Consider the following 72,089-nt stretch of genomic DNA (forward strand, 5'->3'; position numbering starts at 1 on the left):
CCCATATGAAAGTATCAACATTCTTTTTGCCTTGTAAGCCCAGGAAAAATTGCGGAAGGCTGGGCAGAAAGAATTAAGAGTCTCAATTAAAGAAGTGTATTCTGAGGGCTGGGGTCCCATTTCAGCCCCTCTTGAGAACCTTCATGACCTTACCAAGGATGCAGGTGGAATGAAGGACCACAAAAACAAGCTACTGGAAAATCATCCACATGCTGATTCAGGAACATTCACAATTAGGAATAGAAATACTTTAAGTACAACACACAAGGTCTACCACTAATACAGTTAGAATTTGTTGTGGCATTACTTTAGCCAGAAAATAATTAAGAATCACAGTATGGGACTGGATATATGGCTTAAGTGTTTGCCTGCAAAGACAAAGGACCCAGTTTTGATTTCCCAGGGACTCTGAAAGCCAGATGCCCAAGGAATAAATGTGTCTGCAGTTCTTTAAGAGTTGATAGAGAGTCTGGTTGGCCCATTCTCTCTCTCTCTCCCCCCCTCTCTCTCTTTCACTTATCTCTCTTTATCTGCTGGCAAATAAATAATATTTTTAAAAATTAGTTAAGACATTGCCTAGCAGTTGAGACATTTGGCTGCAAAGCCAAAGGACACAGATTCCATTCCTCAGGACCCATGTTAGCCAGATGCACAAGGGTGCTCAAGTGTCTGGCTGTGGTCCCTATTGTGCACATTCACTTTCTCTCTATATATATGTCTCTCCCTCCTCTCTGTCTTCCTCATCATCTTTCACTGTCAAATAAATAAGTTAGTTACAATATTTTTAAAATGTAGTTTAAAAAATCCCAATCTGACATTGAAAAAAAACAACAAGTTTTATTATGCTTTATGCTTACATTGTAAACTTTGCACACAGTGATTCCATTTTTTCAAAAACGTTCATGTGGTTTTCATTGAAACTACATATTCACTTACCAGAAAATGATAGAATTTGAATTCTGGAGAAATCTATTGTAAATGCATGTGTTTTTTTCTAGGGCATCCCTATTTTATTATAGATATTTATGCATATTTTTTGAAGCTGACATATTTTGCAATGTTTGTATTTTATCTGTGATTTTCCATCACCAGGAGTGATGATTATTATAAACACATTGAGGTTGGTGTGATGACATCCACCTTTATTCCCAGCACTTACAAGGCCGAATAATCAGTTAGCTATGATTTCAAAGCCAGCCTGAGACTTCATATTGAGTTCCAGGTCAGCCTGGAAGAGAAAGATCCTACTTTGAAAAACCAAAACTATGGAATTGAGGTATGGCTTATCAGTTAAGGAGTTTGTCTGCAAAGGCAATGGTCCTCAGTGTGATTTTCCAGGACCCACACACACACAAGATGCACAAGTGGCTTATAAGTCTGAACATTGTTTGAAATGGCTGGAGGGCATTGCACACCCAGTCTTTCTCTCTCTCTCTGCCTCTTTTACTCTCTTGTTCTCCCCAATAAATAATAAAATTTAAAACATAAATAAATGAAAGTGTGATCAAAACTAACTGAAGCATTCACGTTAAATAGCCTAAATGCTGGGATTAATTTGTAAAAAATCTTTATTATACATCTCTTTTGGAAAACATCTATTATGTCCTTCTAAGAACAGTATTCAGTATTCTTTAAAAATTAGAGAGAATCTGTGGTAAATGGCCACAGTGTCTCTATTATGGGCATGATAGTTCCTACATGTAATTTGTACTTACAAAGTTTCAACTGAAATAAAATAAACCAACAAAAGAACAATTTAAAAGCTAAATAAATAAGAAATTGAAAAACCCAATGTTGTTGGGCTTCAACCTACTAATAAGAGTTCTACTGCCTGTGTCACCAGGTAGAAGAGAAAACTATGGTACTTATACATCCCGGAGTTCTGCATCTCTTTCAAAAATCCTGCACCATAATCTATGCACACATATTTCAGGCATTCCCTATTCCAGTAGGCTTGAAACATCTAAGGCATGTGTGAAATCCAAGATTTTACTCATTTTCTAGGAAAATGATTCTGTCTAGTTTAGGTCAATCAGCAGCAGCCAATGCTCAGTTGATAAATCTGATAATTTATCTGAAAAGAGCAGATTCTCTAACCAAGGGGATAGGTTAGAGAATCTGTAAATTCCAGGTCAAAGTGAATGAATGCCATGAAGATCCAGGGAATCTCTGTGTGATAGAAAAATGAGGCACCTGACAAGCACGTGAGGTACCTGCTCACATCTGCAGACCTTACAGAGGCCTTGAGACATTGTATATGAGTGTTGAGCTCCTTTCTTGCCTCAGAAACACCCTCCTGCTGAGGCAGTAAACACTGAGGAGACTCTTAACTTCTGAAGGGGAAAATATGACCAACTTTAACACATGCAAATATTCCTTTTTCCTTATAAGCAGAGGGAAAATTGCTGACACCTGGGCAAAAAGAATTAGGAGATTCAGGTTTGAGAAACGTATGCTGTGTCATGGGTCCCCTCACAGATGCTCTTGAGGACCACATATAATATATCATAACAATAACCAAAATACACCAGGCTCAAAACAGTACATAACACAAGTAAGCACCCAACCAAATAAAACACCTCACCATGGCAGGATTAATTCAAACCTCACTGTAATAACCTTAAGGTATTAATGGTCTTAATTCACCCATCAAAATACAAAGGGTTTCTGGATGGATCAAAAGACTGGACTGTTATATCTGCTGTCTTAAAGAAATGCACCTCACCACTAAAGATAGACACGTCCTCAGGGTGAAGGGTTGGAAAATGGTAATCCAAGGAAATGGAAATATGATGTGGATCTGGTACAGAAAACCTGGCTTCCTGAGTTCCCAGGGACTGAGGCCACTTACTAAATAAAGAAGGGAAAAGGGAGATAGGCAGCTAAGCACCAGGATCATCTCTTTTACGTTCCTGACAGTAGATGTGATGTGAACAGCCAACTCATACACCTGTCACTCTTTTTCCCACTATTATAGATGGTAGCCCTTCAAACTATGAGCTCAAATAAATCCTTACTCCCCACCCCCCCACACAAAATATTAGGGAGGTGTGAGTAAACTTACATGCACTACTCACTTATCATTGTCATTGACAATGAGAATGGCTCAAATTTTCTGGAGTGTGCATGGATGTTGGTACAGCATTCTTGAAAGAGAGAACTCCAGGATGTACAAGAAGCAGTGTTTTATTTCTACCTCATGTCAGAGGCAGCAGGACTCTTACTTGTATGTAAATTCCCAATCACATAGAGTTTTCAAATTTTATTTATTTATTTTGAATATTCATTTGTTTGTTTACTTTCTATCAGAAGGTAGTTCGTAAGTACATATCACATGTTGGTACCATCATACCCCTCTCTCTTCCGACCTTCCACACGTTTTCATGAGATTTGGAGACTGTGTTTTATGTCTACTTTAATATTCATTCATCTCTTTCACTCTCTAGAGAGGGATGTTTCCTTGACTTTTAATGGAAATTGTGTGCATGTGTGTGTGTGTGTGTGTGTGTGTGTGTATGTGTGTGTGTCCGCATGGTCACACAACATGAAAGAACCTAGGTCATAAAACTCTCTTGGTTTATGTAGGCTAAAACATTTAGATTTCAATTCCACATATCTCTTGAAAGAAAAAAAAATGAAACTGTATACAAATTTTTTATTATTTATTTGTGAGAGACAGGCAGAAAGAAAGAAGCAGAGAGAGAATAAGAGAATGAATGGGTGTGCCAGGGACTTCTACCATTATAAACAAACTCTAGCTGTACATGCCATTTTGTGCATCTGGCTTAATGTGGATACTGAGGAATTGGACCCAGTTCTTTAGGCTCTGAAAACAAGTGCTTTTAACTGCTAAGCCTCATCACCAGCACTATGTCTTTTTTTTGTTTGTTTGTTTTTGAAAACTGAATCTTAATGCATCCCAGGCTGGCCTATAGCTAGTGCTCCTCCTGTCTCAGCATTTTTGGTAGCTAGGATTAGCAATATGCCCTGCCACCTCCAGTCTGTAGTAAACATCTTCAGCAGACATCTCCTCCACATACTCCTTCTCTCTTGCATCCCACAAGGGAAAAAGACAAAAGACTCTCAGGGGAACAGGAGAGATGGATCACTGGTTAAGGCACTTGCCTACAAAGTCCCAGGTTTGATTTCACAGGAACCACATAAAGCCAGGTGCACAAATTGGCACATGCATCTTGAGTTCATTTGCAGAGCTTAGAGTCCCTGGCATTCCCATATTCATTCTCTCTCTCTCTCTCTCTCTCTCTCTCTCTCTCTCTCTCTGCTTGAAAATAAATAATAATCTTTAAAAAGGCTTTCATAATACTTTACCTAATAAATGGTTTACAAGGAGATGTTCTCTGTCCTTCTTGTAATAAACCCATTGAAAAGATTATTTGACCTATGTGTGGTGTTATACACCTGGAAACCTAGCACTCAGATGTTGAGGCAGGATGATTACCATGAGTTCAAGGTATATATGTATATATTTGGTGTGGTGGCACATGTCTTCAGTACTCAGGAGGCAGATGATGAAGAATCACAGTAAGTTCAAGGCCAGCCTGGGACTACAGAAAGAGTACCTGGTCATACTCAGCTAGAATGAGACCAGACCTCAAAAAAAAAAAAAAAATCAAGGCTGGAGAGATGGCTTATCAGGTAAGGCAGTTGCCTATGAAGCCTAAGAACCCAGGTTTAAGTGTCCCATACCCACACAAGCCAGGTGCAGATGGTATTTTCTGCAACTGGAGTTTGCAGTAGCTACAGGCTGTGGTGAACCCAATCTCTCTCTGTCCCTCTATCTGACCCCCTATCTTTCTGTCTCAAATAAGTAAAATATGAAAAAAAAAAAAAAACAGAGCCAGGTATGTTGGTACATGCCTTTAATCCTAGCACTCAGGAGGTAGAGTTAGGAGGATTGCCATGAGTTCAAGGCCATCCTGTGACTACATAGTGAATTCCAGTTCAGTCTGGGCTAGAGCAAGTCTCTACCCCAAAAAATAAATAAATAAATAAAAGAAACAAATAAACAATCTATATATTTATATAATTTAGTAACTTTCAGTTTTACAGTGATGATAATTTCTACCCTTGCTAAGCTATTGTCAATCGAGTAAACTTAAAGGACAAATGTGTCCATTTTTTAAGTGCAATGGAAGCAGCATGGTAGAATACATGCTGAGGTGTGTGAGATGAAGTACAGTGCTTACAAGCCATCAACCACAGTTCCTGAACACAGCTCTTTAATCTTCTTATTTCCAACAAGGCTATATAATGTCAGCGTGTCAACTGGCGCAGGACCTGTGGGACAGATGTTTTCAGAGTGGTTTTCCCTCAATCGCAGTCACTGTTTCAACATGGCAATGGCCAAGGCTAGTAGTGCAGTGCTGTAATCCCTGAGCCAGAATCTCTAAGGAAGAAAGATTGCAAGTTCAAGGCTTACTGGAACCACAAAGAGAGTTCAAAGCAATTCTAGAACAACTTAGACTATTATAAAATGACAATTGATAATGGGACTGGTGCCATAGGTGCTTCCATAGGTTCAATCCACAGTGTGTGTACACACACACACACACACACACACACACACATTGGGGCCTAAGGAAAACCTAGACTTTAACTTCATTTCCTGGAAGGACAGCTTCAAGGGCACTTCTTTGAGGATAAACCAGCGTCCTGATAAAAGCTTAAGAAGGATCCTGGCATGGTAGCACACGCCTTTAATCTCAGCACTTGGGGGGCAGAGGTAGGAGGATCACTGTGAGTTTGAGGCCACCGTGAGACTACATAGTGAATTCCAGGTCAGCATGAGCTACAGTGAGATCCTACCTTTAAAAATAAAAATAAATGTAAAAAATAAAACAAATAAAAAGCAAGTGGAGAGATGGCTTAGCAGTTAAGGCACTTGCCTACCAATCCAAAGGATCCAGGTTTGATTCACCAGGACCCACATGGGCCATATGGGCAAGATGGTTCATATGTCTGGAGTTTGTTATAGTAAGTGATTATCATAATGTGTCTATACTAACTCTCTCTCTCTCTCAAATATATATGTGTGTGTGTGTGTGTGTGTGTGTGTGTGTGTGTGTGTGTGTGTGTGTTTTGAGGTAGGTTTTCATTCTCACCATGGCTGACCTTTAATTCTCAATGTAGACCCAAGCTGGCCTCAAATACATGGCAATCCTCCTACCTTTGCCTTCTGATTTCTGGGATTAAAGGCATATGCCACCTCATGCCCAGCTTTAAAATACATTTTTTAACAAAACTATATGCAGGGGAGTTTGTGGCTCAGGCTGTACCCCAGAGATCTCCCATACAATGTCCTAAGTGAGATTGACAGCACTAATGAGGAAAAAGAAAAAGCAAAACAGCTTTCTTATGTATTGTCATCAGTACTTACCTCTGAAGTTCACCTCGGGAAAGCATATGTTTCCTATGGTCTACATTTGTGCCTATAGACAGTCACCATGTGCAGTTGTGTAAGCTATGCTGCCAAGAGTACGCCATCCCATGTTGGAAGAGGAAGAGTGGAGATGTATTAATATGATACCAATAAACACATTTATAGTCAGGAGTGGTGGCACATGCCTATAATCCCAACACTTGGGAAGTAGAGGTAGGAGATAGAGGGTCACATTGAGTTCATAGCCACCCTGAGACTACATAGTAAGTTCCATGTCAGCCTGGACTATAGTGAAACCTTACCTTGACAAACCAAATAAATAAATACATTTATTTCCTGGTAGATGGCAGGAGAGGGGCTTGTTCTAATGCATATAGTATGTATTAATTTTTTTCAGGACAAGAAAGATGGGTTAGCAGTTAAGGTGTTTGCTTGCAAAGCCTAAGGATCCAGGATCGATTCTCCCGTACCCAAATAAGCCAGATGCGCAAGGTGGTTCATGCTTCTGGAGATCATTTGCAGTGGCTAGAGTCCTAAACATACCCATTTTTATTCTCTCCCTCTCTGTAATAAATAAATAAAAATTTGTTAAAAATTTAACATAGGGAAAAGCAAAATGTTCAAATATTGGAATGAGAACGATGCAAACGCAGGCTATGTGAACCACTATATTTCCGGAGTCAGCAGATGTGATAATGAAACATTTCACTGAAAAATGGGGCCTACACGGAAAAAACTCCAATCCTGAGAGGCACTGCTTTCCACAGTCAAAGGAAAGCATTTTGTTTCTTTTTGTTTCTTTTTTTTTTTTTTTTTTTTTTTTTGGTTTTTCGAGGTAGGGTCTCACTCTGGTCCAGGCTGACCTGGAATTAACTCTGTAGTCCTGTAGTCTCAGGGTGGCCTTGAACTCATGGTGATCCTCCTACCTCTGCCTCCCAAGTGCTGGGATTAAAGGCGTGCGCCACCACGCCCGGCTTGGAAAGCATTTTGAAATAGGAAGAACTCATGCCTAGCATATGAGACCCTGAGCTGATTCACAGCATAAAAAGTTAAAAAAGAAAGCAACATATATATATATAGGCCAGAGGTGGTGGTGTATTCATTTAATCACAGCACTCATGTGCCAGAGGTAGGATGATTGCCATGAGTTCAAGGCCACCTGGGAATACATAGTGAATTCAAGGTCAGCCTGGACTAGAGTGAGACCATACATGGAAAAAAAAAAAAGAAAGAAAGAAAAGGAAACATAGGATGCACCTATATATTGTGCTGCCACAGAGAGGTGGAAAGTTTTAGAAATATATTCATTTTATAGTTTCAGACCTCCTTGTCCCTAGTTTTAAATAGCCTCTGCATAATGCCAAAACACATTTCACACATATATGAATGAGGATTTATGATGTGACTTTAATATCTGAAGTTTGGGGGAAATTATACATTTTTATAGTTCTATCTTTAATAACATTAAGGAAATCATGTAATGACAATCAAGTATCTTGCAAAGAATCAGAAAAAAAAGTATCACTTGGCCAGGCATGCTGGTGCACACCTTTAATCTCAGGAGTTGGGCGGCAGAGGTAGGAGGATCACCATGAGTTTTAGGCCACCCTGAGACTGAATAGTGAATTCCAGGTCAGCCTGGGCCAGAGTAGAGTGAGACTCTACCTCAAAAAAATAAATAAGTAAATAAAAAGCACATAAATTTAAAGGGGGGATAGACAGAAAGATAAATAGAAATAAAGTGCGTTAAGTGGAAACAGATCGAAGTCAAGGGTCAGATTTCCAAGTACAATAACTTGACTTAAAAAAAAAGAAAAGAGGGAATGAAGGAAGGAAAGAGTAGACAGCTGGAGAAGGAAAACAAATAAAAATTAAACTTAATGGACCGGAGGCCCTCACCATGAGAAAGAATATATGCCTGCTACTGAAAGCCTGTGTTGAGGGATCTCATGAGCAATAGGGGAGTAACATCTGCTAAATGTATATACTATGATCACCAAACTGCACAGTAAGCACTTTTCTTACTGTTCATACCCATATGTGAATGCCGTCTCACTTTTAATTACAGACACTTCTCTTTTCAGATGGTGGTGACCTTTGTGATGATTCAAAAGTCACCATAGTGCTCAGAAGAAGTGACAGAGGGTTCTGCACTGAGACATCTCTATCTCACCTTCTAAGGCTCGGGGTCCATTGTGGAAGATGTGGTGTGAAGAATATAAAAGCCAAAAGAAGGGTAGGACTCCTCACAATGTTATTTTCCAGACACAAGTTGATGTGAATATCCAGGACCTCACAGTGCCTCTCACTACCTACAAAAGACCAGTATAATAAGAGGAAAGGATGATGACGTCAAAATAAAAGAGAGACAAATTGAGAGGGGGGGGGGATGTGATGGATAGTGGAGTTGTGAAGAAGAAAGTCGGGGGAGGGAGTTATAGTTTACTGTCTATAATTATGGAGGTTAAAAGTGATAAAAACTAAAGAAAAATCAAATGTAATTTGTACCTATGGCAGTCAGGTTTGTATTGTTGACAGAAATACCTAACTAAGGTCAGCTTGAAGGAAAAAAGGTTTGATTTTGGCTTACACACTCCAAGGGAAGCTCCTTGATGGCAGGGGAAAAGAATGGCCTAAGAATAGGGTGGATATCACCTTCGTACCAACATGAGGACAACAGAACCAGGAGAATGTGCCAAGCACTGGCATGAGGAAGCTGGTTATAACACCAATAATCCCACTCCCAACAATACACAGCCTTCAGGAGGCATTAATGTCCAAATTGCCATCAGCTGGGGTCGTAACATTCAGAATACATAAATTCATGGGGTACACCTAAATCAAATCACCACATTTCAATCCTGGCCCATATAAACTGATAACCATACATGATATAAAATATAATGCATTCATCCAACTTTAATGTCCCATAGTTTTTTCTTAAATCAATCTCAATGATATTCAAACATTCCCATAATCCAGGTCATTTTAAATGAACCATAATACCAAAAGAAAAACAAAAACAAAAACATAATGGCACAGAATAAACATTCACACTGTGAAGGATGGCATCAGGCATAGCAAAGAAATATTCAACCATTACAAGATTTAAACAGGACAAACATCAAACTCTGTAGCTCCCTGTCCACAACTCTAGTCAGTGAAAAGTCAAAATATAAAAATTCTCACCACTAACATGTCTCTGGAGTTCTAATTCCACCCCTCCATCCAAGCCACTCACAGTACTGAAAAACTTCATCAGGTGCCAGCAGCTCTCCTTGGCAGCCATTTGTCATCATGGCATCTCTACTGGGTCTCCACTGCAATCCATGGTCCATCCTCATGGCTCCATCACGTCTTCATGCAGGTATCCAGAAAACCTGCTTCACAATGCCCATGGCCATTTCTAAAACACAAGAGCAAGTTTAACTTCAATGGCCATCTCTTTCCTGCATTTCTTATACCCATAATAGCAGGTCAGGTACCAATTTGTTAATCCAGGGAGGAATAAACAGACTTTGAATAACAAGATACTCTTTGAGCACTCAGTCCCCTTCAAAAGAGTTGTCTCAGTGAAGGTCAGCTGACCCAATCTCCAAGGTTATCAACTCTCAATTGCAGCTGAACAGGCAGCAGTTTCACCCAAGTATTTTATTTCTTCTATGCCACAACCCTCTGCTCACACCAATCCATTTCTACACAATGCAACCCTGCACAACTTCTCAGGCATGGGCATAACAGCAAGCTTCACACACAAACAGATTCTAGCCCAGTCCAGACAAAGCTCCTTCTCACCCTCATAAGCCAAACCTCAGTCCCTAGTGCTTATTTCATTCAGGTCTTTCACCTCTGACCAGGATCCATCAAGCTGTACTTACAGCACTGCAATCCATCTCTTAGGCCAAGGTCTCAAATCCTTCTACATTCCTCTTGAACATCAAGGCCAAAGCCACACAGTAAGATGACTAGCAGCAACACCATTCTTGGTGCCAACTTTACTGTTACTTTCAGGTTTGCATTGCTGGCAGAAAACACATAACCAAGAGCAGATTGGGCTGGGGGGAGGTGGGGGTTTATTTTGGCTTACAGACTCAAGGCGAAGCTTCAAGATGGCAGAAAAAACAATGGCATGCAGTGGGTGGACATTACCCCCTGGCCACCATCTGGACAACAGGAACAGGAGAGTGTGCCAAACACTAGCAAGGGAAAGCTGACCCATAAGCCTGTACACAATAGTACACTGCCTCCAAGAGGCTTTAATTCCCAATTCTCCATCAGCTGGGAAGCTGGCATTCAGAACTCGTATGTTTGAGGGGCACACCAGAATCAAACCACCCCATGACCTCATGAATCTCATCTCATGATCCACTGGGGAAAAGCAAGCTGACCAACAGGCTGGATCCAGGATCTGCCACCAGCAGCCATCTAGTGCCCCTTAAGGCGGTTATTAACAGTTGCAAGCTTTCTTATGAAGTAACACCAAAGGTCTTGTTAAAAAGCTGGGAAGCCTTAAAACTGTCTAGAGTTGGCCTTGAAAAGAAGGAGCAGATAGCACACCCCCTGGATCTATAAAACTCAGAGGTAACAATAAAATTCTGTGCCTAAATCAACAGAAACCACAAAATAATCAGGAACCAGAGGCATGCCTAGCTTTCCCCCAAACCAGCTCAGAAAGTTGCACTTCAGCAAGATGGAAGTAGCTTTGAACTGCAAATGAGCAGCTGTCTTCACTTCAGCAGAAGCACCTGTGCCCAGTGCACACAGATTTGGAACTGGTGTAAAGCCTCAGTTTTAAGGAAATCAGTCTCAGATTTTCTACTGTCCAGGTACCCTGCCCTGTTCAGTCTCTCTTTTTCTCTTAAAATAGTCTCTGGACCAAACAGAGATAATTCCATGATTATTTTTACCAATCAAGGCCTCCTAATTCTCACATCGGTCAAGGTGTGAGGCTGGGCGTGGTGGCACCCAGCATGCAGGAGGTAGATGTTGGAGGATCACTGTGAGGCGGAGGCCACCCTGAGACTACACAGTGAATTCCAGGACAGCCTGGGCTACAGCAAGACCCTACCTCAACAAAACGAGAGAGCTGGAGAAATGACTTAGAAATTAAGGCTCCTTCCAGCAAAGCCAAAGGACCCCGATTCGACTCTCCCAGGCCCCAGGTAAGCCAGTTTCAGGTGTTACATTGCATCTGGAGTCATTTCCAGTGGCTAGAGGCCCTCTCTCTGTCTCTCACTATCTGCCTCTCTCTCAACTAAATTATATATGCATGTAAAAAAATGAGAAAGAGGGGCTTGGGGAGATTAAGAATGTTGGTTGCACAAGTAACAGCACCTGAGTCCCTTACCAGCACTAAGATGAAAAGCAGTTCATAAGAACACAAGCCAGACATGGTGGTGCATGCCTTTAATCCCAGCACTAGGGAGATAGTGGTAGGAGGATTGCCATGAGTTTAAGGCCACCCTGAGGCTACAAAGTTAATTCCAGGTAAGCCTGGCCCAGAGTGAGTGCAACCCTACATCCAAAACCAAGAGAGAGAGAGAGAGAGAGAGAGAGAGAGGGTGGGGGTACAAAATGGTGCATGTATCTGGCATTCAATGGCAGTGGCAAGACACCCTGGCACATCCATTCCCTCTTTCTCTCCCTCTCTCTGCCCCAACCCCTACTCTCTATCCTTATATATAAATAAATAAAGTGTTTTTATAAAAAAAAAAAACATAAAGATGAAGGCTGGAAAGATGGCTTAGTTGTTAAGGCACTTGCCTGTGAAGCCTAAAGACCCATATTGGACAACCCAGTACCTACATAATAAGATGCATGAGGTGACACATGTTCAAGGTCGCACATGCACTCAAGGTGGCAAATACGTCTGTAGTTCCATTACAATGCTTGGAGGCCCTGGTTTGCCAGTTCTCTCTCTCTATTGTTAAAAAATAAATAAATAAAAGGGAAGTCTATTGGGTTTGGTTCAAAAAAAGGTAAGGATTAAATGCAACTTTTGCATGTGTATGGGTATTGTGTGCATGTGCGTGCGTGTGTGTGTGTGTGTGTGTGTGTGTGTGTGTGTATGTGTGTGTGTGTGCACGCGCATGCACATTGGGGTGTGCACAAAATACCGCCCTTAAATATAAACATATACCATGATCATAATCCTCTCCCACAACCATACCTTTCACATCCTGAGGGCCCCTCAAATGAACTGCCTCTTCTTTCCAATTCATTCTCTCTTCTATTTTGATGCAGCCATGTTTTTCCTGCTATTATCTAGGTCTTGTGTAGGTAGCATCAGCCACTGTGAGTTCATTAAGGAAGAGAGATTTTATAGAAATTTAATTTCTATATTTATGTATATATAATATTTCTATATATTATATATTTATAAATAGTTTATATGGGCTGGAAAAATGGTTTAGCGGTCAAGGTGCTTGTCTGTGAAGCCTAAGGACCCAGGTTCAATTCCACAGTACACACATATACCAGATGTACAAGGTGGCGCATGTGTCTGGAGATTGTTTGAAATGAGTAGAGGGCCTGGCATGCCATTTTTCTCCCTCAGTCTCACTCTCTTTCTTTTTCTTTCTCTGTCTATCTCCAATAAATAAATAAAAATTAAAATAAAACATTTGAAAAGTCTGGTGTGGTGGGCACACCTTTAATCCCAGCACTTGGGAGGCAGAAGTAGGAGGATTTCCATGAGTTTGAGGCCACTCTGAGACTACATAGTGAACTCCAGGTCAGACTGGGCTAGAGTGAGACCCTGCCTCGAAAAACCAAAAGACAAAACAAAACCAAACAGAAAGTTTAAATTCCAGGCTGGAGAGATGGCTTAGCAGTTAAGGCGCTTGCCTCAGTTGGATTCTCCAGTACCCATGGAAGCCAGTTGCAGATGGTGGCACATGCATCTGGAGTTCACTTGCAGTGGCTGGAAGCCCTGTCATACCCATTCTCTCTCTCTCTATGTTTCTCTCTCACACTTTGCCTCTTTCTCTTCTCTCAAATAAATGAATAACAATAAAATATTTAAAAACAATCCACCTCAGCAATAAGCAGCCCATAGCAGTGTGAGCCAGTGAGGTATGAATTCAAGGCAAAATGCAATGTTGCAAAGTCCATGGCCAGGTAGGGACAGAAGCCTGGTCCTAGTTCCTCCATGACGATTTTTCCCAAGCTAGGCAAAATTGCACAGGCCCTGACCACATGCAAGGAGGATCTGGTGCATAGGGAAAAGGTTTCAGAGGCTTCCTGAATTCATGGTGAACTACAGATTTAGAACAAACCTGAAATTGGTGCACCCTTTAGTGCTCAAATGGTGATGCACAAGCAGCGCACTGTAAACCTGAATTGGAGGAACAGTCAAGTGCTGAGAGCAGAAAGACCAACAGGTTCCCAGAAGTAAGAAGCCTCCTTGAATTTCTACAGAAACAGACCCAACGCTTGGTTCTAAAGACTACAACAGACACATAATCCTTCCATGTGTGGATGATATCACACAATAACAAGTATCAAGAACTGCTCCTAGGGGCTGGAGGGATGGCTTAGCTGTTAAGGCACATACCTGTGTAGCCTAAGGACTCAGGGTCAATTCTACAGATTCCAAGTAAGCTAAGATAGATGCACATGGTGGCACATGCATCTGGAGTTAGTTTGCAGTGGGCAGAGGACCAGGTCTATTTATTTTTCTCTCTCTCTCTCTCTCTCTCTCTCTCTCTCGCTGTCTCTGATAAATAAATCATAAAACCAAAGAACTGCTTGAGGGCTGCTGGAGAGAGTGCTCAGTGTTGAAGATGAGGTTTGATTCTCCAGTACACATGTCAGACAAAGTAAACAACTTTCCACCAATCAGCTGCTTTTGGTCAGGCATTTTAGGCCAGCAACGAGAAGATAACTGCAACTCCATGAAAGCAGAGCCTAACTTGGGATACCTAGTACGTATGTAAAAGGCAAACACAGCCAGCATTGGAAAGAGGATTCTTGAGCATTTCCAGCCAGCTAGTCTTGCTAAACATTTTGTGTTGTTTTGTTTGTTTGTTTGATGTAGGGTTTCAGTCTAGCTCAGGCTGACATGGACTTCATTATGTAGTCTTAGGGTGGCCTCAAACTCTTGGTGATCCTCCTATGTCTGCTTCCAACGTGCTGAGATTAAAACACCATGTTTTGGCTTGGTTTTGTGAGTTAGGGTCTCACTCTAGTCCAGGCTGGCCTAGAATTCATTATGTAGACTCATGGTGGCCTTGAAGACACAGTGATACTCATATCTCTGCCTCTCGAGGGTGGGGATTAAAGATGTGTACCAACACCTGGCCCATCTAGCCTAATTGGTGAGTTCCAGGTTCAGTGGGACCCTGTGTCAAAAACATTATGGTGGACAGCAACTGTGGAAGATAATTGTCAACTACTAGCCCCACACACATGTGGATAAGCATGCACCTGCTCACATACCTGTTTCTACACATATAGAAGTACACATATACACATATGCGCATATACATATAGAAAAATAAGTTTAGAATGGCTACCTTTGTTTCTGCTATTTCCCACAATTACTATTAGATTTTTTATTTATTTATTTATGTGAGAGCGACAGACACAGAGAGAAAGACAGATAGAGGGAGAGAGAGAGAATGGGCGCGCCAGGGCTTCCAGCCTCTGCAAACGAACTCCAGACACGTGCGCCCCCTTGTGCATCTGGCTAACGTGGGACCTGGGGAACCGAGCCTCGAACCGGGGTCCTTAGGCTTCCCAGGCAAGCGCTCAACCACTACGCCATCTCTCCAGCCCACTATTAAGATATTTTTATAGGGTATCTTTTTAATTAATTATTTGATTATTATTTATTTTCAAGAAAAGAGAAATAGAAGGAAGAGAGACAGAGAGAGAATGGGTGCTCCAGAGCCTCCAGCTGCTGTGCCACTTTCTGCATCTGGCTTTACATGGGTACTGGGGAATCAAGCCTGGATTGTTAGGCTATGCAAGAAAGAGCCACTGACTATCTTTCCAGCTCTGATGTCAGTAATTTTAAGAATGGTCTGATGTTAGTCTTTGCTCAAAAATAGTAATACAGCTGGATAGATGGCTTAGTGGTTAAGTGATTGCCTACGAAGCCTAAGGACCCCAGTTTAAGTCTTGCTTCCCCAGTACCCACATAAACCAGATGGTGGTGCATGCATCTGGAGATCCTTTGCAGTGGTTGGAGTCCCTGATGCTCCCTTCCTCCCTCTTTCTAGCTCTCAAATAAAAAAAAAATTTTAAATGTTAATATACAGCTCAGACTTCTTATCCAATACTTTACATTCTTCCAAGAATTATCTGGGCATATTTCTTTCCAGTTCCTTCCTTATGCCATGGTTGTGTGATTACCAAACTGAGCAGTTTCCCACCCCACTTCCACACATGGTGATCACTCTAGCACCCACCAATATCCATGGACACACCAACAGTCCAAGCCTGCTTTGTAGAAAGAATAGGCCCTGTGATTTTGTTCTGCATGTGAAATATGTCACTTTTACATAGAGACAGCAAAAAGCCAAGTGCCTCCTCCACTCCTCTCCTGCCCTGCTGGTCACCTTGGAAGCTTCACATTTTAAGCCACACAGCTACAAGGTGAAGGAATATTACCTGAGCTATCCCAGACTTTATGTAAGTAGAAAGCACAGCCCAGGGAATGCTTGCACCACCTAGCAGGCATGTGTGACCTGGTGCTTGTCTCACCTCTGTGTGTCTGGCTTACATTGGATCTGGAGAGTTGAACATGTGTCCTCAAGTTTTGCAGGCAAGCACCTCAACCACTAAGCCATCTCTCCAGCCCCTAAATTGGCTTTTCCATAATCTCTAATTTTGAAATTCTCTGCCTCATAAATGTAACACTTCCAAAGACATATAATAACATAGGCAGGACAATGAAATAGTGCCTGAGTCAAGAAGAGGAAAGAAAAATGACAAGGAGGTCTAGAGAGATAGCTTAGCGATTCAAGGTGTTTCCTTGCAAAGCCTGGTGGCCTTCAGTTTAATTCCCTAGTAGTCACATAAATCCAGATGCATAAAATGACACATGCATCTAGAATACTCACTCTTTCTTGTTCTCTCCTCTCCATCTGTCTACCTAAAATAAATAAATAAATAAATAAATAAATAAATAAATAAATAAATAAATATATGTATATAATTTTAGCCAGGCCAGAACTTGGGATGCAAATGTAGAAGGACCTTTGTGGGTATGAGTCCTGCCTGACACTACATAGTGAATTCCAGGTTAGTCTGGACTACAGTGAGACTCTACCTCAAAAACTAAAGCAAATGAGAAAAGTAAAAAATGACATATTTTTAAAAGGCCAGATCTATTGCTTAGTGGTTAAGGCATTTGCCTGCCAAGCCAAAGGACCCAGATTCCATTCCCAAGGACCCACATTAGCCAGATGCATAAGAGAGCACATGCATCTGGAGTTTGTGTGCAGTGGCTGGAGACCCTGGCATGGCCATTCTCTCTGTCTCTCTCTCCATCTTTGTATGTCACATAAAGAAAGAAAAAAAATAAATTTTTTTTTAATTTTTATTTATTTATTTGAGAGTGACAGACACAGAGAGAAAGACAGATAGAGGGGGAGAGAGAGAATGGGCATGCCAGGGCTTCCAGCCTCTGCAAACGAACTCCAGACGCGTGCACCCCCTTGTGCATCTGGCTAATGTGGGACCTGGGGAACCGAGCCTCGAACCGGGGTCGTTAGGCTTCACAGGAAAGCGCTTAACCACTAAGCCATCTCTCCAGCCCCAAAAAAATAAAATATTTTTTAAAACAGGAAAGAACAAAAGTAGCCAGGCTAGGGGTGCTGGCATGCAACTTTAAACCCAGCACTCTGGAGGCAGAGATAGGAGGATCACTGTGAATGACAGGCCAACCTGGGATAACAGAGTAATTTCTGGTCAGTCTGGCCTAGAGAGTGAGTGACACTACCTCAAAAAAAAAAAAATGAATGAATGAATGAAAAAGAACAGAAAAGAAAGAAAATTTAGCTAGTAGCTGCAGAGAAGGGAACAGTGGTTACATATGCTTCTTTTGCAAAGTCTGAAGGCCTGGGTTCAATTGCTATATATGTATGAAGCCAGATGCAGAAAATGGTGTATGTGTCTAGAGGATAACAAACAAACAAATCTTTGTTTGAAAATACCAGAACCACCAATTACTCTTCTCACCACCTTAGAGATCCTTGCACAACCATATTTATTGCTGCTGTATTCACAATAGCTAGGAAATGGAACCAGCCTAGATGTCTATCCACAGACGAATGGATAATAAAGATCTTGTACATCTATGCAGATAAAATAAAAAGTTTGCTAAATGGGTCAAAGTTTACAAATAGATTTAAATCATTGTAATTAAACAGAGATACCCTACAAGGAATATATGTTTGCTTAAGATTTGTCCTTAAAGAAATTGTTATCGTTTCCTGGCAAGTACACATATAATTTCAATAAGGGCTGGAGAGATGGCTTAGTGGTTAAATGCTTGCCTGTGAAGCCTAAGGACCCTGGTTCGAGGCTCAATTCCCCAGGACCCACGTTAGCCAGATGCACAAGGGGGCACATGCGTCTGGAGTTGGTTTGCAGTGGCTGGAAGCCCTGGCATGCCCATTCTCTCTCTCTCTCTCTCTCTCTCTCTCTCTCAGTCTCTCTGCCTCTTTCTCTCTCAAATAAATAAAAAAATGAAAAAAATTAAATATATATATATAATAAATTGTTTGCTAAAATGGAGTTGCTGAATGCAATGTTGTCTACAATGTAACCATAAAGCATAATAATGCCTCCTCTTTTTCTTCAATCTCAAATTGGGATTTTTAATTATTTTGTGGATAAAGCAATGCCACATCAAATTCTAACTGTGTTAATGTTGGACCTTGTGTTAATTACTCAACATATTTTCATTGCTAATTGTGAATGTTAGTGATTTTCATTTATTACTACAGTTGATTATCATAAACACATTCTGCATGGAGTAATGACATGCACCTTTATTCCCAGCACTACCTAAAAAGATCGATGCAGATGCTTAGCTATGAGTTAAAAGCTAGCCTGTTATTTTATAGTGCTATCCCAATCACTCTGAGCTAGTGTATGACCACACCTTATAAAAACCAAAATAAGGACAAGAAAGATGGCTTATCAGTTAAGGCGATCACCTACAAAGCCAAAGGATCATGGCTGGATTCCCAGGACCCGTGTATGTCAAATGTATAAGGTGGCACACACGTCTCGAGTTCATTTGCAATGGTTGCAGACCCTTGCGTGCCCATTCATTTTCCTCATTCTGCATCTGCCTGTTTTTCCTCTCTCTCTCTCTCCTGGTCTTTCAAATATATAAATAAAATTTTTAAAAAAAAGTAAAGAAAGGATAACATGGTAGAACTTACTAGTAAGTTTTCACCTAAAATAGCATAAACATTGTGAATTTTTAAAAAACTATTATACATTGCTTTGTTCATTCAGTAACAATCACAATTAACAAGGAAAATACAGTAAGTATATAACCCAAGGCCCACCAATAACTCACCTAGACTTTGTTGTGGCATTACTTTATCCATAAAATAGTTAAAAATTCCAATCTGACACTGAAGAAAAAGAGGAGGCATTATTATGCATTATGATCACATTGTAGATAACATTGCACACAGCAGTTTCATTTTTAAAAACAGGTTGTTATGTATTTCATTGAAATTATATCTTTACTGCCAGGAAATGATAGTAATCTCTTTAGGGGCAAATCTAAGTCAAATACATATTCCTTTCTAGTGTCTCCCTGTTTAATTACAAACATTTAAAACTATTTGAAAACTTTTGCAAACTTTTCATTTTATTTGTGATTTTTCATTATCAGGACAGAGGATTATCATAAACACATTGAGCTTGAAGTAATCGTATGAACGTTTATTCCCAGTACTGCCTGACAAGGCTGATGTAGATGATTAGCTATGAATTAAATATGTGAAATGCACAAGGTGGCATATGTGTCTGGAATTCATTTGCAAAAGAACCTGGGGTACAGTTATTCTTTCTTGTAAAGCCTTTTTACTATTTATTTGCATGTGTGGGTATAGGGGTGGGTATGGGCATATCAGGGTCTCTTATCACCGCAAAAAAATGATTCTAGTTTTTGCATCTGAGTTTAAGTGGGTTTCTGAGAATTAATTCTGAATGTCAGGCCTTGCAAACAAGCACCTTTAACTGCTGAAACATCTCTCCAGCCTCCATAGACTTAGTCATGTAATATGCTCTGCTGTTTCTCAGAGTGTTTGTGTGTGCATGTATGAGCACAAACACAGGAGCACACACGTGTTGTGTATGTGGATATGTAAGCTAGAGGTCTATGTTAAGCATCTTCCTCAATTGATCTGTACCTTATTTACTGAGAAGCTTCTGTGTCTCTGGATATTTGGTTGGTATGAGTTGATGGTTCTCTGTGTCTATCTCCTTTACATTTGTGCTGGTACCAGGTTCAACAAGAAAAAAATAAAATAAAACACACAGAGACCCAAACACATTGACAGAGTGTACTACAGAGTACTCATGTGTTTCTGACCCCAGGTCCTACATTCCACATTCTTGGTGATTCTGTCCCATCTTAGTGTGAAGGGATGGTACCAGGAAATAGTCACAAACTCTACACCTGTGAGGTAAAATTGGCTTTCTTCCTTTGGGTTGATCCTCAAGTATTTTGTCACAGCACAGAAAAGTATCTAAGATAGAAACCTTCACTAATAGATTAGGCTTAAGACATAACAGAACTTTAACATATAAAGATGAAGGTGGTCCAGATTTTGTGTACAGCAGGACATTCCTAAGGTGCATGACTGTCCAACAAAGAAATATTTTTACGTCAAGGAATTTGTGGGATGGGGATGTAGCTCACTGGAAAGCCACATGCTTAGGTACGCATGACCCTGATTCAATCTATATCAAATTAAAATTACTGTTTATTTGTCCAGTTGACCAGCTTGACTGTTGGTTTTTAGAACTGAAAACTAGACATCATTACTTTTGGTTGTGCATGGGAAGAGTTGCAGTTACCTTCTCATTATTGGGACAAAGCACCTGACCACAGCCAGCTTACTAGTGGAAAGGGTTCACTAAAGCTTGCACTGTCCAGAGGAGGCTTCAGCACAGAACCTTGGCATCACATCTTGTCACAGCAGCAGGCCAGAAGCATCAAGAAAGTGAGGTGTCAAATATCTGAGAGAGTCTATGTACTGGCTTGGAGCTGGGCTACTAATGCTCATGGTCCACCCTGAGTGACACACCTCCTCCAACCAGACTCCACCTCCCCATTATCCATTAGCCACAGATTGAGCATTAGGTTTCCTCACAAACAGAATTGGCTATAGGGTACAACAGTGATCAACTAGTATATGAAATTCATATAAGTACATATAGTAGTTATAAAGAGAAATGTAAGCCCACAAACATACTGACAGTCAGACACAGAAGAGATATTCCTTAAATAGAACACATATTTAAGTTTTGCTCTGAAGACTGAGCAATACATAGCAACATTTAGACTATCTGACTAATTTAAAATATTAACATGTCTGTGCTCTTAATAGAAATGAAGCTAAATATATTGACCCATGTCTAAGAGAAACCAAAACGTGTATTAATCTAAGTTTCCCACTCCCACACTCCTAACTCCATTTCTTTCTTACCCATTTCTCTTCTTTATCCTCTACATTTTGCCTGGCTTCCATCCAAGCATGGCAGAGAATACTAAGAGCCCAAGATTTCAAAGAGGCCATTGCAAGGGGGAAAGCTCCATCAACTGCCACAAAGCTTTCAGTGAGTGTGGGCACAGACAACAGTGTTGTTTAAAGGCTCCCACCTGTGATCCTATCACTTGAGAGGTTCAGTCAGGAAGATTGTCTATGAGTTCAAAGCCAGCTATGACTACAAAGAAACTTCAATGCATTCTTGTGCTGTCGGGTGAGAACCTGTTAAAGGTCATATGAAGAAGCTCAGGAGTGCTGACAGGATGAAGGAGGGCAGGAGGGGTTGTGGAGGAGGATAACTCATCCTAGACGAAGAAATGGATTGACAGAAGAATCACAAAAAAAGTATGTGTGAAATGGACATTTGTAGTCAGATACAACTTCTACTTATCTGTTGTTTGTTATGATGTTTAGAATTTAATTCTCAAACCCTGAAGACTCCTGCTTCTGGATGATGACAGGAAATGACATCAATTAAAGTAAGAATGCAAATGCAATTCCCTTATTAAAGAGTTATTAGAACAGAAGAAGAGAGATGTGAGTACAAGGAGTCCAAAGGTGGAGATGTTGAAGAGAAGGAAGTAAGAGAAGATGCTTGGACCACATCATCTCTGCAAGATGCTCACAATGACCTTCTCTGTGCTCTTCAAACTAGCAAGGAGAAGTGCTCTTTAATCCAATCTCTGTCCTTTAGGACTGCTGTCTCTTCTGCAATCAGGTCAATTGTAATGGTTTCAGAACACCCATACTACCTCAGCCAAGTGTCTCTTTCCTTCTTGCCCAGGGCTAAACTATACTTTGGATATAGACTAACACTGATGATCTACTGAAATGTGAAATGCCCCATGCAAAGTATAAATAACTTCTCATGAGCACCTCAGAAGCATGGAGATGTTCCCCCTAAACTAGAAGACGTGGGAAAGAAGGACTGTCATACCTGTCTTGCAGGCTTTCATCTGCCAAGGTATTAGAGACATGAGGCTATTATTAACTCACCCCTCATTCTCCCATCCAGTCTGGTTCTTGGGCTGGAAAGCTGACATTTCTTTTGGTGACTGCTTATGACATCATTCATCATCCAAACCAACCACCACCTAGTAGAATCTTTGGGTTTCCATGGAGCTCTCTGTAAACTAATTTGGATCATCTCAAGTGGCCAGTCACCAGTGTCTCCCATATTGGACACATGTGCCACTGAGTTCAGGTACCCAGAAAGGATCAAGTTCTCTATTAAAATTTCCTGCATGTGATAGTGATATAATTACTTTCTGACTATTCAGTAAGAAAAGATTCATAAGTTCATTTTATTAGATGTGCCCCCAACATTAAGTGCAACCAAAACTTCTTAGAATAATGGAGGGAATTATTGAAGCAGAAATCGAGAGTCCAAACCTCGGTTTTGGTTTTGATGTTTACTAGGTGTGTGACTTTTGATATGTATTTACTTCCTCACACTATGATTCTTTACCTGTCACAAGAGGATAACAGACTGAGGAAGCCCTGGGTTCTTTGTGGCATTGATGCTTAAGGAACACATGTATTGAAAGTGAAATCAGACTTCTTCAGAGTGCCTAAGTAAACCAGAACAGACTAGGTGTATAGAAAACTAACACTATCAGGCTGGAGAGATAGCATAGTTGTTAAGGCGCTTGTTTGTAATGTCAAAGGTCCCAAGTTCTATTCCCCAGGGCCCATGTAATCCAAATGTACAAGGTGGCACATGTGTCTAGGGTTTGAATGCAGTGCCTGGAAGCCATGACATGCCCCTTTTGTCTCTCTCTCTCTCATAAATAAACTAAAATACAGAAAAAAATTAAAGAAAGAAAACTAAGACTAAGTACTTAGGTGTTTCCTCCATCCCAGCCTGGTGCCATTGATATGTTTCCCTTTCTTGTTTCTGATGTTATTTATTTATTTATTTATTTATTTATTTATTTATTTATTTATTTTAGGTAAGGTCACCCATAAGCCCACACTGACCTAGAATTCACTATATAGTCTCAGGGTGGCCTCAAAGTCACAGCAATCCTCCTACCTCTGCCTCCTAAGTGTGGGGATTAAATATATGTGCCACAATGCCCAGCTGCCACTGACATTTTGACTTCATTTTTTTACATTTCATAATATTAATAAACAAGTAATCACATCAGGGTGTTGTCACCTGAGTAAATCCAAACATTGAAAGGTGGAGTCAGGAGGAACATTCATGACTAGCTTTAGCTATTCTCTGAGTTTCAGACAAGCCTGGGGTTACATGGGAATCTCTAAAAAAATAATAAAATAAAGTACAAAATGTAGTAGTCATACATTTTGGCATACTTACTTTCATCTAGATGTAAACAGAAAGAAGGCAAGATGAGGGAAGGCCTGGGCTCTTGGAAAGCAAACATGGTAGGAGGGAGTTGGGACTGCTTTCCTGAATACAGGCCACAAGCAGAGAAGGAAAAGAAAATACAATGAGGGAGAAGTGAGATTAATCACAAAAGAAATGGAGAACATTGAGATGTTCCAGAAAACAAACAGGGAAATGGGGCAAATGTTGAAGACAACCTGAAATTTCAAGCCCCCACACAAAAGCCTCAGAGTAAAATCTGCTCAGTGCAGGGCAAAGAACAGAGACTCTAGCAACCGCTTATATTTATGGAGGATACCAAAGGTGTAGAAAGGCAGTCAAGGCCTAGAGAAGGTATGACTCAGAAAGGCAGCTGGTCCAAGTGGGAATCTTTCTTGGTTCAGTATTTCTCCGTTGAATGTGTTAACATATGATCTTGACTCTGCTGAATGGGGATAGTTTAGAAGTAATTTTATAAATCATTCTTAGGCGGTGTACTGGTTCACAACTGAACTAGCATCACAAGGAAGGCATGGGTCCAATCCTAGTTGCAGAACAAGGTATGCTGTATAGTGATTTCAAGGCCAGCATGAGCTGCAAAATGGGCTCCAAAATGAGACACCATTTGACTTTGATTTTCTTCTCTTTTTTTTAAATTAGTTATTGTCATACTCAGTCTGTAAATAGCACTTACTGGTACCATCCTTTTCCTCATCCCTGCCCCCCCTCCAAAGGGAGGATGAGTGTTTTTATATTTTTGTTATATAAGTATTTTTACATGCTGGATTAGTGTTATCCCAAGGCACTTTATTTTATTTTATTTTATTTTTTGCCTTTGAAAATAGAACAATGATGCTAATGCATTTTTCTGTATCTTTGTACTTTGCATATAGGAAGGCTACTGATTTTTTATGTTATTCATCTATTTATTTACAGAGAGAGGGAAACAGGGAGAGAGAGAAAGAGAAAGAATAAGAATGGGCATACTAGGGCCTCCTGCCACAGCAAACATACTCCAGATGCATGAGCCCCTTGTACATCTGGCTTACATGGGTCCTGCCAAGTTGAGTCTGTGTCCTTTAGCTTTTCAGGCAAGCACCTTAACCACTAAGCAATTCCTACAGCCCAAGGCTACTGATTTTTGTGTGTTGATTTTGTATCCTGCTATTTTTCCAGCTTATATAACCTTTTTTTTTTTTTTATAAAAATGTCTCCCTTCCTTTATGACCTCACAGTGGCTGATGCTACCTGGGCAAGACCTGCATAATAGGAGGAGAAAAATGATGGATCAAAATAGAAGAGAGACTGAATTGTGAAGAAGGAGTTCAGTGAAGGGGGCCTCGGGAGGGTAAAGGTATGGTTGTGGGAGAGGGTTATGATCATGGTATATTGTTTATATTTAAGGAAGGTGTTATGTGCACACCCCATGTGTTCTCTCTCTCTCTCTCTCTCTCACACACACACACACAAATGTGTGCACACCACACACATACACATGCAAAAACTGCATTTCATCCTTAAGTTTTTTCTGAGGCAAACCCAATAGAATGGCCTTTTAATTACTTTTTAATGAGAGAGAGACAGACAGAAAGAGAGAGAGAGAAAGAGAATTGGTATGCAAGGGGCTCCAGGTACTGTAATGGAACTCCAGATACTTCATAGGCAAGTGCATAACCACTAAGTTATCTCTCCAGGCCTCATCTTTATCTTTTGTATCTATTTTATTTATTTACATGTAAGGAGAGAGAGTGAGACAGAGAAAGTGAGAGAGAGGGAGCGAGAGAGGGAGAGAAAATGTATGTGTCAGGGTCTCTTGCCATGGCCATTGAATACCAGATACATGCACCACTCCATTTGGTGCATCTCTCTCTTGGTTTTGTTGTTGTTGTTCTTGTTGTTGTTTGTTTGTTTGTTTTGCTTTCGAGGTAGGGTTTAACCTTAGTTAATGCTGACTGGGAATTCACTGTATATTGTCAGGGTGGCCTCAAAGTCATGACAATCCTACTACCTCTGCCTCCTGAGTGCTGGGATTAAAGGTGTGTGCCACCATGCCCTGCTTGTGCTAGGGAACTGAAAACCAGCCCTTAGGCTTTGCAAGGAAACACTTTAATCACAGAGACATCTCCCCAGTTTATCTTAATTTATCATTTTTGTTTGTTTCTTGAGGTCCTGCCTCACTCTGGCCCAGGCCAACCTGGAACTAACTTTTACCCTCAGGGTGGCCTTGAACTCAGGGCAATCCTCCTGCCACTGCCTTCGTAGCACTGGGATTAAAGGCATGCACCACCATGCCTGGCTTGTGTTCTCATGAACTGCTTTTCACCTTAGTGCTAGTATGGGACTAGGGTCCTTGTGCTTGCACAGCCAGAAATCTTACTCTCCCCAAGTCCCTCTTCCTATATTCCTAATGTGTGTGTGTGTGTGTGTGTGTGTGTGTGTGTGTGTGTGTGTGTGTTCCTAATGTGTGTGTGTGTGTGTGTATATATATATATATATATATTCCTAATGTATATATATATATATATATATATATATATATACTCCTAATGTGTATGTATGTGTGTGTGTATATATATATTTTTTTCTAATGTAATAATAGAGAGACAGGATGGGCTAGCCAAGGCCTCCTGCCACTGCAAATGAACTCCATATGCATGTGCCACCTTCTGCATCTGGCTTATGTGGGGCCTAGGGCAGTCGAACTTGGGTCCTTTGGCTTTGCAGGCAGGAGCCTTAATTGCTAAGCCATCTCTCCAGCCCTATTATTGTTTTGAGGGAGGGTCTCGCTCTAGACCAGGCTGCCCTGGAATTCACTATTTAGTCTCAGGGTGGCCAACTTACAGTGATCCTCCTACCCCCTACTCACACATACTGGGTGCCACCACACCCAGCCTCACTCCTTGCTTAGGAGGTCTTGATTGATTAAATAATCATTGAATTGTCTCTGTTTGGTACTGTGACGATGTTAAGAGAAAAAGGAGAGAGAGTGAACAAGGCAGGGCACCTACACAGCTGGAGGATCTGACTGATTTCCTTAAAACTGAGGCTTTGGGCTGGAGAGATGGCTTAGCGGTTAAGCACTTTCCTGTGAAGCCAAAGGACTGCAGTTCAAGGCTGGATTCTCCAGGACCCACGCTAGCCAGATGCACAAGGGGGCGCATGTGTCTGGAATTCGTTTGCAGTGGCTGGAAGCCCTGGCGTGCCCATTCTCTCTCTCTCCCCCTATCTGCCTCTTTCTCTCTCTGTCACTCTAAAATAAATAAATATAAATGAACAACAACAACAAAAAAAAACTTTAAAAAAAAACTGAGGCTTTACCCCAGTTCCTAATCTGTGTACCCTGGGCACAGGTGCTTCCCCTGAATTGAAGACAGCTCTTTATTTGCAGTTCAAAGCTACATCCATTGTGCCAAAGTGCTACTTTCTGAGCTGGTTTGGAGTAAAGTTAGGGAAGCCTCTGGTTTCTGCTAACTTTGTGGTTTCTGTTGATTTAGGCCCAGGGTTTTACTGTTACCTCTGGGTTGCATATCACCCAGGGGGTTGAATATGTGCTTCTTCAAGGCCAACTCCCGGGAGCTCTAAGGCTTCAAGGCTTTTTAACAAGACCTTTGATCTTAGTTCATCAGAAATGCTGCAACTGCTAATGAGCACTGCAAGGTGCCCTAGATGACTGCTGGAGGCAGCCTGCTGGTCAGCTTGCTTTTCCTTAGTGGATCATGAGATGAGGTTGAGGAGGTCATGGGGTGGTTTGATTCTTAAATGTTCTGAATGCCAGCTTCACAGCTGATGGAGATTTGGAAATTAATGCCTCCTGGAGGCAGTGTACTGTTGCAGACAGGCTTATGGGTGTTACAGCCAGCTCTCCCTTATCAGTATTTGGTACACTCTCCTATTCCTGTTGTCCACCTGACTTTGGCCAGGGGGTGATGTCCACCATCTGCTCATGCCATTGTTTCCTCTGCCATCGTGGAGCTTCCACTCGAGTCTGTAAGCCAAAATAAACCCCCTTCCCCCCACTCCCACCCAAGCTGCTCTTGATCAGGTGTTTTCTGCCAGCAATGTGATCCTGACTGCAAAAGTAAAGTTGCTACCGAGAATGGTGTTTCTGCTTTTCACCTGAGTGTGGCTTTGGCCTTTTGGAGCTGGTGTTCAAGAGGAATGTGGAAGGATTTGAAACCTTGGCCTAAGAGACGCCTTGCAGTGCTGTACGTGCAACTTATGGGTCCTAAAGCCAGCTTTCCCTCGCCAGTGTTTTGCACACTCTCCTAATCCTGTTGTACACCAGACGTTGGCCAGGGGGTGGTGCCCACCCACTGCTCATGCCATTGTTTCTACTGCATTGTGAAGCTTTCTCCAGGTCTGTAAGCCAAAATAAGCCACCCCAACCCCAAGCTGCTCTTTGTCAGGTGTTTTCTGTGAGTAATGTGAAACTGACTGCAACTGTACAGTTGGTACTGAGAATGTTGTTGCTGCTAGTCACCTGACTGTGGGGCTTTGGCCTTTTAGAGCTGATGTTCATGAGGAATGTAGAAGGGTTTGAAACCTTGGCCTAAAAGACACCTTGCAGTGCTGTAAGTACAGCTTGATGACTGTCCTGGTCAGAGGTGAAAGACCTGAATGTAGTAAGAACTATGGACTGTGAAGTTTGGTTTATGAGGGTGAGAAGGAGCTTTGCCTGGACTGGGCTAGAATCAGTTTGTGTGTGAAGCTTGCTGTTATGCCCATGCCTTGAAACGTTGTACAAGGTTGCATTGTGTAGAAATGGATTGGTGTGAGCAGAGGGTTATGGCACAGAAAAAATGAAATCTTTGGGTAAAAAATGTGGCCTGTTCGGCTGCAATTGAGAGATTACAACCTTTGAGATTGGGCCAGCTGACCTGTACTGAGGCAACAGATACAATGTAGACTCTTTTGAAGGGGCCTTAGTGCTCAAGAAGTGTCTTGTTCTTCAAAGTCTGCTTTATTGCCTCTTGCATTAAAATTGGTACCCCACCTGGTTTTATGGAATATAACAAATGCAAGAAAGAGATTGTCATTGAATTTATAACTCCCTCTTGTATTTTAGAAATGGCCATGGGCAGCGTGAAGCAGTTTTGCTGGAAGCCTACATGAAAATGTGATGGAGTCTTGAGGATGGCCCATGGACTGCAGTGGAGGCCCAGTGGAGATTCCAGGACAACAAAATGGCTGCTAAGGAGAGCTGCCGGTACCGGATGACATTTTGCAGTACTGTAAGTAGCTCAAGGGGTGGATTTGGAACTCCAGAGATTTGTCAGTGGTTAGCATTATGAGAGTTGGAAATTTTTCACTGACTAGATTTGTTGGACTTGGAGCTACAGAGTTTTATGTTTGCCCTGTTTAATTCCTGTTTGGGTTGAATATTGCCCTTCCATCTTTTTCAGTGTGAATGTTTATTCTGTCCCATTATGTTTTCTTGTTTACTTTTTGGTATTATGGCTCAGTTAAAAGATCTTAGATTATGGGAATAATTGAATATCATTGGGATTGATTAAAAACTATGGGGACTCTTAAAGTAGATGAATGCATTGTATTTTATATTATGTATGGTTATCTGTTTATGGGGGCCAGGGTTAGACTGTGATGGTATGATACAGGTGTCCCCCATGAACTTAGGTGTTCTGAGTGCTAGGTGCCAAGCTGATGGCAATTTGGACATTAAAGCCTGCTGAAGGTGGTGTATTGTTGGGGGTGGCATTATTGGTGTTATAACCCGCTTCCCCTTGCCAGTGTTTGGCACACTCTCCTGTTGCTGTTGCCCATCTTATGTTGGCCAGAAGTTGATATCCACCCTCTGCTCATGCCATTGTTTTCCCCTGCCATCACAGAGCTTCCTCTTGAGTCTGTTAACCAAAATAACCCCCTTTTATTTCCCTACAAGTTGCTCTTGGTTGGGTGTTTTTCTGCCACCAATGCAAACCTGACTGCAACAGGTACCAATTAAGTTTATTTTTATTATTTACAACTTCCATAATTATAGACAATAATAATTTCCTCCCCCAACTTTCCTATTCACAACTCTACTCTCAATTACATACCCTCCCTTATTCAATTTTTCTCTCTTTTATTTTGATGTCACTATCTTTCCTCCTATTATACTGTTCTTCTGTAGGTAGTGCCAGGCACTGTGAGGACATGGGTATTCACATCATTTTGTGTCAGGAAGATAGCATTATGAGGAATCCTACCTTTCTTTTGGCTTTTATATTTTTCCTGCCACCTCTTCTGCAATAGACTCTGAGTCTTGGAAGGTGTGATAGAAATGTCTCAGTTCTGAACACCTCTCTGTCACTTCTTCTCAGCACTATGGTTCCTTTTCAATCATCCCAGTTGTCACCACCATCTGAAGAGAGAAGCTTCTCTAATCAAAAGTGAGAGTAGCATTAATATATAGTATGAACATTAAGAAAAGTGCTTATTGAGCATTTTGGTGATCATAGCATATACATTTAGCCAGATAGCACCAGACATTACACCCCTAAGGCTCATGACTTCCCTCATCATAGGTTTTCAGTATCAGGCATATATATTCTCCCCATGGAATGGACCTCCAGTCCAATAAGTTTAATTCTTCTTTCTTTTCCATTTCTATCTCTCGACTCCCTCCCTCTTTCCCTCTTTTCTTTTTTCTTCTTTTTATAAAGTCAACGTATTTTACTTGGAAATCTGACCCCTTGACTTCAATCTGTTTCCACTAATCATACTTTATTTCTGTTTATCTTTCTGCCTTTTCCCCTTTAAACTCAGTTGCTGGTTCTTTTTTCTTTTTTTAATGTTTTCTTTCTTTCATATGTTTATTTATTTTTGTTTTTCAAGGTAAGGTCTCACTCTAGCCCAGGCTGATCTAGAATTCACTGCAGTCTTAGGGTGGCCACAAACTTATGGTGATCCTCCTTCTACCTCCCAACTGCTGGGGTTAAAGGTGTGCACCACCGTGCCCTACCAGGTGCTTGTATGTGTGTGTGTAATTCTTCACAAGACTTTTTTATTGTTGTTACATGGTTCTCTTAACTTGATTAAATATTGAATAAGAAAAATGTTAAATTCCCCCCAAATTTCACATATTAAAGTCACATCATAAATCCTCATTCCCATATATATGAAATAGGTTTTGGCATTGTCCAGAGGTTATTTAAATCTAGGGGGAGGTGGTCTGAAGCTATAAAATGAAGGTCTGAGAACAAACATTCTTCTAGAACTTACCACTCTCCATGGTAGCCCACTATATAGGTGATTCCTAGGTTTCCTTTTCTTTCAATCAGTTATATATATATCTTTAGTTTTGATTTCTCTTTCTAGTCCAGGCTGACCTGAAATTTACCATGTATTCCCAGGGTGGCCTTGAACTCATGGGGCTCCTCCTGAGTGCTAGGATTAAAGGCATGCATCACCACACCTGGCCTGTATTTTATTTTCTTTTTATTTCTTTAAATTATTTTGTGATGGGAATCAAACTCAGGGTTTCACACATGTTAGACATGAGATCTTCCTATATCAAGAAGCTTTCATTTGATTGTTCTTGGGATTGAAGTTATTTATCACCTGGTAGGCCACATGTTTCAGTGGAATGCTTGTTTTTTCACATCTGCTGACTCCTACAACATTGTGGTTCACATCAGCCTGTGTTTGCAGAGGTATCATTCCAATGCTTAGATGTTTTGCTTCTCCATATGTTAAATTTTAAATTTTTTTATTTATGTACTAGAGAGGGGGAGAGAATGAAAATGAGTGTGCGAGGACCTCCAGCCACTGCAAATGAACTCCAGAAGCACGAGCCACCTTGTGTATCTGGCTTATGTGGCTACTGGGGAATCCACCCCGGGTTCTTAGGCTTTGCAGGAAAACCACTTAAGAACTGACCCAACTTCCTAGCACTGAAAATTTTAATACATACTAATTTTGTTAGAACAAGCCTCTCTGCTGCCATCTACCAGGAAATAAATGCATTTATTTATTTAGTTAGTTAGTTTTTCAAGGTAAAGTTTCACTCTAGTACCTTCTACTCATTATGTGGACTCATGGCGGCTTTGAACTCACTGTGACTCTCCTACCTCTAATAGAACAACTGTCAACCAACGTTACTTTATCCTGCCTAGCTATCCATTGAAATAGATGGAAAAATAAGGACATTCCACAACAAAAGCAGGCTAAAGGAATATTTAAAGACAAAATCAGCTCTACAGAAAATACTTGAAAGAATCCTCCATGCTGAAGAGAAAGAAAAGCACACATATAAGAAACCTGGGGGGAAAAAATCAACTCAAATACTAGTTAATACAAGAGAGCAAAGGTAAAAATGGAAGGACTACAAAAATGGCAAAAATAAATACACACCTTTCAATAATAACTCTTAATATCAATGGCCTCAATGCCCCAACCAAAAGACATAGGTTTGCAGACAGGGTTAAATAGCAGGATCCTTCAATTTGTTGCCTCCAAGAAATTCACCTTTCTACAAAATATGGACAGTATCTAATGGTGAAAGTTTAGAAAATGATGTTTCAAGCAAATGAGCCTAGAAAACAGGAGGAGTTACTATCCTAATATCTATCTGACAAGGTAGACTTTAGTATAACATTAGTTAGGAAAGATAAGGAAGGACACTTTATATTAATTAAAGGCACACTCCAACAGGAGGACATTACACTTCTAAACATATATGCATCTAACATGAGGGCTCCCAACTTCATCAAACAAATGCTATTAGAACTAAGGTCACAGATAATACCAAATAAAATTGTAGTTGGGTGATATCAACACCCCACTCTCATCAATTGACAGGTCATCCTGAACAAAAATAAACAGAGAGGCATCTGGATTAAATGAGGTCATAGAAAAAATGGATCAAACAGAGATATACACAACATTCCACCCACATGCTGCAGAATACACATTCTTGTCAGCAGCACATGGAACATTCTCTAAAACAGACCATATATTAAGACACAAAACAAATCTTAACAAATGTAGGAAAATTGAAATAATTCCTTGCATTCTATCTGACCACAATGGAACCAAACTACAAAGCAACAGCAATAAAAACTACAGAGTATACACAAAACCATGGAAACTAAACAACACCCTGTAAAGGGAATGGGTCAATGAAGAAATCAAGAAGGAAATCTAAAAATCCATAGAGTCAAATGATAATGACAATACAATATACCGAAACCTTTGGGACACAACGAAAGCAGTCCTAAGATGGAAATTTATTGCTTTATGTACATGTATTAAGAAATTAGAAAGGTCCAAGTAAATGACCTAATACTTCACCTGAAAGCCTTGGAAAAAGAAGAACAAGGCAAATCGAAAATCAGTAGGTGGGAAGAAATAAGAAAGATTAGGGCAGAAATTAATGAAATAGAAACAAAAAGAACAATCCAAAGAATTAATGAAACAAAGAGTTGGTTCTTTGAAAGGATAAACAAGATTGATAAACCCTTAGTGAATCTGACCAAAAGAAAGAGAGAAGAGACACAAAATAATAAAATTAGAGATGAAAAAGGTAACATCACAACAGATACCAAAGAAATTCAAAAAATCTGATTGTAATGGGGAGGTAATATTATGGAGAATGGAATTTCAAATGGGAAAGTGTGGGGGTGGGGAGAGAGGGAATTACCATGGGATATATTTTATAATCATGGAAAATGTTAATAAAAATTTAAAAAATATCATAGGAACATACTATAAAAGCATATACTCCACAAAGTATGAAAATCTGAAAGAAATGGATGATTTCTTTGATATATATGACCTACCTAAATTAAATCAAGATGAGATTAATCACTTCAATAGATCTATAACAAGCATGGAGAGCCAAACAGTTATCAAAAATCTCCCAACTAAAAAGAGCTCAGGCCCAGATGGATTCACTGCTGAATTTTACCAGACCTTCAGTGAAGAACTAACACCATTGCTTCTTAAGCTTTTCCATACAATAGAAAAAGAAGGAATCCTACCAAACTCCTTCTATGAAGCCAGTATCACCCTGATACCAAAATCAGGCAAAAATAGAACAAAAAAAAAAAAAAAGAAAGAAAATTACAGACCAAACTCCCTCATGAACATAGATGCAAAAACTCTCATCAAAATATTGGCAAACAATACAAGAATATATCCAAAAGGTCATTCACCCTGACCAAGTAGGCTTTATCCCAGAGATACAGGGATGGTTCAACATATACAAATTGATAAATGTAATACATTATATAAATGGACTGAAGACAAAAATCACATGATAATCTCATTACATGCAGAGAAAGCATTTGACAAAATCCAATATCCCTTCATGATAAAAGTACTACTGAGACTGGGAATAGAAGGAACATATCTCAAGATAATAAAGGCCATTTATGACAAGCCTACAGCCAACATATTACTAAATGGGGAAAAACTGGAAGCTTTTCCACTAAAATAAAGAACAAGGCAAGGGTGTCTACTGTTCCCACTTTTATTTAATATAGTCCTTGAAGTCTTAGCCTTAGCAATAAAGCAAGAGACGCACATAAAAGTGATGCAAATTGGAAATGACCAGTTCAAGTTATCATTATTGCAGATGACATGATTCTACACATAAAGGACCTTAAAGACTCTGCCAGCAAACTCTTAGAACTGATAAACACCTATACCCATTTAGCAGGATACAAAATAAACACACAGAAATCAGTAGCCTTCTTATATGCTAACAACAAACACACAGAGGATGAAATCAGAGAACCACTCCTATTCATAATTGCATCAAAAAAAATAAGTACCTTGGAATAAACCTAACTGAGGAAGTGAATTGCGGGGCTCATCCTCGGTGGGTAGGTAGTGCAGGCCAGCTGGTTCCACCCAAGGGGTTGAGGAGTAAGATGAGCGTCAGACGACTCAGAACCTCTCCTAGTCACCGGAGAAAAACCACACTGACTTGGGAGTCTTGTGGAAGCAGGAACTAGCTTTATTGTTACAAGCAGTTGCCTACATAATGTTGGGGACAAAGGTGGGGATTCTATGATGGGGGGAAAAGATAAGGGCCAATAGTAAACTGTGGCTATTGAAATGATAATTCCAACTCCTGTGTGGAAGTGGCAGGCAAGAAGCCACTAGGTATCTTGCTGAGTCCTAGCTGGCCAGAGACAGGTTGCCAAACTTTAGCTAGGCTCAGGAATTTACACTAGGCCTCACATCCCGGCCTCTCAAGGCCCAACATCTCCCCCTTTTGAAAGAGCATTAGTCACCATGGCCCCTGTCTTAGTTTGTCCCCCTCCAGGGATCTTACCCATCACTGGGTGCCATGTGTTTAGCTCGCTGAGAACCCACTCCATGGCCTGTCTTAGGTTGTCTCAATCAGTCTGAGATATTACCTGTCACTGGTCACATGGAGGACAGAGGAGGTGGCAGTGGATCATCTGAGGAATTTAACTCCTGAATTGTCATCCTGTGGTAATGTATCTCAACCTGATGGAGTTTTATTGTCTCTAGCCACTGGTGAATGAATTGTGTAACTTTGTTAATTATACAAGGCCCAACAGTGAGGATAAGGAGGAGGGGAAAGAGGGACCTAAGATAAGGGAGGAGGTAGGGTAAGAAGCCATGTAAGCCTGTCCACAATGGGCTGTCCTGGGGGTCTCGTCACCTCCTCTCCAAGTCTTCCTGGAGCCTCTTAATCTTGTCCTGGATAATTCTTGATTTATTGGCGTAAAAGCAGCATTTTTCCTGTAAAAACAAACATATGCTTCCCTTTTCAGCCATTAGTAGGTCTAGTCCCCTGCTGTTTTGTAGGACTACCTCAGCCAGGAAATCTAGCTTCCAGGAATGATATCTACATCTGGGATTAAGGTGGCTAGGGCACAAAGGCCCATCCAATTGGTGGGCAGAAAGTTATAGCCATCCCACCTCCACAAACATAAACCATTCCACAAGGTGGGCAGCATTGAGCACTGAGCTCAGTTGTGTTAAAAGTACATAAGGAAGGATGAATGTACCCCACATCTATACTGAAATTATTAGGGGAAGGCAGGGCCAAAGGCCCAGAAGACACATTGGGAAAAGCTGGATGGGGATGGGGAATGTGGCTGAGCAATTTTTTAAGGTAGCATGGGCAACTGTACTGCAAGCAGCTGGGGAGGCCCAGATATTTTAGGTCTCTCGCTGGTACCCAAATGGGTCTTTTTTTTTTTTTTCTTACAAAGTTTTCCCATGGACAAAAATTTCATGAGCTTTACTTAAGTTTCTATCAAAAAACTCTTCTGTTACAGAGTTTTTGCACTTCAATCACTTCTCAGTACAAAAGATTATCCCAAGATTGGGAAACAAACAAACACTTTGATCTCAGCAATACAAACATAAATCTTAAGGAATGGCCAGCTCTTATCAGTAACACTAAATCTGTATAATCTTACTTACATGTAGGTGCTAAAGTCTTGCGTCAAATGGCGCAGAGCTATGGATACAAGGCAAGCCAAATGGCTCCAGACAATTCCTTCTCCCTTTTTTATTTTTTATGAATTGGGCCCTTGTGGGCCTTGGTGCAGAAAGACTGTGCCTGTCTTAGGTTGTCCTCTATGATATCTAGGCCTTACCCATCATCGATATATGAATTCCATCATTCATGCTCTGTGTTAGGTTGACCTAACTCGAGAGAACCTAACCCATCTTTGACTACCAGCCTCTGCAGAGGCTTTAAGATAATGTCTCAGGAAGCTGGGGTTTCTCTGTAGCTGTATTCCATGTACTTCTGTAAGATATCCATAATGGATCTCAAAAGGCATTTAATGAGTATGGGCAGCAGACACAGAATAAGCAAAAGACAAACACCTGTAGCAGCAAAGCTTCCTATCCAAGAAGTGAGAGAATTCCATCCAGGCAAGGCAGACTTAAAAGCAGATATTAAGACATCAGCAGCTTTAGCAGCATCAAAAGTAAGATGATTATTTTGCAAAGACAAAATCTCTGAATGCAACTGAATCAGATCCAAGGAAATATTATCTTTATGTCAAATATCTCTTAAATGCATTTTCCCAACACTGTGGACTGTCATTATATTTTTTAGAAGTAACACAAATCCATTGAAAGTCAACATGACACTCCAAACGACTTCTAACTTTCAACCCTAGTATATAGAGCGTCTAACAGGTGAACTGTATCTAGGGTAGGGATCAATCCCAAGATCTTAAAGGGAGGCACAGTGTGAACTTTCTCAGGAGCTACTTTAAAACTGTGAGTATGAAAGATAGCTAGACATTAAAAGAACAGGCCTAAAGCCAAATGGGTCTTTTTTTTTTTTTTTTTTTTTAATCTTGAGAGAAGACACATCTAAGCCCTCTCCCTGTGTGAAGAGCAGGTCTGGTCTTCTGCAGGCCCCAGTCAATGGGTGCCTCCATCTTACCCAGATAGAACTGTAGGTAACAGACGAGGACCAATGTTTTTGGAAAGGGGATAATTGTGTATTAATTTTTTGAAAAAAAATAAAATATTTATGGTAAATAATGTCTTTTTCAGTTAGTCATGTGGGAGTAAGGATTCCCCCTTTTGTTTTTGTAATTGAGACTTGAGAGTCTGATGAGATATTTTAACGATAGCTTGGCCCTGGGGTTATATGGGATGCTTGTTGAATGTGAGATTTTCCAGGTCTGGAGAAAATCTAAAAGGCCTTCCTTTGGAAGCAGGGGCCATTATCTGTTTTAATTTGATCAGGCAGCCTGAGTATGGCAAAACATTGAAGCATATGACTACTGGCATGTTTAGATTTTCCCCGGGCATGTGTCAATGCCCAGCAAGCACGGGAAAAGGTATCAACTGAAATAAAAATATCAGTGAGCACAGTCACCATGAGAGGGCGGACCTCTCCCCTGTCCCCACCTGGGTCAGTCCAAATGAGCCACGTGGCAGTCTCCCAGGAGGTGGACTGCCTGCCAACTCCCAGTAGGGGAGGGCTGGACACAAGCTGCCAGGAGAGGGGCCATCTATTTAAATTACCACATTCTGTCCCTGACTCCCAATAGATTTATAACCATCACATATTATATATAAATTGGACTCACTTTAATTTTAAAGGTCTCCACAGTCTTGACCAATTTAAGATATTAAGATCTGTAAAATTAAACAACTTAAACACTTCTAACATATAAAGGAACAGTGTAAACATTTTTAACTGGTATAAGGCAAAGCAAGGAGAGACAAAAACAATGTAAGTGGAATCATCATAACCTAAAAGTAGTCTCAGTGCTTGTAATTTTAATTTGCTTGAGGGTTTTTTAGCTTAAAATCTTAAATCTCAGCCAGGCGTGGTGGTGTACCCCTTTAGTCCCAGCACTAGGGAGGCGGAGGTAGGAGGATTACCATGAGTTTCAGGCCACACTGAGACTCCATAGGGAATTACAGGTCAGCCTGGGCTGGAGTGAAACCCTACCTCGAAAAACTAAGAAAAAAAAATCTTAAATCTCTCAGTCCAATATCTCTAGCTAAGCAAACCAGTCCTGCCGCGGACTGACTCTCGGGGAGATCAGGACCGAGGGAGAACAAGGGCGAAGGCTCAAGGAGAACTCGGGATTCGGCGAGGAAATGACAGACAGACACACTCTAAGTTGAATATGCTGCTGCAATTTACTGAAGGTTTCATGAAGGTTTTATACAGATTGAACAGGGAAACTTAGCAAGCCAACAAGTGATCTCAGAAATCATTAATCTAAACAATCTTAAGTATTGTTCTATTGTAAGCATATATGTAATATTTATCAGGCAGGAATGTTCCCATTTTTTAAGAAGGACGTCTTGCATAATTGACCACAGCTTTACATGAATAGAAGCTTGGGGTAAGGGATGTAAGGTGAACAATAGGTTATTTATTTTTTATAAACCGAGCAGAGAGCCATCTCTTTCCACTTATTAGATTATTTATATAATCCTCATATTCATTATAAAAGTGTTTCTATCCAAAAGACCACCAATATTTTAAGGCTGGTTTAATGTTTTCCAGGAATTCTTTTCTTTCTTGTCTAGAGTATAAGCACCAAGGCTTACATGTCCTTGCTAAGCATTTCATAAATGGAAGAGAATGCCATAGCCTCCTTTTTTCTTTATAATTCACCCATCTATTACCGAATTTATCATATCCTCCCTCATAGGGGAGTAGATTCCAGCTCTAGGAGTCCACCATCTGCCCTTGATCAAGTACTGAACATATCCCCAGGAAGTTTCCTGGTGGGAATGTCTAAGTTTTGTAACTCCTTTTCTGTAGAACTGTCATGCTTCTTATGAACATTACCGATCAACATTTCTACTTTCACTTTCTCAGGATCAGTATTGTCTTCAGTCATCATAAGCTGTTTCTACTCTACACCATCTAAAAACTGCCCTAGAGTTAATTTTTTATTCCTAGTAGAGTTATACATTTCCTCCATTGTCCTAATCATAGGAGGGGCACATTCAATGCTCAAATTGTTCCTTGTACTTTGATTGTGTGCATGATTACCAGTAAGCGTAGCATAGAACTAGCTGTTCTTTGACAAACAACTAGAAGAAAGCAGAAAAGAAATAAAGCACAGAAAATAGCCCACTGGCGCCAGCAATTATGTCGTCGTGACTTCATAGGCAGCAGGAACCATTACAGTAACTGACTGCCAAGGGGTCACCGGGGGCATCCCTCCGAAGAGTGCTGTCCCTCTGTCCTCAGCTCTCTTCCAGTGCAGAAGCATCTCTGCTTGCTACACAGGCGAGGTTGCCGTGGACGTAGCAGTTCCCCTTTTTTTGTTTTTAAAATGAAGCTCAAAGACTTCCTGTTTCACAGCAGCCATAGCGCTGAAAAGGCATTTAAGAAGAATAGGAAACAGAAAGACCACTAAAAGTATTAATAAAAGCAGTACGCCAATCAAAACAAAGTATTGAATCCAATCTAGAGGATTAAGAGAACGAACTTGTTGTTTCAAATCCCTAGCTAGAATTTTTAAGTCTCCCATTTGTAGATGAGACTGACTAATGGCAGAAATATCTTTTTGTAATTTATCTATATCATGAGTAACATCATTATCCTTCTATACTCCTTGCAAATGAGCCTTTACCTTATCCCATGTCTCTGATGAATTATATGGAAGAGGTGTAACACAAATTGACTGAAAACCAGCATGACACCTAGTAGATAATGTAGTTTTTAAATTAGCTAGGTCTTGTCCTAGAGCCAGAACCACCTCCTTAAGAATATTTATTTTTTTTTTCAATTTAGTATCTATGCCAGCCTGTTCCATCAGGGCAGAAGTAATGTTTTATTTAAAGCATTAATATAATGAGCTGTATGAATTTCTTCTACTAATGCTGTAGTAGCAATAGCGAAAGTGGTGAGTATCGAAATTAAAGTTGCGATACCAAGAATTAAAGCAGCAACAAACCTCTTTGGCCGCAACAACGCATTAAAAGTGTTTAGCACTTGAAGAGCAGAATTATCATACCAGGGGTGAGCATCTAATTCTACTGGCAACATTACATAAGGAGGTCATCTAACAATGAGCACTACTTCTAATTTTTTTGTGTCACCTGAGGAAATACAATTGGTAAGCTTACAAGAATAACAATGAACATGATAAGATTTTTCTACTTTACTAATATTGACAAAATTTTGTTGAGCAATCAATAAGGCATTAGGATAAGCAGCACAAGCTCTAAGCCCAAAAGGTGTAGGTTTTGTAGTATTAGGCTTTCTCTCAAGAAGCATATTTGTAGCGGCAACCAACCTGAATAAATCTGAATGGGTTCTAAATATATTTCCTTTTTTAGCTACCCAGGTTGGTTCCACATAACCTCGAGAAAACCATCTTTTTATTTTTTCCCCTAGCATGTTTCCTAATTCAAATCCATTAAATTTATCCTTATTATTCTTTTTTTTTATATTTTATTTATTTATTTGAGAGCGACAGACACAGAGAGAAAGAAAGATAGAGGGAGAGAGAGAGAATGGGCGCGCCAGGGCCTCCAGCCTCTGCAAACAAACTCCAGACGCGTGCGCCCCCTTGTGCATCTGGCTAACGTGGGACCTGGGGAACCGAGCCTCGAACCAGGGTCCTTAGGCTTCACAGGCAAGCGCTTAACTGCTAAGCCATCTCTCCAGCCCCCTTATTATTCTTAATGTACCTGTTATATGTGCCTTTTCCTGCGGAAGTAGAATAATCTCATATTTTAACATCAGAGCTTTTTGGATTATAATATGTAGCAGCATTTGGAAAGCCACAAGTTAACCAAGCAGGATATTTTGTGAGAGAAGAGTCCCAATATTGATCCCTGTCTCTATATTTTAATATACAGGATGGTAAAGGCAATTCTGTAACTTGCTGATATGTCTCATTATAACCAGAAAAACCTAAAGTCTGTAGTTGTAGAACCCACATCCATCTCTTACTGCTATCTGTTCTATCTGGAGCGTCCGTCAGGAACGTCCAATAGCTGGTGCGCAAACAGCCCACTGGTACCCCTCGTCCTTGAAGCACAAAGCAGATTGGCAAAGAATCTGCTCTACCCTCAAAATTAATAAAAGAGGAGGTACTCAGTCTGACTTCAGAATCCTGAGCTCCGCCTATGCGCACAGAATCATTGGTTAAAATCTTTATAGGCTCCTGATCCAACCAACCCACAGGCTGTAACAAAAGGGGGGTTAGGAACATATGTCCAATAGGGAATTCCCTGAACTTCAGCCAGCGCGGAGAGCAGAGACAAAAATGTCACAAAATACATGCAAGCAGTCAGGGATTTTCCCTGGCTGATTATTAATTTTTTTTGCTTTTCGAGTGAGAGTTCTTATCTTCGTCCATGTCAAATCATGTCCCCGTGTCGTTTTCAGTTTCAGTTTCTCTATCTGTCGGAGTAGTTGTTTGTTGTTTCTCTGTAGCGGTCTCCTGCGTCTGCATAAAGTGTGGCAGACGAGCCTGTCAGGGATCCAGATGGGGGAGTCCGCATCCTGTGGGAAAATACAAGCATACCCTCCTCCCAAGGTTATTAAGACATCGGTCCTTTCCAGGAACTGGTCAGCAAGTCTTTTTAAAGCACTTTTGGTAATGGAGCCGAAGGCTCTTGAGACCAATGTAACATTGTTGGAGTTTTTTTTTTGTTTGTTTGTTTATTTGTATTTAAATGAATTATAACAAACAGACTGTGGGAAAGAATATGATGAGGAGAAAAATATTTATTAGCAGTTTGCAGCCTTTCAATTTGTAATTTCAAAATTTGGTGAGCTCTCTCAATTATAGCTTGTCCTTGAGGGTTATAAGGAATTCCTGTAGTATGAACAATTTTTCACTGCAAGCAAAAATCATTAAAAGCTTTTGATGTGTATGTTGGGCCATTGTCTGTTTTTATTTGTGAAGGAAGTCCCATTACCTGAAAACATTGAGTTAAATGTTGTATTACATCCTTTACTGCTTCTCCTGTCCTTGCAGTAGCAAAAATAAAATGAGAGAAAATATCTATAGTCACATGTACATAGCCCATTTTTCCGAAAGATTGTAAGTGTGTAACATCCATTTGTCATAAAACATTGGGCTTTAATCCCCTGGGATTAACTCCAAATTTTTGTGGGTGGTGGACAGGGGGACAATGTCCACATTGTTTAACTATTTGTCTAGCTTGTTCCCTAGTAATATTAAACATTCTCTTTAAAGTTAAGGCATTCTGATGATGTATTTTATGACTTTCTTGTGCTTTTACCACTGTACAGATAGCTGACCTAGTCAGCATATCTGCCATAGCATTCCCATAAGCCAGAGGTCCTGGCAAATTTGAATGGCCCCTAATGTGGCCAATATAGAACTTTTTTTTTTTCTTGAATGGATTAAGTTTTGTAAATCTTTTAGCAAAGGTAAAATTGTGGAGTTCCCTGCTAAAAGGGCAGTCTCTACTGCCGGAAACAAATTCACTACGTACTTTGAATCTGAGTACAAATTAAAAGGTTGAGAGAAAATTTTAAATGTTAAAATTACTGTTCTAATTTCTGCCTGTTGAGCAGATGTTTGGCCTGTTTCCTCTACCAAAGGCTCACTTTTAGGTACATAAACCATAGCTCTCCCTGTTGAAGATCCATCTGTAAAAACAACTAAAGCTTGTTCAAGTGGCTCTAAAGAGCAAAAGCGAGGGAAGATAAATTTTACTGATTTTGTAAATTCTATAATAGGATGTTTTGGATAATGATACATAATTTGTCCTGTATAACCCTGTAGAGCCAAAATCCAATCTTCATTATTTTGCATTAACTGTTCTACCTGACTCTTATTATATGGGGTAATGAGAATTTGTGGCTCTTTTCCAAATAACTCTCTGGATCTTTGCCTGCCTTTAACAATTAACAAAGAACACATAAATGGGTAGTCTGCAAGCATTTTTGTTTGTGCATGTGGTAAATGCAACCATTCTAATACCCCATGCTGCCATAAGCAAGCAGTGGGTGTATAAGGAGTAGCAAAAATGAGCAAATGCCAAACTAAATTATAGGATATTTGTTTCACCTTGGCAGCAGTAAGAGCTTCCTCCATTAACTCCAATGCTTTTAATGCTTCTGGAGTTAGAGACCTTGGTGACTTTGGATCAGGATCCCCATGTAAAGTGCTAAAAAGAGGGCTTAAAGCTCCGGTTGTTATTTTTAAATGTGGACGAATCCAATTAATGTCTCCCAATAATTTTTGAAAATCATTTAAAGTTTTTAACTTATCTCTTCTGATGGTAACTTTCTGTGTTTGAATATAATCATTATGAATCCATTGTCCTAAATAACTTAATGGCTTATTTCTTTGTATTTTTTCAGGTGCTATAATTAAACCATGAGCAGTTAACTGTGCTATGGTATCTTTAAGTAAATTTTCTAATGTCTCCCTATTGGGGTGTGCTAACAAAATATCATCCATATAATGTATTATATAAGCTGTAGAATGTTTTTTCCTAACTAATTTCAATGTCTAATCCACAAATTTTTGGCATAAGGTGGGGCTATTTTTCATACCTTGAGGCAATGTTTTCCACTGATATCTCTTATAGGGCTTCTGAAAATTAGGTGATGGCACACTAAATGCAAAACATGGGCTGTCTGCAGGATTTAGCTGTATAGTAAAAAAGCGATCTTGTAAATCTATGATAATTATTTGCCAGCCCTCTGGAACTGCTACCGGAGAAGGGAGGCCTGGCTGTAATGCCCCCATATCTTCCATAACGGCATTAACAGCTCTCAGGTCTTGCAATAGTCTCCATTTATCAGATTTTTTTTTATAACAAAAACTGGAGTATTCCATGGGCTATTGGATTCTATAATGTGCCCTCTTTCTAATTGTTCTCGAACTAATTGCTCCAGAGCCTGTAACTTTTTCTGAGTAAGGGGCCACTGACTAACCCACACAGGCTCAGTTGTTAACCATTTAATCTTATCTGCAAATAAATTTTCTGCAGTGGCCCCTATATAAAATGCTGTTTGCTCAAATGTTCAGCTGTAACCAGTCTTAGATCCATGTTTTCTAACATGTCTCTTCCCCAAAGGGAGAAAGGCAGGGAAGGTAAAACATAAGGCTGTATATAACCTGATTTTTCTTCATCTTCCCACATTAGCAGGGCTGTACTCTGCATGACTCCAGAGGCCGAGCCCAGGCCCAACAATGACGATCCTGTTTTGTGTACAGGCCAAGTTGAGGGCCACTCAGAGGCTGAAATACATGTCCTATCTGCCCCTGTATCTAAAAGTCCTTTAAATTTTCTTCCATTTATTTTAATAACCTTAAAGGGCCTTTCATTTAATTCCTGCACCCAGGCTACTACACCTGTGGAGCCAAACTGACCCATACCTCTTTCCTTCTTCAGGACAGGGTTAGGTAAGTTAACATAAGGTAGCAGCAATAACTGTGCTATTCTTTGTCCTTTATGTATTTGTATTGTTTCTGATAATGGTCTAACCATGATTTTTATATCATTCTGCGAATCAGCGTCTATAACACCTGGCAGAACTTCAAAGTGCTTTTGATAATTAGAACTCCTTCTAATAATCAGTCCAACTGTTTGAGGCAATAATTGTCCTGAAACAGCTGTAGGAACCAATGTTATTCCATCCCATTTAGAGAGAATCATGTCTTTACTACTTGTAAGGTCTAGCCTTGCATTCCCTGGTGTAGCCCTAGGAAGTTGATGAATAGTAAACTCTGGAGCAAGAGGATTTAATTTTAATTCCTTCTGCTCTTGAGGGGGAGCTCCCTTTTGTTCTGGGCTAGGAGCTTGCCCTTCTCCTAGTTTTTTGATTCATTTTTCTCTTTTTTTTTTTTTATTCATTCAGGGGGGTTCCATCCTTATGGAACTTAGACTTACATTTATTTTTCCAATGCTTTCCTTTCTTGCACCTGGGACATAGTCCAGGAGCAGGTCCCTTGTTATTGAGGCCTGAACTTTGTTGCCTGCAGTCCTTCTGCAGATGTCCTGCCTTGTTACATTTAAAACATACAGGACCAGATCCTTGTGGGGAGGCTTTTCCTCCCCCATACGTCTTTTTTACATAGGCGCTGAATCTCTGTCCCTTTATGGCTGCAGCGTAGGCCATTCCCTGTACCACCGCTGGTGAGGCATCCAAACAGGCTTTAACGTAATCTTGTATTTGTCCTGTCTTTCTTATGGGTCTGATTAAATCCTGGCACAGCGCATTAGCATTTTCCCAAGCCAATTGTTTAAGGAGAAGATTAGTTAAGAAAAGCATAAATTCTTCTAAAACTTTTGTGGACACATTAAACCCATTTTTTGCCAACATGCACTGTACCATGACCCCCAACATCTTTTCATTTCTACTCATTGAATGCCCCATGATTTCCTTGTGATTACTCACTCTTAACCGGTGATCCTTTACCGGCGGGACTGCAGTTCCCTGGTGAGAGCCGATCCTAAGTTCTGAGGAAAGAAAGAAAGAAATCTTACCTGTCCTTCAGGTCCCTGTTCGGGGTGCCACCTGCCGCGGACTGACTCTCGGGGAGATCAGGACCGAGGGAGAACAAGGGCGAAGGCTCAAGGAGAACTCGGGATTCGGCGAGGAAATGACAGACAGACACACTCTAAGTTGAATATGCTGCTGCAATTTACTGAAGGTTTCATGAAGGTTTTATACAGATTGAACAGGGAAACTTAGCAAGCCAACAAGTGATCTCAGAAATCATTAATCTAAACAATCTTAAGTATTGTTCTATTGTAAGCATACATGTAATATTTATCAGGCACAGTCCATTAGAAATTTAACTTTGATTAAACTCTTTGGGCCTGGGCAGCAGGACGCAGCCAGCCCTAATGCCAGTAGCCCAGTTCCAACAAAGTCCCCTGCAGTCTTTCCTTTCCCTTAGAAAGCTCATAAGCCAAGCCTTGAAGTTTAATGTTGCCTGTATTTAGCATTCTCAGACTCTCATCATAATAGTCCATAAAATTTGGCTTACCACTCCAGAAGACACCTTTAGTTGCAATCACCAAGTCCATGTCTATTCCTCCAAAACAAAGGCTCCAAAAGACCAACATCCACATGGTCAGGTCCATCTCAGTCCACTTATCAGACAGCTTCAGGTTCACTGAGATAAACTTCCAGACCAGGTTGCAGTTATGGAGTAAGGGATATTTATTGAAGCTTACAGATCCAGGGAGAGTTCCATAATGGCAGAAAAAGCTGGCCTGCCTTCACAGGCCCAAGGAGAGAGAGAGAGAGAGAGAGAGAGAGAGAGAGAGAGAGAGGAGCACAAGCCTTCAGAAATACAAAAGCCACAGATGCAGCTTGCTAGGCCCCGTTCAGAACCTCTGGCGAACCTAAAGTGAAAGAAAGAGAAAGGGAATGAAGAGATGTTGACAAACAAGCACAGGTTATAGAAGCAAAGTTTAGCACATTAAATATAAAAGCTGCCTTATAACTTATGAGGGTACGCTCACCCACACATGTACACCGATTACCTCCTCAATGCATGCTTCTCACGGGGCACTAGTCGGCCGGGTTCTGGGAGCCCCACGTTAGGCGACAGAGGCTGGGCTCCTCCCCAGTGGTTAGGTAGTGCTGAAGGAAGTACCAGTCCTGCTGGTTCCTCACAAGGGGTTGAGGAGAAAGATGAGCATCAGACGACTCAGAACCTCTCCTAGTTACCGGAGAAAAACCACACTATATCGGAAGCCTTGTGGAAGCAGGGACTCACAGGAACTCACTTTATTGTTACAAGCAGTTGCCTATATAATGTTGGGGACAAAGGCGGAGAGTCTAGGATAGGGGGAAAGGTAAGGGCCAATAGTAAACTGTGACTATTGAAATGATAATTCCAACTCCTGTGTGGAAGTAGCAGGCAAGAAGCCATTAGGCATCTTGCTGAGTCCTAGCTGGCCAGAGACAGGTCGCCAAACTTTTGCTAGGCTCAGGAAGTTCCACTAGGCCTCACGCCTGGGCCTCTCAAGGCCCAACAGTGAAGGATCTCTACAATGAAAACTTTAAAACACTCAAGTGAGAAATTGTAGAAGAGACTACAAAATAGAAAGACATCCCTTGTTCTTGGGTCAAGAGAATCGATATTGTGAAAGTGGCAATCTTACCAAAAGCAATGTATACATTTAATGCAATTCCAATCAAAATTTCGATGGAATTCTTCACAGAAATAGAGAAAAAAAAACCATCTAAAATTCATTTGGAATCACAAAAAATCTTGAATATCTAAAACAATACTGAGCAACAAAAATAAAGCTGGTGGTATCACTGTACCTGATTTTAACCTATATACTACAGAGCCATAGTAACCAAAACAGCATGGTACTAGCACAAAAGCAGACATGTAGATCAATGGAACAGAATAGAGGACGGAGATGTAAGACCAGATAGTTATAGCCACCTGATATTTGACCAAAATGACAAAATATTCATTGGAGAAAAGACAGCCTCTTCAGCAAATGGTGCTGGAGAAACTGGATGTGTATCTGTAGAAGGATGACAATAGATGCTTCTCTCTCTCCATGCACAAGAGTTAAGTCCAACTGGATTGAAGACCCTAATATCAGACCTGAAACTCTGAAACTGCTAGTGGAAAAAGTAAGAGAAACCCTTCAAAGTATTAGCCTTGGCAAAGAATTTCTAAATATAACCCCAGTTGCTCAGGCAATAAAACCACAGATTAACTGCTGAGACTTCATAAGCTTACAAAGATTTTGTATGGTAAAGGACACTGTACATAAAGAAAAGTTTCAGCCTACAAATGGGGAAAACATCTTTGCCAGGTATACATCTGATAGAGGATTAATATCTAGGATATACAAAGACCTCAAAAAATTAAATATAAAGAAATCAAACAACCCAATTAAAATGGGATATGGAACTGAATAGATAGTTCTCAAAATAAGAAATAAAGATGACATATAGGCATCAAAAAAATGTTCCTAGTCATCAGGAAAATGCAGATTAAAACTATGTTGAGATTCCATCTCCCTCCTGTCAGATTGCTACCATCATGAAAACAAATAACTATAAATGCTGCCAAGGATGGGGAAAAAGAGGAACACTTCTACACTGTTGGTTGGAAAGCCATCTGGTCCAGCCATTGTTGAAATCAGTATGCAGGTTCCTAAGACAGCTAAAAATAGAACAACCATATGACCCCGCTATTGCATTGCTAGGCATACATCCTAATGATTCATCTCATTACCTTAGAGATACTTTCTAAACCATGTTTATTGCTGCTCAATTCATAGTAGCTAGGAAATGGAACCAGCCTAGATGTCCCTCAAATGATGAGTGGGTATAGAAAGTATGGCATATTTATACACTGGAGTTCTATTCCGTGGTAAAGAAAAACGAAGTTATGAAATCTGCAGGAAAATGGATGGATCTGAAAAGGATTATGCTTAGTGAGGTAACCCAGGCCCAGAAAGCCAAACGTTGCATGTTCTCCATAATATGTGTATCCTAGCTACAGATGATTGGACTTCTATGTGTGTAGGAAGAAAACTCACTAGCAAAGTCCAGTAAGCTTGAAAAGAGATATAAAGGGAAGAGAAAGGAAGGGAGGGAGGCACTTAATAGGATGGTATTGAATATATGTAATTAGAGGAAGAGATTAATGGGGGTATAAAGGCCCAAGTGAGGTTAGGGGAAGAGATTGAGTAAAAGAAATGTGAAAGGAGGGCTAATCAAAACATAAGAGGATATAAACAAATCATGTGGAAACCAAATTATTTTGACAATGAAACACTCAGGAGCCATAGATTGTTTCTAGAAAATTTTCAGTGCCAGGGATGGAATACCTTCCAGTAAGTTGTTGGCCAGGGAAGTCCCTGATGCCCCCAAAACATTACAGGTCATTGCCAAAGCCCTTGGCTTCCCACCAGGAATATATTGAAAGAGCTTATTGCTGAAGACTCCACATACTTGGGTTGCAAGGCCACTGAGAAATCCTGATGGAACTGAGCTGATTACCTTCTCCATGTAGACCAGCTGACAGAAAGCTAGAAGAAGCCATTTTGTATGCAGTTTAAAGGGAGAAAGGGAAATCACTAGTGAAGATACTAAACAGTGGACACTGAAAATCTTTGTATTTTGCCAGCCAGGCCAATTGAGACAATGTGTGCACTAGTGGCCTATCTGTCATGGTTGAAACCAACTGCTCTCTAATTGGACTGGAGGCCTGCTCCATGGGTGGGAATGCATCCCTGATATTGAAAACCTAAAACAGGAGTACTTTCTGAACCCTAGGGGTGTAATGTCTGCTGCTGTCTTGCTAAATGTATATATTATGCTCATCAAACTGACCAGTAAGCACTTCACTCAATGTTCATACCTAGATATTAATGCTACTCTCACTTTTGGTAGACATTAGTCTCTTTTCAGATGGCATTGACCTTAGGATTACTCAGAAGCCATTATGGTGCTGGAAAGAAATGCCAGGAGTGCTCTGCACTGCAATATTTCTATCACATCTTCCAAGGCCCAGGGTCCATTGTGGAGGAGCAGGCAAAAAGAATATAAGAGCCAAAGGAAGGTAGGACTCCTTACAATGTGCTCCACCAGACACAAAATGGCCTGGATATCCATGATCTCACAGTGCCTGATGCTACCTATACAAGACTATCATAATAGGAGGAAAAGATCATGACATCAAAATTAAAGACAGACTTATTGAGAGGGGGAGGGGATATGATGGAGAATTGAGTTTCAAAGGGGAAAGTGGGGGGATGGAGGACATTACCATGGGATATTGTTTATAATCATGGAAGTTGTTAATAAAAAATAATTTATTTTAAAAAAGAAACAAATGCATTTTAATGCCAGGCATTGTGGCACAAACCTTTAATCTCAACAAATGGGAGACAGAGGTAGGAGTGTTGCCATGAATTTTAGGCCAGCCTAGGACTACATAGTGAATTACAGGTCAACCTTGGCCTGAGTAAAACCCTATCTCAAAAACTCAATATATATCTTATTTATTTGAGAGAGAGACAGAGAGAGAAAATATAGACACACTAGGATAATCATTCACTGTAAACGAACTCCAGGCAAATGTGCCACTTTGTCCACATGGCCTATGCTCGTCCTGGACAATCAATGCTGAGTTGTATGGATTTACAGGCAAGTGTCTGCCTTAACTGCTAAGCCATCTCTCCATCTTAATTTTTGTTTGTTTGTTTGCTTGCTTGCTTACTTGCTCGTTTGTTTTGAGGTAGGGTTTCACTCTAGTCCAGGATGATCTGGAACTCACTATGTAGTCTCAGGGTGGCCTTGAAATCATGGTGATCCTCCAACCTCTGCCTCCCAAGTGCTGGGATGAAAGGCGTGTACCACCCTGCCAGGCTCTTATGCTTTTGTCAGGAGAGTTGTTAATCCTCAGAGAAGTGCCCTTAAAGCTGTCTTGCCAGGAAATTAAGGTGAAGTTTGGGTTTACTTAGGCCCCACTGGTGTGTGTGTGTACATGAGCATATACACACTATGGATTGAACCTATTCATGCACCTATGTCACCAGTTCCATTATCACATATCATTTCCTAATAGTCTAAGTTTTACAGGATTGCTTTGAACTCTCTCTGTAGTTCCAGTAAACCTTGAAACTGCAGTCTTTCTGCCTTAGAGATTCTGGCTCAGAGATTACAGGGCTGTACTACTAGGCTTGGCATATTTCCATGTTAAAACAGTGACTTTTATGGAGGAAAAGTCACCCTGAAAACATCTGTCCCACATATCCTCCACCATCTGACATGCCAACATTCAATATCCTTGGTGGGAATGAGGAGATTCAAGAGCTGTGCTCAGCAATTGGGGCTGACTCCTTGTAACCACTGCACATCATCTCACACACCTCAGTATGCATTCTACCATGCTGCTTCCATTGCACTTTAAAATATTAAATGCACACATTTCTCCTTTAAGTTAACTCTAATGGCAGTAGGCCTAGAAAGGGTAGGGATTATCATCACTATAAAACTAAAATTTACTAAACTATATAAATATATTTTGTTTATTGTTATATTATTATTTGTTTTTGTTTTTTGAGGTAGAGATGTGCTCTAGCCCAGACTGAACTATAATTCACTATATAGTCACCCAGTGGCCATGAACTCATGGTGATCCTCCTACCACTGCCTCCTGAGTGCTGGGATTAAAGGTGTGTGCCACCACATGCAGCTGTTTTTTTGTTTTTCATATTATACTTTATTTACTTAAGAGAGGTGCGAGAAAGAGAGAGGGGCTGAGATAGAGGGACAGAGAGAGACTGTGTGCACCAGGGCCTTTAGCCACTGCAAATGAACAGCAGATGCATATGCCACCATCTGCACCTGGCTTATGTGTGTAGTGAGAAATCAAACCAGGGTTCTTAGGCTTCATAGGCAAGTTCCTCATTTACAAAGCTAGCTCTCCAACCCTGTTTGTTTGTTTTTGAGGTAGGGTCTCTCCCAGGATGACCTGGCACTCATTCTGTAGACCCAGGCTGGCCTTGAACTTACTGTGATTCTCCATCTTCTTCCTCCTGAGTACTGAGATTAAAGACGTGCACCACCATATCCAGTATACACACACACACACACACACACACACACACACACACACATATTTGACAATTTTTCATATATAGCACTCACTGGCCTTAATCGTACTAATGAACACATGGTAACCATGCTGCCTCAGCATGTAAATGCTGGGATTACAGGTGTACATCACCACACATGGGTCAAATCATCTTTTCAATTGTTTATTATAAGAAGCACAGAACATATCTCTTTTTAAACCACTTATTATGGGAAGTATTGTGAAAGTCTTTTTTTAAATTTTTATTTATTTATTTATTTTCAGACCTAGAGAGAGAGAGAATACGGGCATGCCAGGGACTCTAGCCCCTGCAAGTGAACTCAAGATGTATGTGCCACTTTGTGCATCTGACTTTATGTGGGTCCTGGGGAATCAAACCTGGGACATTAGGTTTGCAGGCAAGTGCCTTATTAACCCCTGAGCCATCCCTCCAGTCCCCATGAGAGTCTTTTGTCGTTTTTTCTTGTGGAATGCAAGAATGAAGCAGCATGTGGAGTAGACATCTGCTGAAGATATTTGGCTAATACTTGGGGAGGCAGTGAATATTCATAATCCTGGCCACCAAGAAAGCTGAGGCAGGAGGAGCACTTGTTGTAGGCTGGGCAGTAAGACTCAGCTTTCAAAAAAAAAAAAAAAAAAAAGGCATAGGGCTGCAAATAAGATTCAGAAATCTAAAAAAAAAGAAAAAACTTGTTTTCAGAGCTTAATGAACTGTGACTGATTCCCCAGTATCCACGTAAAGCTAGATGCACAAAGTGGCATGTACAGCTAGAGTCTGTTTGCAATGGCAGGAGGCCATGGCATGCCCATTCTCTCTTTTTTCTCTCTCTGTATGCTTCTTTCTTTCTCTGTCTGTCTATCTCAAATAAATAATAAAAAGTCAAGGTTAAATTCAATGTCAATTTTTCTCTTTTGAGAGATATGTGGAACTGAAATTTAAATGTTTTAGTATACATAAACCAAGACAGTTTTCTGAACTAGGTTCTTTCATGTTGTGTGACCGTGTGATCACACAGACATATTTCCTTTAAATGTCAAGGATACATCCACCTCTATTCTTTTAAAGTGTTTTATTTATTTATTTATTGTTTTTTTTTCAAGGTAGGGACTCACTCTAGCACAGTCTGACCTGGAATTCACTATGTAGTTTCAGGGTGTCCTTGAACTCACTGTGATCCTCCTACCTCTGCCTCCTGAGTGTTGGGATGAAAGGCATGTACCACCATGCCTGGCTTCTACTCTTGACTTTCCAGAAGGAATTTGACCCTGCCCACACCTGATGTCAGTGCTTTCAGGCCACGTTGGATTGCCAACATTTAGACTTTCATGATAATAACTTTGTAGTGGTTAAGCCACTGACTAGGGTAAATTGTTGTAGCTGCAATGGGGAATCAAAGTGCCATAGCTGACAGAGGCCACATCCCACTGTAGAGCAGCAAAGGGCAGGACACACGACTGTCCAATAATAATGTGGATAATGCCCTTTTCCAGGATCAGTTCTCCATATTTCTATGGTAAAATATTCTGGTTTTCTAAGTTCAAGTTTTTCATTGCTGGAAAACGATTTATTTGAGGGTTGAAGAAATGGCTTAGTGGTTACTGCTCTTGCCTGCAAACACTAAGGTCCCATGTTCAACTCTCCAGATCCCATGTAAGCCAGACACACAAAGGTGTGACAAGTGCAAGGTTGCACATGCCCACTAGGTGTTACAAGTGTCTGGAGTTCAATTGTAGTGGCTGAGGCCCTGGCACACCAATTCTCTCTCTAGCTCTCTCTAAGAAATGGATGTATTTGAAAGCACAACATAGTACTGCATACTCTTGTAGAGTTTGGTTCTTGGAGGAAATGGACCACACACTGATAATGTAACTACAAAGACTATGAACACATCAACCTAATGTGAGAACATTATATTTTCTGCCAGTGTCCATAAAACTTGAGCTGTCTAACTTGCTAGTTTGCTATCAAACCCTGTGGTGGTTTCATTCAGGTGTCCCCCATAAACTTAGGTATTCTAAATGCTAGTTTCCCAGCTGATGGATATTTGGGAATTAATGCCTCCAGGAGGGAGTATATTGTTGGGGGCAGGCTTATGGGCTTTATAGCCAGTTTCCCCATGCCAGCTTTTGGCACACTCTCCTGTTGCTATTTTCCACCTTATGTTGGCCAGGGAGTGATGTCCACCTTCTGCTCATGCCATCGTTTTCCCCTGCCATCATGGAGCTTCCCTTGAGCCTATAAGCCAAAATAAATCTCTGTTTCCCAGAAGCCGCTCTTGGTTGGGTGATTTCTATCAGCAATGTGAACCGGATTGCAACAGACCCTTCACATATATTTCGTTGTCAATACAATTCTGTAAAATTCCTTTAAAAACCTGTTAGACTAAAGCTAAGGCATTATGTCATTTCTGATTAAGATGCTGTTTACTCTTTCATCAATAGGGATCTATTATCATGCTATTTTTATCTACCTTTAAAGATCAGAGATCAGTTTGTGACAAGATTGTAAATAATAAGATTGTCATTTTTGTTTTACCTTGGAGAGATTTATTTTATTTTTTTTTTTTATTGAGGTAGGGTCTCACTCTTGAACAGGCTGGATTTCTCTATGTACTCTCAGGGTTTCCTTGAACTCATGGGGCTCCTTTTACCTATGTCTCCCTAGTGCTAGAATTAAAGGCATGTGCCACCACACCCACCATTCTTTTTTTTTTTTTTTAACTTAGGGTCTCCTTCTAGCCCAACCTGACCTGGAATTCACTATTGGTTTCAGGCTGGCCTCGAATAAACAGTGATCCTCCATCTTTTGCCTCCCAAGTGTTGGGATTAAAGGTGACTCCTTGGAGTATTTTAAACATCTCTCACAGGCTGGAGAGATGGCTTAGTAGTTAAAACACTTGCCTGAAAAGCCAAAGGACCCAGGTTTGATTCCCCAGGACCCACGTAAGCCAGATGCATACAGTGGAACATGGATCTGGAGTTCATTTGGAGAGGCAGAAGGTCCTGGTACACCTGTTCTTTCTCTCTCTCTCTCTCTCTCTCTCTCTCTCTCAAATAAAATAAATATAATGAAACCTTGAAATTGAAATTGACATCTATCTAAAAGAAAATCTCTCCAGGTGTGGTGGTCCATGCCTTTAATCCCAACACTTGGGAGGTAGAGCTTTGAAGGTCACTATGAGTTTGAGGCCATCCTGAGACTACATAGTGAATTCCTGGTCAGCCTGGGTGAGAGCAAGACCTTACCTTGAAAAACAAAAACAAAAAGAAAAGAACTCTCACATTTCAAAATTTACAACAGTGGCAGCTATGGAGGACTTCTCTCTTTCTTTTTCTTTTTCCTCATCTATAGAATTTTCTTCCTGCTGTTTGTCTTCATGTATCTTTCTTGCTGTATGACATTCTGTGCAGAGAAAATCCTTGGGAATTAGTCTCTCAATTTTTTTCTCATGAGAAGCATTCCCAATGATTGTGTGTGTGTGTGTGTGTGTGTGTGTGTGTGTGTGTTTGTATTAGCCTTTCCTCTTGAGCACAGTATAAACCCTGCTGACCTCAGTTGTTTACAGCCTGAAGTCTGGGAACTGTCACATCAGGTAGATCATGATGCCTTAATATTTGCTACCCCAGACCTCTTTTTAGCCAACACCTTTTTTTTCCTGGTTTTTTTTTTTTTTTTTTCAAGGTATGGTCTTTCTCTATCCCAGGCTGATCTGGAATTCACTGTGTAGTCTCAGGGTGGCCTCGAACTCATGGCTAACCTCCTACCTCTGCCTGCCGAGTGGTGAGATTAAAGGCATGTACCACTGCAGAATGAGAGAGAGAGAGAGAGAGAGAGAGAGAGAGAACGAGAGTGACAGGGAGGAGAGAGAGAGAGAGTGAGAGAGAACAAGAGAGCAAGAGATGGAACGTGAGAGAGAAAGGTAGAATGAGAAAGGGAGAAATTGAGAGAAAGAGGGAGAGACAGAGAGAGAGAGACAGTGAGTTAGAGAGGGAGGCAAAGGTAGGAGGAATGCAATGAGTTCAAGGCCACCCAGAGGCTGCAAAGTGAATTCCAGTTTAGCCTGTGAATAGAGTAAGAACCTATATTGAAAAACAACAACAAAAATATAGACAGCCAGTTTACTCCTACACAGTCCTATATAATATAACAGGGAAAGCCTAGCATGGTGGTACAAGCATTTTTTAAAAAAATATTTTGTTTATTTTTATTTAATTATTTGAGAGTGACAGACAGAGAAAGAGGCAGGTAGATAAGAGAATGGGCAATCCAGGGCTGCTACGTCCACGGCAGATATGCTGACTAGGTCAGCTATCTGTACAGTGGTAGAAGCACAAGAAAGTCATAGAATTCATCATCAGAATGCCTTAGCTTTAAAGAGAATGTTTAATATTACTAGGGAACAAGCTAGGCAATAGTTAAACAATGTGGACATTGTCCCCCTGTCCACCACCCACAAAAATTTGGAGTTAATCCCAGGGGATTAAAGCCCAATGTTTTATGACAAATGGATGTTACGCACTTACAATCCTTCGGAAAAATGGGCTATGTACATGTGACTATAGATACTTTCTCTCATTTTATTTTTGCTACTGCAAGAACAGGAGAAGCAATAAAGGATGTAATACAACATTTAACTCAATGTTTTCAGGTAATGGGAATTCCTTCACAAATAAAAACAGACAATGGTCCGGCATACACATCAAAAGCTTTTAATGATTTTTGCTTGCAGTGGAAAATTGTTCATACTACAGGAATTCCTTATAATCCTCAAGGACAAGCTATAATTGAGAGAGCTCACCAAATTTTGAAATTACAAATCGAAAGGCTGCAAGCTGCTAATAAATATTTTTCTCCTCATCATATTCTTTCCCACAGTCTGTTTGTTATAAATCATCTAAATACAAATGAAAAAAAAAAAAAAACTCCAACAATGTTACATTGGTCTCAAGAGCCTCCGCTCCATTACCAAAAGTGCTTTAAAAAGAGTTGCTGACCGGTTCCTAAAAAGGACCGGATGTCTTAATAACCTCGGGAGGAGGGTATGCTTGTGTTTTCCCACAGGATGCGGACTCTCCCATCTGGATCCCTGACAGGCTCGTCCGCCACACTTTACGCAGGCACAGGAGACGACTAAAGAGGAACAACAAACAGCTACTCCGACAGATGGAAAAACTGAAACTGAAAACGACACGGGACATGATTTGACATGGACAAAGATAAGAACTCTCACTCAAGAAACAAAAAAAAAAAAAATTAATAATCAGCCAGGGAAAACCCCTGACTGCTTACATGTATTTTGTGACATTTTTGTCTCTGCTCTCCGCGCCAACTAAAGTTCAGGAAATTCCCTATTGGACATATGTTCCTAACCCCCCTTTGTTACAACCTGTGGGTTGATTGGATCAGGAACCTATTAAAATCTTAACCAATGATTCTGTGCACATAGGCGGAGCTCAGGATTCTGAAGTCAGACTGAGTACCTCCTCTTTTATTAATTTTGAGGGTAAAGCAGATTCTTTGCCAATCTGCTTTGTGCTTCAAGGACGAGGGGTACCAGTGGGCTGTTTGCGCACCAGCTATCAGACGTTCCTGACGGACGCTCCAGATAGAACAGATAGCAGTAAGAGATGGATGTGGGTTCTACAACTACAGACGTTAGGTTTTCCTGGTTATAATGAGACATATCAACAAGTTACAGAATTGCCTTTGCCATCCTGTATATTGAAGTATAGAGATAAGGATCAATATTGGGATTCTTCTCTCACAAAATATCCTACTTGGTTAACTTGTGGCTTTCCAAATGCTGCTACATATTATAATCCAAAAAGCTCTAATGTTAAAATATGGGATTATTCTGCTTCCTCAGGGGAAGGCAAATATAAGAATTATATTAAAAATAATAAAAATAAATTTAATGGATTTAAATTAGGAAACATGCTAGGGGTAAAAATGAAAAGATGGTTTTCTCGAGGTTATGTGAAACCAACCTGGGTAGCTAAAAAAGAAAATATATCTATAACTCTTTCAGATTTATTCAGGTTGGTTGCCACTGCAAATATGCTTCTTGAGAGAAAGCCCAATACTACAAAACCTACACCTTTTGGGCTTAGAGCTTGTGCCGCTTATCCTAATGCCTTATTGTCAATATTAGTAAAGTAGGAAAACCTTGTCAATATTAGTAAAGTAGGAAAATCTTATCATGTTCATTGTTATTCTTGTAAGCTTACCAATTGTATTTCCTCAGGTGACACAAAAAAATTTGAGGTAGTGCTCATTGTTAAACGACCTCCTTATGTAATGTTGCCAGTAGAATTAGGTGCTGACCCATGGTATGATAATTCTGCTCTTCAAGTGCTAAAAACTTTTAATGCGTTGTTGCGGCCAAAGAGATTTGTCGCTGCTTTGATTCTTGGTATTACAGCTTTAATTTCACTACTCACCACTTTTGCTATTGCTAACACAGCACTGGTTGAAGAAATTCATACAGCTCATTATGTTAATGCTTTAAATACAAACATTACTTCTGCCCTGATGGAACAGGCTGCCATAGATACTAAATTGGAAGCAAAAATAAATATTCTTAAGGAGGTGGTTCTGGCTCTAGGACAAGAACTAGCTAATTTAAAAACTACATTATCTACTAGGTGTCATGCTAGTTTTCAGTCAATTTGTGTTACACCTCTTCCATATAATTCATCAGAGACATGGGATAAGGTAAAGGCTCATTTACAAGGAGTATGGAAGGATAATGATGTTACTCATAATATAGATACATTACAAAAAGATATTTCTGCCATTAGTCAGTCTCATCTACAAATGGGAGGCTTAGAAACTTTAGCTAGGGATTTAAAACAACGAGTTCGTTCTCTTAATCCTCTGAATTAGATTCAATACTTTGTTTTGATTGGCGTGCTACTTTTATTAATACTTTTAGTGGTCTTTCTGTTTCCTATTCTTCTTAAATGCCTTTTCAGCGCTGTGTCTACCATGAAACAGGAAGTCTTTAAGCTTCATTTTAAAAACAAAAAAGGGGGAACTGCTACGTCCACGGCGACCTCGCCTGTGTAGCAAGCAGAGATGCTTCTGCACTGGAAGAGAGCTGAGGACAGAGGGCCAGCACTCCTCGGAGGGATGCCCCCGGTGACCCCTTGGCAGTCAGTTACTGTAATGGTTCCTGCTGCCCATGAAGTCACGACGACCTGATTACTGATGCCAATGAGCTGTTTTCTGCGCTCTGTTTCTTTCCTGCTTTCTTCTAGTTGTTTGTCAAAGAACAGCTAGTTTCTACGCTACACTTACTATTAATCATGCACACAATCAAAGTAACAATTTGAGTATTGAATGTGCCCCTCCTATGATTAGGGCAATTAAGGATATGTATAACTCTACTAGGAATAAAAGATTAACTCTAGAACAGTTTTTAGATTGTGTAGAGTAGAAACAGCTTATGATGTTTTAGAATAATACTGATCCTGAGAAAGTGAAAGTAGAAATGTTAATCGGTAATGTTCATTAGAAGTATGACAGTTCTACAGATAAGGAGTTGTAAAACTTAGGCTTTCCCACCAGGAAACTTCCTGGGGGGTATGTTCAGTACTTGATCAAGGGCTGATAGTAGACTCCCAGAGCTGGGAACTACCTAGATCCACTCCCCTATGAGGGAGGATATGATGAATTCGGTAATAGATGAATGAATTATGAAGGAATAAGGAGGCTATGGCATTCTCTTCCATTTATGAAATGCTTAGCAAGGATACATAAGCCTTGGTACTTATACTCTAGACAAGAAAGAAAAGAATTCTTGGAAAACATTAAACCAGCCTTAAAATATTGGTGGTCTTTTGGATAGAAACACTTTTATAATGAATATGAGGATTATATAAATAATCTTATAAGTGGAAAGAGATGGCTCTTTGCTCGGTTTATAAAAAATAAATAACCTATTGTTCACCTTACATCCCTTACCCCAAGCTTCTATTCATGTAAAGCTATGGTCAATGATGCAAGGCGTCCTTCTTAAAAAATGGGTACATTCCTGCCTGATAAATATTACATGTATGCTTACAATAGAACAATACTTAAGATTGTTTAGATTAATGATTTCTGAGATCACTTGTAGGCTTGCTAAGTTTCCCTGTTCAATCTGTATAAAATCTTCATGAAACCTTCAGTAAATTGCAGCAGCATATTCTACCTAGAGTGTGTCTGTCTGTCATTTCCTCCCCGAATCCCGAGTTCTCCTTGAGCCTTCGCCCTTGTTCTCCCTAGGTCCTGATCTCCCCGAGAGTCAGTCCGTGTCACAGGGCCTCCAAACACTAGAAAGGAACTCCAAATTCATGTGCCACCTTGTGCATTTGGCTTACGTGGGTTCTGGGGAATCAAGTCTCAAACTGGGGTCGTTAGGCTTTGCAGGCAAGTGTTTAACTGCTAAAGCCATCTCTCCAGCATGTGGTGCATGCATTTAATTCCAGCGCTTGGGAGGCAGCGCTAGGAGGATCACCATGAGTTCAAGGGCACCCTGAGATTACATAGTGAAATTTAGGTTTTGCTGGACTAGAGTAAGACTCTTTCCAAAAATAAATAAATGGAGAGGGAAAATGATGACATCAAAACAGAAGAGAGAGTAGTTGGAAATGTGAAGCGACTAAGTGCAGGGGTATTTGGCAGGGGAGAATGGGAGGATGGAGGATGGTGGGAAGAGGGTCACGCACGCGGCATCTTGTTTATTTTATGGACAAAAAGTGTTTTAAAAAGTCAGTCTACCCTCCTCAGTTAAAAGGTCTGTGGGGCCTCGGGCAGCTTCCGGTGGCGGCGCGGGCCGCTGCGGGCTTTGCGGGCGGCCTGGGCGCGGGCGGCTTTGCGGGCGGCCTGGGCGCGGGCGGGCTTTGCGGGCGGCCTGGGCGCGGGCGGGCTTTGCGGGCGGCCTGGGCGCGGGCGGGCTTTGCGGGCGGCCTGGGCGCGGGCGGGCTTTGCGGGCGCTCCCGGGCCGGTGCGCTCGGCTGCCCTCCCCGGCGTCCGCTCCTCCGCGGCCCAGGCCCGCGGGGTGGCACATCGGCCTCCGCGCCTGCAGGGCAAACCTCTGCGTGGCTGTTGCCCAGCGTGTCTGGGGTGTGCGGGTGGGCATCGCTGTCCTAATCGGACCGTGCCCTGCCTCGGCCTTGGCCGGAGGAGAAGCGCAGGCACGCCAGGCTTTGGGGTTTAATGGTGCAGAGCCAAGAGTGATGAGCAGGATCAGCCCGAGGCCTGGGCTCCAAGGAGGACTTCCCGGGCAGGGTTAGGTGCTCTGCACACTGTCCTAACGTCTGTCCGTGGTAACTGTGAGGATGCTAGGGACGCTTAATTCCCATCGCACACTGGCTGCACTATAGCCCAGGAGTCCTCGGGCCTGAGTAGTGCGCCAGTGGCTTCCCTAGAGTATTAGCTCGGTGCAGGTTCTAAACCTGTGTGGCCTACATTCACATTTGTCCCAAGTACTCGCAGACATCTTCTGAGGTCTGGTCCTATGAATGAGAGAAATACCTAAGGATCTGAGAAATGCTCATCCCGAATCACAAGGCCGTGCCTCATTCTCGGCCCACAGAGGGGAGCATTGTCTGTCATAAATGTGGCGTACTGTCTTAATACTTGCCATAGAGATTTCCAAAGCTTGGATGTATGTCTCTAGCCATTTTTGGATCTGTGGGGAGGATTCCTGAGTCTCCAGAATGATATGGAGAGAGCAGGCCTGAGAAAGCTAGAACAAGACTCATGACTGCAGTTCCAGGTGGGACGCGAGGTCAAGTAGCAGACCCAGAGGAGGCTGGTGCCCTGTTTCTCTCTTGTGAGTTGTGGAAGATGGCTACTGAAGAGACCCTGGGCTTGGAAAGGAAGTATGGTTGTGCCCTTGAGGAAGGCCTGTGTGCAGGTGCTGGGGCAGAAACTGAGGAAAATACTTCTGCTAAGCTCATGGATGGTTACGAGACTATGAGACAAGAATGCCTGGGTGATAAAGCTCTGGGCTCCCTGCACAGCTGCGGTAGCACAAGCAGTGGCCCAATTGGCCAGTTAGTCCCAAGGTGAAGCTCTGTAAACCTTGCTCCCTTTCCTTAGGCTGTGAGCAACCGATGACGACGGACCACCCTGTGAACCAAGGCCAGTGTGCCCTTCCAGATGCAATAACTGAGCTTGTAGTGTGTCATGGGCACCCCCAGGACACCATCTGAACACCTCTGCCCTGGTCACAGATTCCAGAATGGGTCATGTGGTGCCAGGAACCTGGCATAGTTTTCTTTGCTTTATTTATTTTACTCAGGTTTCTATACATGAAAATATACCAATTTAATTTTATTTACAGAAGAAAAATGAGCTCAGCAGAAACTGAAGCTTGTTGGATTTGAGACAAATCTTTCTTCAAAGCAGATATATTTTATTTTTTTTTTAATTTTTTATTTATTTATTTGAGAGCAACAGACACAGAGAGAAAGACAGATAGAGGGAGAGAGAGAGAATGGGCGCGCCAGGGCTTCCAGCCTCTGCAAACGAACTCCAGACGCGTGCGCCCCCTTGTGCATCTGGCTAACGTGGGACCTGGGGAACCGAGCCTCGAACCGGGGTCCTTAGGCTTCACAGGCAAGCGCTTAACCGCTAAGCCATCTCTCCAGCCCTATATTTTATTTTTTAAGACGTCCTGTTGGGCTGGGGAGAGGGCTCAGCAGTTAAAGGTGCTTGCTTGCAAAGCCTGCTGGCCCACGTTCAGTTCACCAGTAGTTACATAAAGCCAGATGCATAAAGTGGCACATGTGTCTGGAGTTCTTTGCAGTGGCAAGAGACTCTGGCATGTCCATTCTCTTCCTGTCTTTCTGCTTGCAAATAAATAAGTTAAAATATTTTTTTTTAATTTCCTCTTGCCAGGCATGGTGGCATACACCTTTAATCCCAGCACTCAGGAGGCAGAGATAGGATTAACATGAATTCTAGGCCACTCAGAGATTACATGGTGAATTCCAGATCAGCCTGGGCTACAGTGGGACCCTGTCTCAAAAAAAAAAAAAAAAAAGATTGCCTCTAAAGTTAAAGAAAGATATTATAAAACCTACAAAGAGGCGGACATGGTGGTGCACGCCTTTAATCCTAGCACTCAGGGGGCAGAGGTAGGAGGATCATCCTGACTTTGAGGCCACCCTGAGATGACATGGTGCATGGTGAATTTCAGGGCAGCCTGGGCTAGAGTGATATACCTCAAAAAATAAAATAAAATAAAATAAAATAAAATAAAATAAAATAAAATAAAATAAAATAAAATAAAATAAAATAAAATAAAATAAAATAAAATAAAATAAAATATAAAAGCAAAAAAAAAAAAAGTTCTCTGGAAACACCCTAATGGGTATACCCAAGAGTGTGTTTTCATGGTGATTCTTAATCCAGGTGACAATGAAGATGAAGTATCACAATAGGTATATGAAATATGCAGCCAGATGTACAAGGTGGTACATACTTCTGGATTTCCTTTGCAGTGGCTGGGGGGCCCTGGCATGCCCCATTCTCTCTCTTTCGTCTCTCTTCCTCTCTAATATTTTAAAAGTATTATACATACCAAACATTTGCTGATAATAAAGAAACAGCCATTTATATTAAAATAAATTTTGGCATATGTGTGATTTTACCATTTAATAAACATGAAAAAAAATATACCAGTGATGTGGATGTGCTTTTTTATTTTCACTGGCAGAACTAAATCTGGGATGAATATCTAATACTGCAGGATACAGCATCTCTGGTGTCTTTTGGAGTTAATCAAACTTGACTTTGTATTTTTCAATGTGGAAAAAGTCACTGTTCATAAACATGTGGTACACTATAGGAATGGTATATTTAGGGGCATCTCAGAAAAATTTGAAAGTCTTCATAATCCCAAATAAAAATTCAAAAACAAAACAAAATAAGCCTTTAATCCCAGCTCTTGGAAGGCAGAAGTAGGAGTACTGCTATGAGTTTAAGGCCAGCCTGAGACTACACAATAATTTCCAGCTCAGCATGGGCTACCTCTAAAAACCAAAACCAAAATCTAAAAACCAAAACCAAAATCAACCAAACCACAAAACAGAAAGTAGTAGAATTAAGTAATGGAGTAAGAGGAGGAGGGGAAAGTACCCTGTGTAAGTAAGAAAACAAAGTAGGGTGGGAGGAACCAAAAATAAGTAACAATAAGTCAAAATGCTCTGTCTCCTCTTTAGTGAGAGACTTTCCATCCACAAATCCTGAGGAAGAAAAGATTCTATGGCCTCCCAATTGCCCTTGTAGTTCTACTATGAGAAGTGATTAAATGAATTTCCTTTCATGACATTAATTCTACATTTATTGTTCTCTCTCTTTCTCTTTGTCTCTGGATTATAGAGGTAGGATCTTGCTCTAGCCTAGGCTGACTTGGAATTGACCACGTAGTCTCAGATTGGCCTCGAAACTCACAGTGATCCTCCTACCTCTGCCTCCCAAGTGCTGGGATTAAAGGCGTGTAACAACATAAGGCTCACCTTAAAAGTTTTAATACAACTTATTGCTGACCCATTTGTTATATATATTTTGGGGTGTGAAAAGTGGTTTTTATGCATGTGTATGTGATGCTTTATATGTATTGCATGCATACATGTGTGTGCATATGTGCTCACCATACATATGTATACAGCAACGAGGGAGAACTTCAGGTGCCTTAACTATTTATTGCTCAACTGCATACTTCCTTGAGATAGGGTTACTACCTGTTGCAGTCTGGTTCACATTGCTGGTAGAAATCACCCAACCAAGAGCAGCTTCTGGGAAAAAGAGATTTATTTTGGCTTACAGGCTCGAGGGGAAGCTCCATGATGGCAGGGGAAAACGATGGCATGAGCAGAGGGTGGACATCACCCCCTGGCCAACATAAGGTGGACCACAGCAAGAGGAGGGTGTGCCAAACACTGGCATGGGGAAACTGGCTATAAAGCCCATAAGCCCGCCCCCAACAATACACTCTCTCCAGGAAGCACTAATTCCCAAATATCCATCAGCTGGGGAGCTAGCATTCACAACACCTAAGTTTATGGGGGACACCTGACTCAAACCACCACACTACCCAAAGCTGATGTTTACCTTCAGTGAGGCCCAGTGACTCTCTTATCTCTGACACTCAACCCTAAGGACAAGTGTGCGTGACCATGCTTAGCTTTTACTTTTCTCAGGCCTATTGAAACGGCCAACTCCAGACAGTCGAGTAACTTTGCCCATCTGGTCAGCAGGCTTTGCAAGAAAGCACATTTACTGTCTGAGACACCCCCTGACGCCCATGCCTCCCCCATATCCCCATGTGCGCTTTTTACATGGGTTCTGCAGGAAATGGATTCAAGAGGTGTCAGGTTGTTCCAGGCCCTCATGTTTAAGTGGAAACCGTTTTTAACTACTGAGCCATCTCCCCAGTCCTGTGAAACTGTATTTTTAATGGATTGATTATATATGAGTCACTTTGTCCAAGGGCTGTAATGTATCTTCACCTCATCCATGTTTGTTATAATATTTGAACAAGAGTGAAGAATAATTTTGTGATGTTTAACAGTGTGTAGGCTGTTTCTGATGGACCTCTGTCTGGCTTTCTTTCTCATTGAGAGTTTCTGCAGCCCATCATGAGGACATAGTTGAATATTTTGAGATGTTTTTCAGGTGGGCCAGATGGCATTTTTGACATTTTAGCACAAAGTTGGAAACTGATTTTGAATGTGCATGCCAAAATCTTTATTTTTCTTCTCGAGTTCTTGGGGGGAACGAGAGATGTTTTCAAGTAAATAAACCATTAGATGTCACTTCTTACTGCTTACAGCTTTAGGAACTGTGTCCTAGGTGAAAACTTTGGTTTTTTGTTTTGTTTTTTTTTTTTCTGTTCTTCCTAAGATCCATAGTCTCCATGTGAGAGCTAAATGGGAAACCTAATTTTACATGAACTGTTAAATGACAATTCTTAGCCTCTTGGAATGATTGAACTTTGTGCCCTTTTTTAAACAGTACTGGCTCAGTGTCCCTAGTTGTATGAGCCTATGAATGCCATACTATTTTTTCTTCTCACTGCTATTGGCATATCACTATTTCTGCAGCAGACAGCTTTGCTAGGGCTTACTTGATTTTTTTTCTTGACATAAGTTATTCCTTTATTTACTTATTTGGGAGAGAGAGAGAAGAAAGAGAAAGAGAAAGAGAGAGAGGGAGAGAGAAAGAATGGGCACACCGGGGCTTCTAGCCATTGCAAACCACTCCAGATGGATCTGGCTTTTGTGCATACTGGGGTATTGAACTTGGGTCTTTAGGTTTCCTAGGCAAGTGCCTTAACCTGTAAGCCATCTCTCTAGGCCAGTTCATGGTATTTAATGTTCTCTGCTGGAGATTTTGATATACACTGTTGATTTCTACACTCAGGAAAGAGATACAGGTGAATTGCCGTAAGTGCTAGGATGACCTGATCTAAATCAAGTTGATTTGATCTATATAGCATGACCCTGCCTCAAACAAAACCAAAAGAAAGCTTAATCAATTAAACATTCATTAAGTGAATATGTATAGTGAATTCCAGGTCAGTCTGGGCTAGAGTGAGACCCTACTTTGATAAAAAAGAAAAAACTGGAACAAGCTCTAGTGTTCATTTGCAGCATCAAGAGGCCCTAGCACACCCATACACAGACACACACACTCATGCAGGCACACATGCAGGGCAACAAAAAGTAGATAAATATTTTTTAAATGGATGGCAGAAAAGCAACAAAGGGGGTTATCTCCTTTGTGTATAAAGCCAAGCATGAACTTATCCTCAATGTCCTGGGATTAAAGGCATGCTCTACCACGCCTGTCCTTTGCTCCATTCTTTAATAAGGCTATGTTACTCAGGTGCTGTAATGCCATAGCACAAGTGTGGAGGTCAGAGAGCACCTTTGGTTGGCCCTTGTCTTCCACTTTCTTGCGGATTGTGTCTCTTGTTTCTCACCTCTATGTATGCCAGGCTGATTGGCCTGTGAACTTCTAAGTGTTAACCTCTCTCTGTCTCCCACTTCACAGTAGGCATGCCTGAATTATAGATGTGCCCCACTCTAGCTTTAGGTGGATCATGCTTGTACAGCAAGTGCTCTTACCCACTGAGTAATCTCCCCAGCCAGAGATATGGCATTTTTATTGTTGTTGTTTTTCCTAGTAAGGTCTTACTTTAGCCTAGGCTGACCTGGAATTCACTCTGTAGTCTCAGGACACCACAAACTAACTGCAGTCCTCTTACTTCTGCCTCCTGCATGCTGGGATTAAAAGCATTTGCCAACATGTGTGGTCAGATATTTATTTATTTTGTTTTTGGCTGTTTTAGGGAGACTCTATCTCTAGCTGAGGCTGACCTGAAATTCATTATGTAGTCTCAGGGTGGCCTTGAACTCATGGCAATCCTCCTACATCTGCCTCCTGAGTTCTGGGAACAAAAGTGTGTGTCACCATGCCTGATCAGATATGTTATTTTTAAAAATACTTTTTTATTGAATGGAGAGACAGTGAGAAAGAGGAAGAGATAGATAGACAGAAAGCTTCCAGACACTGCAAATGAACTCCAGATGCGTGTGCCACCTTGTGCATCTGGCTTGCGTGGGTCTTGGCAAATCAAATGTGCATCCTTTGGCAAGCACCTAACCACTAAGCAATCTCTCCAACTCTTAAAATTTATTTTATTAAAAATTTTGTATATGCCTATAATGTGTTTTGATAATATTTTGCCCCCAATTACCTTCTCTTGTTGCTTCTGGCTGAATCCTTTCTCTTTCCCAATTAATTACTTTACTTCCTTTTGCAAATTTTTATTTTTCTTTGCTTATTTATTGGAGAGAGAGAGAGAGAGAGAGAGAGAGAGAGAGAGAGAGAGGGAGAGGGAGAGGGAGAGGGAGGGAGGGAGAGAGAGAGAGAGGGATAAAGAGTGAATGGGCATTCCAGAACTTCCAGCCTCTGAGAATAAACTCCAGATGCATGTCATCCCTTGTGCAACTGGCTTATATAAGCCTTGGGCACTCGAGCCCAGGCCCTTTGGCTTTGCAGGCAAGCACTTGTCAGCCAAGCAATCCCTTCAGCCGTCATATTTTCATGTCACTTAAAAAAATGTGACCCACTGAGTTAAATTAGGTTGCATGAGTGAGGGATATTTTTTAAATTTTTTAAAAAGTATTTATTTATTTTATGTGAGAGAAAGAGGGAGAGAGAGGTAGATAAGGAGAGAGGATGGGCACACCAGGGCCTTCAGCCACTGCAAATGAACTGCAGATCCATGAGCCCCCTTGTGCATCTGGCTGACATGGGTCCTGGAGAATTGAGTCTGGGTCCATTAGCTCTGCAGGCAAGTGCCTTAACCACTAAGCAATCTCTCCAGTCCGATTTTTTTTTTAACTGAAGTAAAAGCAACATATCAGTGATACACCACTGTTGAATGTGACTCTTCTTCCCGAGTACATTACCTACTTCCTTGCTCCTGTGACAAAATACCTGACAGAAATCGGTTTACGGAAAGCAGCATCTATCTCAGCAGGGCACAGTGTCTGGCAGAGGAAGCACAGCAGAATGGTGAGCGCTGCCACTCAGCAATCTCTCTCCTGGTTGTTCAGTCTGTCAGCCCAGCCCCGAGGGACACCACCACCCGCTGTGAGGGTGGAGCCTCCCATCTCAGTCTCATCTGGAAAACCCCTCACAGACATTCCCAGAGATTTGTTTACAAGGTGATTCTAAATATGATAATTCTAAATGTGATGCTAATTCTGAATATGATGATTATCATAACCATATTGAGCTTAAAGTAATGCCATGCAATTTATTCTCAGCACTGACTGACAAGGCAGATGTAGACAGCTATGAACTCAAAGGTAGCCTGATATTTCATAGTGAGTTCCTGGTCACCCTGATTTAGAGTGAGAAGCTACCATGAAAAACCTGTGAACACACACACAAACACAAACACACACACACATACACAAATTTTCTTTAAAAGTCAATGATATGTCCTCCTCTATTTTTTTAATTTTTAAAAGAGATTTATTTATTTATTTATGTTTTAGATTTTCTAACTGCTAGTAATATGAACATATAAATCTGATCTGGGTACCTTATGTTTTCTGCCAGTATTCATAAAACATGAGCAGTCTAACTTTCTAGTTTCCAATCAGACCCTTCACATATATTTCATTGTCAATACAGTTCTGCAAAATTCCTTTAAAAACCTGATAGACCAAGGCATTATGTCATTAGTGGTTAAGATGCTGTTTATTCTTTCCCAAGTAGGGATCCATTACCATACTACTTTTCTGTACCTTTTAGCATCAGAAGTCATAGCTATGTGAGGTGGCACAGCCTTTATTCCTAGAACTTAGGATGCAGAAGTAGGAAAATCACTGTGAGTCCACTCTTAGACTACATAGTGAATTCCAGTTAAGCCTGAGCTGGAATGAGAAACTACCTCATAAAAAAAAAAAAAAAAAAAGCCAAAAGTAAAATAACAACAACAACAAAAAGATCAGAGGTCAGTTTGTGATAAAATTGACAAGATTGCAAATAATAAGAATATGATTTACTGTTTTACCTTAGAGAGTTTTTCTTTGTTTTGTTTTGTTTTCATGTTTTGAGATAGGGTGAACACCATACATGTGTAGACAGCAAATAGGGAGAATTTCAGGTGCCTTAATCTTTGCTAAACTACATACTTCCTTGAGATGCAATCACTACCTGGAGCTGATGTTTTCCTTCAGTGAACACCAGTGATTCTCTGATCTCTGCCACTCATACCCATGGACAAATGTATATGACCATGCCTTCCTTTTATATTTGTCAGTTTATTTATTTGCAGGTCAAGAGATATATAAATAAATAAACAGGGTAAGAGCCCATCAGGCCTCTTGAAACTGCAAACTCCAGACAATTGAGCCACTGTGCACATGTGGCCTGCAGGCTTTGCAAGCAAGCACCCTTACTGTCTGAGCCAACACCCTATCCTCATCCCTCCTCTCCTATCCCCAAGTGTGCTTTTTACAGGAATTCAGAAGGAAATTAATTTAAGAGGTCTCAGGTTGTTCCAGCTCTTCATGTTTAAATGACAAGCCTTTTTTACTACTAAAACATCTCCCCAATCCTGTGAAAATGTATTTTAATGTATTCAATTAGTTAATTAATTATTAATTATATGGCAGGGAAAGAAGGAGAGAAAAAGAGAGAATGGGTGTGCCAGGGCCTCCAGCCACTGTGCCACCATGATCATCTGGCTGATATGGGTCCTAGGGAATCAAACCTGGATCTATTGGCTTTGGAAGCAAATGCCTTAAGTGCTAAGCCATTCCTCCAGCCCTGAAAATGTATTTTTAAGGGGTTGATGATATGTGACTCACTTCATAAAGGGGCTGAGATATATCTACACCTTATTCATGTTTGTTATTGTATTTGCACAGAGGGAAGAATAATTTTATGATGTCTAACAGTACATAGACTGTTTTTAATGGACCTCTGGATTCTTTCTCATTGAAAGATTCTTAGCCCAACATGAGGATGTATTTGAATATTTTGAGATGTTTTCCCAGTGGGCTGGATGATATTTTTTATATTTTAGCATGAAGTTGGAGACTGATTTTGAAAGTTCATGCCAAAATCATTCTTTTCCAGTCTTTTGTGTTTTATAGGGATCCAGAGATATTTTGAACTAAATGAACCATTAGATGTCACTTTTTACTGCTTTCAGTTTTAGGAACTGTGTGCTAGGTGAAAATTTTCTTTTCTTTTCTCTGTTCTTCTTAAGGTCCACAAATAATCTGCAAGTGAGAGCTAAATGGGAAACCTAATTTTAAGTGAACTGATAAAAGATGATTCTCAACCTCTTGGAATGATGGAACGTTGTGCCTGTTTTAAACTGGCCTGACTCAGTGTCCCTAGCTGTCTCAGCCTGCAAATGCCATACTACTGTTGTTTTGCTTCTCACTGATGTTGGCATAGCACTGTTTCTATATCAGACACCTTTGCTGGATCTTACCTTGACTCATTTTTTTTTCTTTTCTGAGATATTACTTTACTTACTTATTTGAATGAAAGTGAAAAAGAGGGAGGGAGACTAAATGGGCATACCGAGGTTCTTAGCCATTGTAAACGAATACCACATGGATCTAGCTTATGTGGGTATTGGGAAAATGAACCTAGGGCCTTAGGCTTTCTATGCAAGTGCCTTAATCTCTAAGCTACCTCTCCAGCCATATTCATGTTTTTATTTATTTATTTATTATATTTTTTTAATTTTTAAAATTTATTTATTTTCATTAACAACTTTTATGATTGTAAATAATATCTAATCATAATTCCTGCCTTTCCCCCAATTTCCCCTTTGAAACTCCTTTCTCCATTGTAAATCCTCCCCTCTCACTCAGTTGCTCTTTTATTTTGATGTCATGATCTTTTCCTCCTATATGATAGTCCTGTGTAGGTAATGTCAGGCACTGTGAGGTCATGGATATCGAGGCCATTTTGGATCTGCAGGAGCTCATTGTAAGGCGTTCTATCATTCCTTTGGCTTTAAAATTCTTTCTACCACCTCTTCTGCAATGGACTCTGAGCCTTGGAAGGTGTGATGAAGATATTGCAGTGCTGAGCACTCCTCTGTCCCTTCTTTCCAGCACCATGATGCCTTGTGTGTCAATCCAATGTCATTGCCATCTCAAAAAGGAAGGTTCTGTACTGAAAGCAAGAGTAGTGTTAATATATGGGTATGAACATTAATAGAAGTGCTTACTGGGCAGTTTGATGAGCATAGTATACACATTTAGCCAGACAGCAGCAGACGTTACAGCCCTAGGGCTCATGACTATGCCTATTTTAGTTTTGCAGTATCAGGGATGTATTCCCACCCATGGAGCAGGCCTGTAGTCCAATTAGAGGACAGTTGGTTTCCACCATGACAGACTTACCACTATTGTACCCTTTGCTCATTTGGCCTGTCTGGCAATATATATAGTCTTGCGGTGGTCACTGTTGAGTATCTTCAATGTTGTTTTCCCTCTCTCCCATTGAACTGTATGCAGAATGGCTTCTTTTAGCTTTGTGTCAGCTTGTCTACATGGAGGAGGTTATCAGCTCAGTTCCAGCAGGATTTCTCAGTGACCTTGCCGCCTAAGTATGTGGAGTCTTCAGCACTGGGGTCTTATACACAAACACATACATACATACTTGAGATACCTTGTAGAGCATCTTGTCTGGAAAGCCTCTGCAAACACAAGCTGGTTAGGAACAGCTGTGTACTTGCCTGTCTTAGTAGTTATAATGCTGCAGTGCTGTGAATGTAAAATGTCCCTCTTAGCCTGCTGTGTTTGTGATTAAGTCTCACACTCAGTCTCCAGCTTGTGGAGCTACAGGAGCTGGAGAGTTGCTGGAAGAGGCAGGCACTGGAGGCTGGATTGGGAGTACATTGTTCCTGTTTTTGTCTCTCTGTTTCATGCCTGCTCTGAGGTGAGCAGTTCTCTTCTGCCACATATTCTTACAGCCAGAATATCCTTCCCAAGTGGTTACAGGAAGTTGAGTGACAATGGAGTGATTCCTCTGAAATGGGCTC

The sequence above is a fragment of the Jaculus jaculus genome, unplaced genomic scaffold (assembly GCF_020740685.1).
Source record: "Jaculus jaculus isolate mJacJac1 unplaced genomic scaffold, mJacJac1.mat.Y.cur mat_scaffold_34_1_3701052_arrow_ctg1, whole genome shotgun sequence".
In the NCBI taxonomy this organism is placed as follows: Eukaryota; Metazoa; Chordata; class Mammalia; order Rodentia; family Dipodidae; genus Jaculus; species Jaculus jaculus.